This window comes from Rhinolophus sinicus, chromosome 1 (genome assembly GCF_057876585.1).
Source record: "Rhinolophus sinicus isolate RSI-liver-muscle chromosome 1, RSI-T2T, whole genome shotgun sequence".
NCBI classification, from domain to species: Eukaryota; Metazoa; Chordata; class Mammalia; order Chiroptera; family Rhinolophidae; genus Rhinolophus; species Rhinolophus sinicus.
Window position 1 is genome coordinate 214593486 of NC_142501.1, and position 69310 is coordinate 214662795.

A 69310-nucleotide genomic window follows, 5' to 3' on the forward strand; every position below is an offset into this window, starting at 1 on the left:
CCTATTTGCTGTCTCACATTGACCGCGTCTTCTCTTGGTATTTCTTTGTAGAAAACCAGGCTTAGAATAAATGACAGTTTTAGTTCTTCTTTTCCAGCCCTTGTAACTTGTATTTGTTTCTTGTCTTACTGTGTTGGTGATGACCTATATAGCATGCTCTTAAATTTTTAAGAGCCAGAGACTTGCCCAAGGTCACGCAACGGGTCACGGGCAGTGCGGGGACGGCCAAGGGTGTGGGGACCCCGGTGTCCGGGGGTGAGGAACCCGAACGATCGGGCTGCTGGCGGGACCAAGACCTTCGCAACGGCCGGAGCCACCCGCCTTCCCTGCCAAACACCCCCTCCCGCCTCCTCAGGTTGCCGCCGCCGCCGCCGCCCGCCGCCCGCCTTCGCGGCCCGGGGACTATACGCCCGGCGCACGACCACTTCGGCGCAGGCCCCGCCCCCCCACGGACAGCCCCGTCCCCGCCGCATCAGGTCCCGCCCCCCAGACGCAGCTCCTCCCCTTGGTCGACGCAGCCTTCGTCCCCTTGCGCGCAGCGCGGCTGAGGAGCGCAGGGGCGGTGGGGTGCGGGTGGGCGGTGGCCGCGGGCGAGCGGCCAATGAGCGCGGCCGGAGGGGGCGGGGCCGCGCGGTGCGCTCCCCCGCGCCTGAGGCGCGTCGGCCGTTGCGGGAGGAGCGCAGCCTGCGGGGCTGGCGTCTTCGTTGCTCCGCGGTGTCGGCCGTGGCCGCCGCCGCTCGGCCGCGCTCAGGTACCGGCTCCCCGTTGGCCCGCGAGGCGGCGGCCGGGTGCGTGCCTCCCCCGTGCGCGCGCGCCCCTCGGGTCCGTGCGTGCGCGCCCCCGTCGCGGGGCCGCGCGTGAACTTGGGTCGGACGGTCGCGCTTCTGTCGGCGCGCCGAGCCCGGCCCGCACGGCCCGATGCTTTTCCACCCACCTCGGTGCCGCACGTTTTCGCCGCTGGACCCTGAGAGCGCGGCGGGCGAGTCGCTGAGGGCGCGGGGTCCCCGGGGCTCGAGACCCGGTGTGGGACTCCCGCCACGCACAAGGCTCCTCGGACTGGCCCCGGCACCGCCGCGCCCCGAGACCCCCGCGCACGTCGGGACCCCACGTGTACGCCGGGCCCCCGCGCACCCTCTGGCTGTAAGGGGCAGCGCCGGGGCCGCGCTGCCACTTGTTGAACCGACGTGGGTATCGCCTGTTCGAGCCGTTGTCATTCCTGGGTCTCCTGTGATTGTCATTTTGTAGCGAGAGAGAAGCAGCAGGTTTGACGTGACAAACTGCGTTAAGGGAGCCCCAAAGGTGGACCGACCGACGTGGGGAGGCCAGGACCTCCCCGCGACCTGTGCACGGCGACTTGGAAGTGGTTTCGCGAGCAGCCTTCTCTGCGTGGACTGCACGGCGGAAGTGTCTCCCACTTCTCCTGTGGATGGAGAGAGAAAGGCGCGCGCGGCGGGTCGGGTGTACTGTTTCTACTTCATGTCCCCTTCGTGTAAGTGCACTGGCAGAGCTGAAATTCATTACTCAGTCTGTGTTAAGTGGACGCGGGTTTTTGCATTGCATCGTGGCGCGTACCTTTTTTTTGAGGCTGAGCTTCCGGAACTTTAACATACTTAAAAAAACCAAACAAACCCTGAAATCAACTCATCACTTACTTGAGTTTAAGTTGATCTCTCTGCACTGAGAACTTTTTAAGACGGGTTAGACCTCAGAATGTACTTCAGTTTCACAATGTTTAAGAAATTTAACTTGAACGTATAGAGTCTGTTTTTTCAAACAAGTCAGCTGTCACCTCACTGTCTCTTGGGATCACAGGTCCGGGCAGAAAAGCACAGCCTCTTGCTCTGATGGTAGAAGGTGGGGAAACACTGTGTGGTGACTGTTTTGAAATCCTTGGCTACAACTCTGAAATTGAAATTGAAATGGAAATTGTTTGGAAACAATGGCTTTTCTTTAACTTGGGGTAGTTAGTGCAGGAATTCCAGACAGTTCTTGCCTTGAGGTCTTCATTTCCTTTCTCCCCTCAGGAATTTCCCAGGGGTGGCCCATTTCCCCCTGAGTCCTCTCTGTGCTGTGGGCGGCGGTGGTGGCGGCAGCCCTGGGCCTTTCCTGTGGCTCCATAGATGACTCCTGTGTTCCCCTTGATGTCTGTGAACTGAGAACATGGATCTGGAGCTCTGTGCTCCTGTGCACTCTGTGATGCCACTTTGCAGGTCACACTGCCAGGTGGCATGTGTGGTGTGAACGGGAACCATCGTAATGGCTCTGCCCTGTGATGGGTTCTTATGTTTTCTTGACTTACGTTGGATTTAGGGGCTGCAGGAAAGACAGCAGTCCTTGTTGCTACTGGAAATAGGTAACGGAGAGAAGGCCAGAGTTCCTGTTTTTTCTTTAAGGGGAGGTACTGGGCCCTTGCCCAGTTATGGAGGCATGTGCTTTTGTGCACCGGGAACAGGTGCACGGAGAGACTCACCTGCTCTTACTGGCAGATAGAAGAACCAGGAGAACAGTTAGGTATCGTTCACAGGTGCATTGCAAACATTTGGGGAAAAAAACTGAAAAACACCCCAAATTTTCATGTAAACTCTTACAGCTTTTTGTGCAGCAATATTTCTTAAAGGAAAATTGACATTCACAATCTTTGAAGCATTTGTTATCTAAACATGTGTGCCAGGAACCCGGGCATTTTCACGCGTGTTACTTAATTTGATTCCCTGTGGCCTCCTGTAGTGGGTGGTGCTTTCCCATTTCAGTCAAGAAAATGCAGGCCCAGAGAGGTGAAGTCACTTGCCTGGGAGAGCCCAGCCAGTGAGCAGGGCAGCTGGAGTCTGAGCCTGGGTTTTCTGTCCCGCCTGTCCGAGCCCACCTGTGGCCTTTCTCTCAGTGAAATTACTTGCCGCACCTTTTCTTTTTCATTGTGGTTCAGTCTCCATTTTAAGATGTGAGTTTCTTCTGCTTTGTTGACTTGCACAGGTAACATTTCAAACGTGATTTCTGTGCACCCTTAAACTGAGTATCCTGCTGTCCAAACCTTCTAGTTGTGGGTTTTAATAGCAGGTTGTGGGCTAGTTAGGATAGGCGATTTTTGTCTTCTTCTTTTGAAGTCCTCGAAAAGGACTTCAGCCGTCTGGCACACATATCAGTGGCACCGGCTTTGTGGCACGGTCCAGGGCTTTGCCTACACATTTCTGGAGATCCTGACTGTGGCACCTAAGTGTGACCTGGTAAAGAGGTGCTGAGCCTTGCAAATGGAGTGGCACCCCGGGCCTTACCAGATGACAGTAGTCTAGTGATTTGGGTAGTTTGCTGTGACTGCCTGCTTAGCTTGTGTTGCGTGTGGGGACATGGCCTCGTCCCTTTCCTTCCCAGCCTTCGTGTGAGGCAGGAGTCATAGTAATGACTGGTTCCAACAGCGAGAGAGGTGCGTTTGGCTCCATTTGCCTTTTTAAGTGTCACTGCTGTGGTTACTATGGCAACATAAGTTATCTTCAAAATTGTGGCTTCACACAACATAAATCATTTATCACTGCTCATGGTTTCAGGGGTCCAGAATTCTGGGGCAGCTCGGCTGGCAATCTTTGCTGGGGGTCTTGTGCAGACTGGTCAGATGGGGGCTGGGCCGGAGGGCCCCCTCTCGGGCATTCTTGCACCGTGCCTGGCACCTAGGCTGGGAAGTCCTGAACAGTGGGGGGCTCCCGACGTCTCCCCACGTGGTCTCCCAGCATGGGGGCTTCAGGGTGTGTCCCGAAAGAGAGCCAGGTGGTTGTAGTGCTTGTTCGCTGCAGTCTGGAAGTCGCTGAGCCTCTGTCATGCTCACGGGGCAGTTATAGCCCGCCTTTCGTGGGAGCAGTGCCAAAGGATCTACAGTCATGTGCTGAAAGCACTACATTCACGGCTGCTGGTTAATAACTAACGTCCAGCTGGATTCTAAATTACTGTGCACGTGCTGTTGGAGAGGAAACTGCGCAGAAGGAAAGGTCCGAGGACAGAGTCCGGTGCTCCTGAGTCGGCTGTGTGGTTGGACGCTGCACGGAGCACCCCCTCCAGCCATGCTGGCCGACTCCACTGCTGTCTGCTACAAACCCCCACCCTGGGAGCCTGCTGCCCTCGTGCTGGCCTTCCCGTCTGTTACTGGGAAAGGTCGTTGACCACGTGCTCCACGTCAGGCTCTGGGCACAGCAGACTAAGTAGGTGCTTAACAGTCGTTCTCCCCACTTCGTGCTTCAGAAGCCAGTGTGGAGGAGTGCCAGCAGGTAGACCAGGGCCTCGGCTTGAACTTGGCGTCAGAGCTGCAGCCACTGGAGGGTCCGGGTCAAGTGCCCGCCCAGCCTCTGCCTGGGGCTCGGGAGGTGGAGTACAGCTGCCACTTCCAGGGGGTTTTCTGCAGCCTGGTTGTCCATGCACATGTACCTATTCTGCGAGTCCTCGCTGGCCTCTGCCGTGTGTCAGGCGGCCCACTGCTGGAGATGCACGGGTGACGCACAGCGGTGCGGCACCGTGGACGGTATATGCTCTCTCTGTGTGACGTATCAGCTGTCAGGCTGGCAGAGACCAGAACCAGCAGAGGGAACATGGTACTGCCAGGACGAAGGAGTCGTTAGCATGAAAAGCCTTGTGGCAGGTTACAGAGCCTCAGACAGGCTCCCACAGGAGCGTTCAGAGCCGGCACCCTTGGCCGTTAAGCACACAGGGGCAGACAGGAACGTGTCATTGGAAGGCCTGGAACATGAAGACAACGGCTGACCCTGGAAGATTGCCAGCAACAGGAAGCATGGCAGAGACTGGAGGTTGGAGCCAGTCCAGGAGGGCAGCACGCGACCCGTGACCGTTCCAGGGACAGACCGTGCAAGGTGGGCCTGGACGCCTGGGTATCCAGATGGAAGGGCTGTGTCCCAAGGCCTGTGCGCATTTCCTAACACTGGGAGGGAGAAGAACCTAAAAGCCTGGCCAGCGTCCGGCAGAAGGGACGTGGGTGTCCCCCACCCACCTGCCTAGGCACCCTCTTAGGAAGTGGCAAGGTGAGGGCGCGGGTGAGTCCCAGGGCCCAGCTGGACAGCAATACCTCGACCCGAGCAGACGCTGGGGGGCCGGTTGCAGAAGGCCCGAAGGGTGCCTGATGTCTTTGACCAAACGAAGCTTGTCGAGTTTTATAATTTGGGGGATTTGGGGGGAAGAATTTATAATGGGGTGAAAGTTTGCACATGAGAAAAAGGAGTGGATTACTAACTGTGGAACAGAGGACAGTGCGGCTTAGCTGGGAACACTGTGTAGTGACGTAACAGTGTCAGTGATGATGTAACGAAGCTCCTACAGGACTTTTGGGGGGTTTGGAGGTGGGGAAGTTGGGGCGCACTCGTGAGATCCAAGCCCTGGTGTCCCTCTAAGTCCGTAGGTGGACTTGTCAGGGAGTAGCTGTGCTTGTCACCAGGAGCTGTGGACGTAAACAAGCACCCGAGTGCAGTGCTGAGGGTGAGGTGCCCCCTGGGAGAGCTCTGTGGTGACAAGCACAACAGCACCAGTTCAGACCGTGTGCGTGGCCGTGGCCTGTTCCGGGCTACACTGTGTCCCTGGAAACCCCTAAGCTGAGGTCCGCTCCTAGGTCCTAGCTCAGACGGCGATCTTTCCTGGAAACAGCGTCCCTGCAGATGGAATTAGTTAGAACGGTGTCGTATTGGGGGGTGGGGGGCCTAACTGAAAATAATTGGTGTCATTAGAAAAGGGGAAATTTGTACACAGACATGGGGAGAGGGATCTGGGAAGGTGACGAGTGACGCTGCCACACGCCTAGGAACTGCCCGAAGCCACCAGGACAGATTCTCGCCAGAGTCTCCGAAGGGCGCTGGCCCGCCCGCCATGGTCTGACTCAGACCCCACTCCAGTCTGGCACCGTGAGTCCCTGCTGCTCTCAGCCCCAGGACACTCCGATGTGGCTTTGTAGATGGGGTGCTGACTGTTAATACTGGGAATGAAGAAACAGCAGCAGAACTCATTGTGTTGCCTTTTTGGAGGGAGGGTTCCTGGAGCCACCAGCCAGCAGACTCCTGTTGCGTCCACCTCGTGGGCCAGCCCTCAACGACGGTGAGCCCCCAGCGCAGTTTGTGGAGCGCCTACTGTGTGCCTGGTACTCCTGGGGCCACAGGGCACCTGGGTGTGGGAGAAGACAGGTGGGAAGGCCTGGGCCCAGCTCTGAACTGCGGACTTCGTCCCACGGCTGTGGAGGGGGTTTTGGGGTGGCAGCTCCGGTTACTTTCTGTGGAGGCTGGGGTGAGGAGTGCCTAGCAGATGGGAAGGGGCAGCTTGGGCCACTGCAGACATCCAGGCTTGCAACACAGGGTCTGAGTCGGGCACAGTAGTGGAGCCTCGGCAGAGAAGGACCATGTGAAGGTGGCAGCTGAGCCCCTGGTTAGGTCGCAGAGAATGACCTGTGCCTTTAGAGGTGAGGCCAGTGGTCTGGATTTCCTGTTGTGGGGAACGTGGAGATGAGTCTGTTCGCGTACTTCCTCTGGTGTGGGTTCACTGGACTCGCAGAAGAAGGCGTCCCTGGGCTCATGCGACGCTCTGGTTTGTGTGTGTGGGGTCACCAAAGGCCACTTCTAATGCATGAGCTGTGGGGGGTCAGAGGTCAGCTGTGCATCCAGAGGCTCCGGTCCCCAGCGTCACCCACGTCTTTTGCCGTGTGCAGCCCTCAGTCCCCACCTCTTGGTTGGTCGGCAAGGCTGGGTAGTTCTCTTATCTGGCCCCATCGTCCAGCCTGGCCTCTGTGTCCACCTGGCACCAGAGTTCTGGCTTTGCCCTTCTTCTGGCTCCCCCTGCTCAGCTTTCAGTCCTGGCTTTACTGTCACCACCTCAGAGGGGCTTCAGGCTGCCCGCCGGCTGCCGATGGGGTCCTTCTTGCTTCCTCCAGGCACCTGCCTCCCGCTGGCTTTGTTTTATTTGACGAGAGCACGCACTCCCTCAGGGCCCAGACGCTGTCCTGAGCTGCCCCACACAGGCTCATGGCTAACTGGAGCCAGGGTGCCCTGTGCATGATGCTGTGTGACCATGACCGTCCCTCCCGATGGTGCAGTTTCTTTAAAAGCATTGTGGATTGAATTGTGTCCCCCAAAAAGACTTTCAAGTCGGAGCCCTCAGGACTTGGAGAGGCCCCCAGAGGGAATCCATGTGCCGACACCTTGATTAACTTCTGGTCTCCAGAACTGGTGACAGATTGGTGTGTTTCAGGCCCCCGAGTGTGGTACTGTGATGGCAGCCACCTGAAGCTAGAGCACGGGGACTTAGATGTATATGTTAGTAACACCCCAGCAACACGCATCCTTCTCTTCGGAGAAGGTTAAGGTGTCACACACTTGGGTCCCTTCTCCCCTGCCCAGCGCTCCATCCCCATGTCCTCGGCTTGCTGCGTGCTGCCTGGTGGAGCCCCCACTGTGCTTTTCCTGCGTGCACACTGAGCACACTCTGTTTTACTTTTTGAAACTCCATGACTTGTGACAGAGGATGACCGCTGCGCTCTGGACTCAGCCGAGCCCCCACGTAGAGGGACGTAGGTCCCCAGCGTTCACACCTGACGGAGCCACATTCAAAGGTCACATCAGGAGAGCACATGATGTGTCCCGACGCTGGTCTCTGATCCCGGTGCTCATGCAGGTGTCGGGAACGGTCCCCTCAAGTCCTTTCTCTGACCCAGGATCGGGGCTGCATCCGGCTGGGGCTGTAGTGCCTGGCTCTTGTCCTTCGTGACCTTGGCACCGCTGAAGGAGGCGGACCAGCTGTTTGTACAACTCACCTCCCTGGGTTCGTCAGGTGTGTCCTCACGAGTACACTCAGGTCCTGCTCTCCTGGCAGGAATGGGGCGCAGGTGATATGTGTCCTGCCCAGCACGGCTCCCCGTGTCCGCTTGGCCTCTGACCTGCTGAGTGCGCTTTGATCGCTGGCTTGAGCTGGTGTCCGCCAGGTCTGTAAAATGATTGTGGTCCTTGGTAATTAGCTGTGTCTCGTAGGGAGGCAGATGCTTGAGACTGTAAATACCCTGTTTCTCATCGTACTTTCACCCCCCGACTCTTAGCATTTATTCATAATTCTCACCTGAACCGTTCGTTATGGGGCATTTGTCAAACGGTGACATAAAAAAATCCCATCATTCCATCTACATTTCTCAGCCGGCATTCTACCAAAAGGAAGACCTCCCCCTCCCTGTTACGTATTTTTCAATTATTTACGTCAGGGTGAACTCATGGAGTGTCAGTTCTTCCTGTGGAGTCTAGCCCGCCCTCATTATGGACTGGCTGCGTGGGAGCACCTTCACCATTCCCTGGGGGACATGCTCCAGCCATGTCTCGTCCTGCCCTGCCCCAGCCTGGAAATCAGCCGTCTCTCCAAGGCCTGTGCGGCCTAGGAAAATACTAGTTATTTTATTATTTTTCAAGTTTTGCTGTGGCTGCCCTAACTTGTGTGGTTATACGTGCTGTGTGCCAGTAGGAGGCTCTGATGGGCACTCGAGACACTGCGAGGGGTGGGCACAGGGCAGAGCTGCCCCTTCATCCTGCATTAGAGGGCAGTGCCATGGCCTCTGCCCTCCGTCCTGGGCTGGTGGAATAGCAACAGAGGTGGCACCTGTGGCACGTCAGGCTGAAGGGGCATTCCCATGAGGGAGGTGCTAAGTTAGGGCTCGGGGTGAATGTATGTGGAATGGCAGTGAGAATTGGCCAAGTGGCAGATGCCATTCTGTGGCTCGCCTGCTCCTGCCCCGGTGACTACCAGCGGTGCAGTTGTTGTGTGGCTGGCTCGGGTTCTGAAGGTTCCTCTGGGGAGGTGGCTGGTCCTAGCCCACTGTACTCCTCTCTGGGCCTCGGGGTCCCCAGCTGTGCTGGAAGCGATGGCCATCCCTACCTTGTGAGCGCGGAGCTGCCAGATGCTAGAGACCTAGTGGTAAGGCCCTGCGATGCAGGTGAGTAAACGTGAGCAGGGCTGACGTGCACCCCTCCTGGCCTGGAATAAGCCCAAGGGTAGCTCATGGCATCTGGGTTCCCTCGGCTCAGCGAGCCCCGTGCCCTGCTCCTGCGGCAGCCTCAGCTGTGCCCATGTTTGCTGCAGTGCCTGCATCCCCGAGAAGCTGGCCCCGGGCCCAGGGTTTAAAGCCACTTTGAGGTTGTCAGTTGACCTGTCGAGAGTGTGTGCACGTGTGTTTAAGAACAAAGGTGGGTGTGTAGTTCTGTTGACATGTCAGCCTTTCTGGAAATGTCCCATGGTTTTCTCCGGACTCCAGTTGGTACACGTTGCTAACAGGTCTCCCAGACACTGCTCCTTGCGTCTGGCAGCCGCTTTGCCACCTGCGCCACTCCTGCCACGATGGCTTGTGCTGCTCGGGCACACTGAGGTCTGGGCGCCTGCCCCAGAGGCGTTTTGAGGTGGGGCCTGGGCGCCCGCCTGCTGGGCCCAGCCTCCGGGAAGGGGGAACCCTGAGGCCTGGGGGCAGTTAGGAAGCCAAACTCAGGAGGTGCTGGTGGTTCCTCTCTGCTCTCGTGTTTTAATTCTAAGAACTCATGTCTTTTCCCCTAAATGTTCCTTTTCAAGGGTATCCCGGTCTGTTGTGCACAGGGTGCCTTTTCCCTCTGAGCGGAGGTCTCGTCCTCTCCCGTATGTTTTCTCCAGGTCACTGGCCATTCTGTGGCTCTGTCCCTCTGGCTTCTGTCTGGCTCCCTTGGCAGCTGCTCACGCTCAGCAGTAGGGACACCAAGAAAGGTTGGCGACTGGCTGTGCTGACTGCACACAGACTGGGGGCCCTCTCCCGTGGGCCTGGTGTGGCACTGGCCCCTCCCTGCCCCCTCCCAGGAGCTTCAGTTGGAGGACAGGGCGCTTGCCCAACTGGATGGAGTGGGGGAGGGGCGCCTAACTGCTTTGAGCGGCGGTCCGCGGTCAGGTGGGCATTGGGGTGGCGGTCAGGTGGGCATTGGGGTGGCGGTCAGGTGGGCATTGGGGTGGCGGTCAGGTGGGCATTGGGGTGGCGGTCCGCAGTCAGGTGGGCGTTGGGGCAGCCATCAGGTGGGCATTGGGGTGGCGGTCAGCGGTCAGGTGGGCACTGGGGTGGCGGTCAGCGGTCAGGTGGGCACTGGGGTGGTGGTTAGCAGTCAGGTGGGCACTGGGGTGGCGGTCAGCGGTCAGGTGGGCACTGGGGTGGCGGTCAGTGGTCAGGTGGGCACTGGGGTGGCGGTCAGCGGTCAGGTGGGCATTGGGGTGGCGGTCAGCAGTCAGGTGGGCGTTGGGGCAGCCATCAGGTGGGCATTGGGGTGGCGGTCAGCGGTCAGGTGGGCACTGGGGTGGCGGTCAGCGGTCAGGTGGGCACTGGGGTGGTGGTTAGCAGTCAGGTGGGCACTGGGGTGGTGGTCAGCGGTCAGGTGGGCACTGGGGTGGCAGTCAGCGGTCAGGTGGGCATTGGGGTGGCGGTCAGCGGTCAGGTGGGCCCTGGGGTGGCGGTCCGCGGTCAGGTGGGCATTGGGGTGGCGGTCAGCGGTCAGGTGGGCACTGGGGTGGCGGTCAGCGGTCAGGTGGGCATTGGGGTGGCGGTCCGCGGTCAGGTGGGCCCTGGGGTGGCGGTCCACGGTCAGGTGGGCACTGGGGTGGCGGTCCGCGGTCAGATGGGCCCTGGGGTGGCGGTCAGCGGTCAGGTGGGCATTGGGGTGGCGGTCCGCGGTCAGGTGGGCCCTGGGGTGGCGGTCTGCGGTCAGGTGGGCACTGGGGTGGTGGTTAGCAGTCAGGTGAGCACTGGGGTGGCGGTCCACGGTCAGGTGGGCATTGGGGTGGTGGTTAGCAGTCAGGTGGGCACTGGGGTGGCGGTCAGCGGTCAGGTGGGCACTGGGGTGGCGGTCAGTGGTCAGGTGGGCACTGGGGTGGCGGTCAGCGGTCAGGTGGGCATTGGGGTGGCGGTCAGCAGTCAGGTGGGCGTTGGGGCAGCCATCAGGTGGGCATTGGGGTGGCGGTCAGCGGTCAGGTGGGCACTGGGGTGGCGGTCAGCGGTCAGGTGGGCACTGGGGTGGTGGTTAGCAGTCAGGTGGGCACTGGGGTGGTGGTCAGCGGTCAGGTGGGCACTGGGGTGGCAGTCAGCGGTCAGGTGGGCATTGGGGTGGCGGTCAGCGGTCAGGTGGGCATTGGGGTGGCGGTCAGCGGTCAGGTGGGCCCTGGGGTGGCGGTCCGCGGTCAGGTGGGCATTGGGGTGGCGGTCAGCGGTCAGGTGGGCACTGGGGTGGCGGTCAGCGGTCAGGTGGGCATTGGGGTGGCGGTCCGCGGTCAGGTGGGCCCTGGGGTGGCGGTCCACGGTCAGGTGGGCACTGGGGTGGCGGTCCGCGGTCAGATGGGCCCTGGGGTGGCGGTCAGCGGTCAGGTGGGCATTGGGGTGGCGGTCCGCGGTCAGGTGGGCCCTGGGGTGGCGGTCTGCGGTCAGGTGGGCACTGGGGTGGTGGTTAGCAGTCAGGTGAGCACTGGGGTGGCGGTCCACGGTCAGGTGGGCATTGGGGTGGTGGTTAGCAGTCAGGTGGGCCCTGGGGTGGCGGTCCACGGTCAGGTGGGCATTGGGGTGGCGGTCAGCGGTCAGGTGGGCACTGGGGTGGTGGTTAGCAGTCAGGTGGGCACTGGGGTGGCGGTCAACGGTCAGGTGGGCACTGGGGTGGCGGTCAACGGTCAGGTGGGCACTGGGGTGGTGGTCCGCGGTCAGGTGGGCCCTGGGGTGGCGGTCCGCGGTCAGGTGGGCCCTGGGGTGGCGGTCCGCGGTCAGGTGGGCCCTGGGGTGGCGGTCCGCGGTCAGGTGGGCACTGGGGTGGCGGTCAGCGGTCAGGTGGGCCCTGGGGTGGCGGTCAGCGGTCAGGTGGGCACTGGGGTGGTGGTTAGCAGTCAAGCTGGCATTCTTGAGGTGGGCATTCTGATGGCGGTCAGTGGTCAGTGGCCAGCAGTCAGCCGTCAGGTCACAGGCAGGTTGTTTCTTGGGTTTCTGCACTGCTGGCTTAGCCTTGGCTTTGCAACAGCTTTCTGGCTTCCGGAGTGTTTCCACATCTCCTGCTTTCTTGTCTTTTCGGAGCTGGCGGGTGGCCGTCCTCGCTGCTTCATTGGGATTATGGGAGCAGTGGGCTGTCAGGTGTGTGTCAGCCGCCACCCTTCCACCGGAGCCCTGCTCTTACTATGTTTTCTGGGGCGACTCCTGCGGTGGTTGTAAGTGGCCTGTGTCAGGCCGAGGTGTCAGGTGCCCGTCGGTGCTCAGGTAGAGCAGGAACACTGGCCGTGGGGTTTCGCATGCAGTTACAGACGTCTTCTCTGTATCCCAGAACAGACACGAAGCTGGGAGGAGGAGCCTGGGAGAGGAAATGCAGCCGTGAGGATTAGCGCGGACCCTGCAGCCGCCCGGGCCCGCTGAGCCCCATGGTCCGGAACCGCAGGGGCCACTGGTGCGGAGCGAGGACTTCTGGCCCCTGACCATGGTCACGCTCATCACCGAGAAGCTGCAGAATCAGAGCCTGGACGACCTCGCCTGCAAGAGCTGTGGGGCCAACCCGGTAAGCAAGAGGCCACAGAGGCACTGCCCGAGCTGGCCGGGGACGTGTGGCCGAGGTCTGAGGGGACGTGGGGGCCGGTGTCCCAGGGAGGCGCCAGCACACACCCAGCGCCCAGAGCCGTCAGTGTCATGATGGGAGGTTTTCAGCATCATTAAAATGAGTGAACTTTTGACAGAAGTCTAACCGATACATAGAAGCGTGTGAATCCTAAGTGTGCACGAGCCTGTGATTCCCCCTCACCCCTCAGAGAGCCTGTCTCATCCGTCCCCATCGCTTAGTTTCGCCTGGGTTTGCACTTTGCCTAAGTGGAGCCATTTTCTATGGTCACGTTAACGTGAATTTCAGGACACCACCCCTGCCCTGGTTAGATTGTGGGTCCAGAAGGAAGTGGCTGAGTGTCTGGCCCCTGCGCACGTGGGGGGCCAAGCCCATGTGATCTCACCAAGACCAGCTGCTCAGAGCTGTTGTGTCTGCCCCAGCCCTTGGTGACAAGAGGGCGACGGGAGGCTGTGGAATCCAGGCCTTTGTACTGTGCCTGGCGTGTGGCCCAGGGCCTGAGGGCCAGCGCTGCAGGTTCTCCTTCCTGCGGAGGGGGAGGGCTGGGCGTGGGGTGGGCGTGCGCAGGAGCGTGGCTGGAGGTGGGGCTGCGTCTGCTGCCCAAAGGACTCGAGGGGCCTTTGCAGAGCGCTGCTCGTCCGGCCTGGCACTCGGAGCCTGCCCCGAGCGGCTTCCTGCGGCACACACACCATGCCCCAGCTCCCATCTTCGCCTCTGATCAAATGAAGAAGCATTTTTATGGAGACTTGAACCAAGACCAAAGATACAGCGCCACAGTACACGCGTCATCGGGTGGCCACATGCCCCTTAGACTGTCTCTGACAAGGACCCCACAGCCAGGTGCCTGGTGGTTTTTCCAGGAAGACGGGCTGAGAGTCGTGCCTGTGGAGTTCCTGGGGAGACGCCTGCATGGGCTTACGTTCTCAGCTCTCAGCTGGGCGTTCTTACCCCGGTTAGGGAACACACTGTCCCTCTGACAGAGAGAAGGTCGGTGGCCCTTTCTCAGCCGGCCCAGCCAGAGCACCCCAGCAGCGAGCAGTGAGTGTGGCCAGGGGCCCAGTCTCCCCTGCTGTCTCCTCAGCCTCCATGACCACGCCCACGGCTGTCAGTTTTGAGTTCCATTGCTGTTGATGGTGATTTTCTTTTTCAAGACGTGTTTTTTTTTAAAAGGGGGGGCTGCTTACTTTTTTCATCCTGGAATGGGAGAACAGACTTTCCTTTCCCGCAGTGTAAATCTTTTCCATTTTAAGAGGAGCCATTGGAACGTTTGAAGCCTAGTTCTGGTGTGGGTGGCGAAGAGAACCGTGGCCTGGGCAGCCTGGGCCTGCCACCCCCGCCGCAGGTTGGGCAGCTCGCCTCGGCGGAAAGGGGCCTGCAAGCAGGTGTTCGTTGGAAAGAGAATAAGGTGCCAAGAAAAACCCTGCCTATAATTCTTCCCATGTACCACAAATAATTTTACTTGGTGTGAATTTCTCACGAGTCTTGCTGTACAGGATGGAAACGGTGTGGAAAAGAATTTCCCTGTTACTGGGCGGTGTCTCACTGACCCCCCAGTGAGGCTTGCTGACTTACCTGCGTGGTTGCGGCAGCATGGCGCCCAGACTTGGCTTATAGCACCTGCTTTTTCCAACATCCACTTTTTTAAAAAAAAAAGAGGTGTAATTTGCATGCGGCAAAATGCACCAGCCGTTCCATCTTTTCAAGGAAGAATCCCCGCCATCTCCAGGACCGTTTGATTGTGGGCTTTCGGTTTGCCTGGATTTTGAATATCCCTTTGCAGTTAGGACAGTTTGGGCAGTGCCGTGGATGGACTTTGACGTCCTGTACGTGGTGGTCCAGTGTTTATACGGGAGACCAGCTCTCCCCCGTTACCAGCAAATGTCCAGAGTTACTCTTAACATCCACTGAAACAAATCAGTAGTTTAAAGAGCCAGTTTGTTGCATAAGAATAATAGAAACTGAAGTTTTCAAAGGTAGTATTTTTATGGCAATATCTAAAGGCAGACAGGAGTGGAGAGTTAGAAACCCCACACCTCCAACCACCTCGGTGAGGTCGCCTCTGGCTTGTTTCATCTGTGCCTGCACCCACACCCCTCCTCCCGTGGTTTTGCAGTAAATTCTAGACATTTTCCTCTGTAAATATTTCAATATGTAGCTCTCAGAGGTTTTGTCATGTGTCCCTGCCCCCGCGTGTTCTGCAAATGGCTAATTTGCTAATTAGCTGTGCTGTCCGTTTGGTAGCCTGTCATCACTCAGGGCTTTTTAAATTGAAATTAAAGGTGATTAAAGTTCAACAGTCAGCGATGGTAGTTTTCATTTGCACCAGGCGCATTTCAGGTGCTCAGTGTCTTTGTGTGGGGACAGTGCAGATGGGACAGTCCATGAACTGCCCGTCATCTCAGGGTTCTGTTGGAAGCCCTGCCAAGCTCAGTCAGACGCACGGGGGACACACTGCGTGCTCTTATCCATTTGTCTGTTGATGGGCATTGAGGTCGTTTCCTCTTTGGAGCTGTTACCAATAATGCAGCTGTGAACATTGGCGCACAGGTTCTTATGTGGACAAGTGTCCTCAGCTCTCCTGGGCACACACCGAGGACTGGAATTTCTGGGTCACATGGCAGCCCTGGGTTTAACCTGCGCACACCGCTGGCTGCACCGTTGTTCAGCCCCACTGGCAACGCGGGGGGTCCTGGCTGCCCCACCTTCTCATCCACGTGTGTCGCTGTCCGTCTTTGATTACAGCTGTCCTCGTGGGTGCAAGGTGCTCTCCTGTTGTGTTTTGGTTTGCGTTTCCCCGTGACTAACGCTACTGAGCATCTTTTCATGCGGCTCTGGCCCCTTATGTGCCTTCTTTGGAGAGACGTCTGTTGAAATCCTCCGTCCATTTTAGAACTGGATTATTTGTCTTTTTGTTGTTGAGTGGTGAGAATTCTTCATATATTCTAGATAGTAGTTTCTACTCATAATCAGACACATGATTTGCAAAAACCCTATTTTTTCTCTTCTGTGTGTTGTCTTCACTTTCTTGCGAGTGCCCTTTGAAGCACAAGTTTTTATTTTGTTGAAGTCCAATTGATCTGTTTTTTCTTTTGTTGCCTGTGTTTATGCTGTTGTATCTAAAAACCCCTGGACAAATGTTTTTTTCTAAGAGTTACGTAATTTTAGCTCCTACACTTAGTTCCTTGATGCACTTTGAGTTAGTTTTTGTATGTGGTATGAGGGGAGCCCTGGGACCACAGGTGTGGTGGCTGTCATGAGGGGCGTGTGGTGACTGTCATGAAGGGCATGTGGTGGCTGTCATGAGGGGCGTGTGGTGGGCCTGGTCGAGCTGCAGGGGCAGCGGGGGGTGGGCTGTGCAGTGGGGGCCTTTGTACTGCAGAGGCGAGCGGGCAGGGCAGGGGGGCTGCCCCAGAGAGCCAGGGCAGCGCTGGGAGAGGGCAGCGACACCATGGCACTTATCGGGTCACGCGGGAGTGTGGGCCGTCCTGGGTGCAGGGTGGGGCACAGGTTCTCTGTTAGCAGATGACGGGGGACGAGGGGGAGTGTTAAGAGCTGATGGAGGCCGAGTGAGGTGGACCCTGGGGAAGGGCCGGGCAGGCTAAGCCAGCAAAGGCCTGAAGCCCAGGTGACCCTGTGGGGACAGGCGCTGGGGCTTCCACTGTCAGTTTGCGCTGAGGGCCGGAGCAGGGGGGCCAGGATTCAGGGGCGGGTGGAGGAGGTGTGGGCCGTGGGCGGCTGTGCCGGTGCGGGCTGGGGTGGGTGGAGAGTGTAGCTCTAGAAGCCTCTAGTCTAAAACGTGTTTTTGTGAAATGCACTGATGGGCTGTGATGTTGGGCTGGGCGTCTTTTGCTGGTCGTGTGCATTGTAACCTGGTCTCCGCCCCCCAGGACATGCCTGCACTGTGGCCTTGCCTGTGCTGGAGAAGCGTGTAATTTCTGGAGCCCTCAGCGCCGTCGCTCTGGGGCCCGTGGGTGCTGACGGCGCACGCGTAGTCCATTCCTTGGCCCCATCGTACGGGCTTTACTCTGTGGGTGGACGTTGGGGTTGTTTCCGATGTTTGGCTGCTAAGCACAGCGCCGTGAAGCCCACGTGCGGCTCCTGTGGTCGTCTGTGCCGCTCTCTGGGGCAGAATGGCTGCTGCAGACGTCCCTGTACCTGCCTGCGGCTGCTCCCTGGCCCCTTGGGTCTGGTGTATAGATGTCTCCCGGGCTCTGTCTACACAGCACAGAGGTCTCGCCCTGTTTCCAAGGGCTCGCCCGAGTGCCAGTCAGACAGTGACGGCCACGCAACCCCAGTAGGATGCTCACCTCCTGGTGTGGCCCCTGGGTCTGGTAAGGGCTCAGCCGCCAGGGCCCCGTACCCCCGAGCCCGGGCTAGGTGGATGCAAAAGCAGACACACAGGCGCTTTCGGGGACCACGGCTCACCAGGTAGGCCTCAGACTTCACAGGCAGACTGTGGCCGAGAAAGTTCTGTGGGCTCAAGCCGAGGCCGGCACCTTCTGGAGGCCCTATCCCCCCACGTCCAGACCAGGGCCACCCGGGGGAGCCTGGCTTGGGGTCTGGGTCCAGAGGGGGCTGTGTGGGTGGGAGGGAAGAGGCTTGCTGAAGAGGGACTGAGTAGCAAGGTTTGCTTGTAGCTCAGCAGGGGCCAGCCAGGCTTCTGGAGAAGTGGACGGGCTCATGGCTCGTCGCTTCCTGCACTCAATTGAGTGTTGTTACGCTTTTAAGAGTCTTGATTAAGGAGAACATGTATTCCAGCAGTCACTGCTTTCTCTTTAATTACCTGAAACGACAGTGTTGGGGAAAACTAGAATTTATCTCGTGATAAACACGTACGACTGTTTCTTAGCACTGTTTCTGAAGTCTCACGTGAAACTTCTCTTTCCTATCACTTTCAGTATTCTGCCGAGAAACTGAGCAAAAGTGGCCATTTGTTCCCTTTTGAGACCAACGGTAAGTATGGAAAAGCCCTGGGCGGTCTTCCTTGGCTGCTGTGGCCACAGGCGGTGAGCAGGGCCGGCGGTGGCCGTGTGCCTGGGTGGGAAGCCGAGTTGGACTTGACAGACCTTTGGAGCCAAAGCCCAGGAACAGGGTGTCTCATGGGTGAGGGGAAGCTGAGCGGGAGCCGGCCCCTCCCGCTGCTGGTCTGTGGGCGGGGCCCAGCGAGGTGCTCCCTCCTGGCAAGATGTGGGTGGGGCCAGGGTCTCCGAGCCCTTCCTGGGAGCCTGTGGCCAGTCGTGGTGCATGCTGGCCCTGCACTCTGCTCAGCGGTGTGCATCAGACGGTCATGCCTGCAGGGCGCAGGTGTGCACTCACCCCCTCCAGTGCCCGGCTCATACCTGTGCCCTGTGGCCTGAATGGGAGCAGGTGGCGCAGCTGCCCCGAGTGGAAGTGAGCGTGAGTGTGAGAAGCTCCCTGGCACGTATCCCCCTGATAAGCCTTGGCTCAGTGTCAGCGGCCACAGTGCAATGTGCTAGTTGTGTGAGTTTTAGGTGGAACACACCTGAGCTGAGTCCTGTCCTCCCTCTGGCCACAGTGGCCGAGTGAGTGCCCAGTGGCCGTTGGTGGTAATCCGGGGTTAGGTGGCACTCCAGACCACTCTCGTGCAGGTTTGTAGCTGCTCTGATGACTAGAGGAAGTAGGCAGTGTGGCCCAGCACCTGACCCTGGTGCTGTGTCCTCACCTGGGCTTCGTCCTGCTGCGGGGGCCCGTCCTTGCTCAGAGCCCTGGGGCGTCTGGCAGGGCCAAGGGGTGCGGCCTGCTGCCCTCTGACATTGGAGAAGTGACAGTGGCTCCAGGGCTGACCCACCTAGGGAAGGCAGGTAGGGCTGGCATGGACCACGTCTGTGGCTCATGTTGCCGGGGTGGGGAGAGGAGGGTGCCACCTCCCGGTGTGCCTGTGAGGCCCACGGCTTTGTGTCAAGTGGCAGCATGGCCCCACCCTGTGGCTGGCAGGTGCATCCTGCTCACCTGTCTCTCCTCCTTCCTATTTCCTCAGAAGACAGGTGCCCTGGGAAGGTCGTAAGTGGAGGACGGCCCGTCGGAAGCCAGGCAGCCATGGGCCCCGCTTTCCCCTTCCTGTCAAGTCCCTGCGGGCCAAACATAGGCCTGGGAGCGGTCAGCGCCGTGGACCTCAGGGACAGCTTAGGGCAGCCCTTGGCGCCGCCCACCAAGCGACACTGCCGGTCTCTGTCGGAGCCGGATGAGCTGGCCCGCTGCTGGTCCCCATGGCGCCCTGGCGGCTCCAAGGTCTGGACTCTGGTCTCCAAGAGGCGATGCCACAGTGGCGGGAGTGCCAGCCTGCCAGGCACCACCGGGTCGCCGGGCAGAACCTTCCCTGTGGTTGGCCCCACTTTACCCCCAGCGCCCCGGCCGGCCTCGGCCAGTAGTGGCTTTGTGGATGGCAGCGGGGGCGGCTCGGGCCCTCCCTGGTGTCCCGTGGGGCCCTGGGTGCTGTCCTCGCGGCGCCGCCTGTCGCTGTCACAGGAGCGCCTTGCGGATGTGGGCACCCCGCCGTGCACGCCTGAGCCCGGCCGGCGGCTGGGCCTGCTCCGGAGCCGCTCACAGCCCTGCGTGCTCCTCGGGAAGAAGAGCCGGCTGAAGCGCCGGCGAGAGGAGGACGCCCGATGGCCGCGCCCGTCCTTGGACTTCCTGAAGATGACACGGGTGAGGCTTCCTCGTGACGCACCCCTCCGCATGGTGCTTCTGGGGAGAGGTGGGCCCACCCGGCTGTGGTGGCAGCATGTGCTGTTCTCCTGCGGGAGGTGATGGCCGCAGGGACGCACTGTGTCCTCGGGTCTGAGGCCAGAGTGTCCCCAGCAGCAGCGCCACCTGCCCACCCATCCCCTCAGCAGGGCCGGCCTGGGTGTCCCGTGCCTGCAGGCACAGGGCAGGGCGGGAGCCCGAACTGCTCTTTGGGGTGAGAGAGTGTGGGATGCGAGGCGGCGTCCCGGGCTGTCCCAGCCAAGCCTGCGCCACTCTGGCCCCCGGCTTCTCCTCGCGGTCCTCACCGCGTCCTCTGCCAACACCTCTCTGGGGAAAGGGTATGTTTTGAGTCTTGGGCTGTGGACCAGCTTGAAGACTGGGTTCTGGGGCCAGCACCGCCTGCCCCTGCCACCTGTCTTCTGCTCGAAGGCCCTTGTTCAAAGCAGAGTTAGAGCAAAGAAACAGACTGGAAACCTGGACCTCTGTTTCTGGAGGGTGACGTCACCTCACCGCAGGGCCATCAGAGGAGCTGGCATGGAGCCCAGGCGTGTGCAACGGTCCTATTCCCTTGGGACCTTCTATGGATGGGGCTGAGGAAGCAAGAATGGGACCTGCTGGTGTGACAAGGGAGAGGGCCGCCCACTGGGCCCGGCTGAGCTCCGCAGGCCACGTGGGCCATGTGCCTAGGGGCCCTCGCGGGAGAGCAGCTGCTCTACACCCTGGGCCTGGGGCTCCCTCGTCAGAACACAGACGGGACCCAGGTCCTTCGCACAGCCGTGTGGCCACTCTGGACGTCACTGTCTTTCCTGAATGCTGGCTTTTCTGAAATCTTCCCAGTAGGTGGGTCCCAAACCCAGACGTCCTGGCTGTGGAACCTGTGCAAAGGGACGCCCTGATCTTTTCTGGTGAACATGGGAACCACCTGCAGCATGGGAACGCTGTGGGGAGCTCCTGACATACACCCCGCCTCTGGTGCTTTGGCATCCGTGGGCCTGCGGGGTCGAGTGCTGTTGGGACAGGCGGGGCATCGCCCCAGGACTGCAGTGCCAGGCATCGCTGGGGGCATGTGCAGCCCGACCCCTCACAGACAGGCCTGACAAGGCACAGTAGTGTCAGGGCCAGCGTTGGGGCTCAACCTGGAGGCAGAGGGGCTCCTGGCAGCGCGTGAGGCGTGTGCCAGCCGAGGCATACTGATGAGCGGGCATGCTGGTGTGGGGGAGGGGTGTGTGTGTGTGTGTGTGTGTGTGTGTGTGTGTGTGTGTATGAGAGAGATCTCTGTACGGGTGTGTGTGTGTGTGTGTGAGAGATCCTTATACGGGGTGTGTGTGTATCTGCTGTGTGCGTGGATGGAGGTGTCAGGATCCTCGTCCATAGTGTCCCCTGTTGGTTCTTGTGTTCCCTGCCCTCCCCCGGGAAGCGCCCTCCCAGGGGTGGTGACGGTGCCTTGCCGGGTTCTAGGCCAAGGACTGCCTGTCACCTTTGACTTTGAGGGCCTCTGTCCAGAGAGGCCACGTTGAGGCCTGGGCCTTGGTTAGCTGGGTTGGGGAAGGGCAGACTTGAAGATTTTGGGGTCAAACTGGTCAGCCAGCAGGGATGGGAGGATGGAGCCCAGTAGGGCAGGACAGGCGCCTGCTGCCGCAGGGAAACAAGGCCTAGAGGTCAAAGTTGCCTGTCCTTTCTAAACGCTTTCCATCTGCTCCGGCACGTTCCTGTGGCTGCTCCCTGGGCTGTGTGGTGGCTGGGGCCTCAGGACGCAGCCATTGCCAGCGTCTGCGTGTGTACCCCAATGTCTCATCTCCCTCAGGGACACAGCACCCCTCTAGGAAGCGTGCTTGTCACGGGGAGGTGGCAGGTTCTGTCGGCATGCTTGTCACTAGAGACCCCATGTTCCTTTTCTGGAGAATGCTTCACTTTCATGTCACGCTTCTTAGAGTGACATTTGCAAAACATGCCGGAGGGACTTAAAAGAACAGGTTGTGACGGGGGCTGTGACAGTTCTGGGGCCTGGACTGGTGCTTGGTTGAGCCTGCGGCTTGGGGTGACCAGGGTTTCTTGCCGTATGTGCGAGGCTCAGCCGTGACCATGTGCTTCCTGCAGGGGTCTCAGCGGCCCTGCCGGTGCGCCCCGGGGTCAGGGAACCCCATCTGTGCCTCGACTTGAGTTGGGGGAGCGCAGAGTCTGAGGCTGAAGGCCTGGACACGGTGAGCTGGCCGGCCAAGCCTCTTGCCGGCTCCACCAGCCCCCTAGTCCCCGCTCCCAGGCCACCCTTCCCGGGCCGAAGGCCGGCTCTGGTCAGCAGGGAGTGGACACCACGCTGCCTCCCAAATCCTCCCCTGAGGAGGGGAATGTTTGCACAGGAAAACATTTAGGTTTTTCTATTTTGTCTGGCAATGCTGCTTCAAAATTGATGTTAAAATATTCTCACTGAAAATGTGCAAATCAGTCATGGTTCTGAGACTGTGGGAGCAGGTGCTGGTCTTTATAAAAGTGTCTGTTACTAGGGTTTTTAGAGGCCTTTACCACTTAGAGGAAACCTTCAGCTGCTTCCTGCGTGATTGGAAAGTCACCTGTGTGGAGACAGACACACCGCTCCCTGCTCAGGGGCCCAAGGATGGCGGTCTCAGAGCCTGACCATCCACTCCTGCATCGGCTGCCAGGCAGGAGGCACCGAGGCTGTGATAGCCCCTGAGCACTGTCCCACGCGCCCTGCTGACCCCGCAGCTTCCTGGAGTCGCTGTGTGTCCAGCACGGCCTGGCAGGGCCAGGGACCTGTGACACATTGGTCCACTGTGGATTTCCATTTGTCACATAAGCACATTCTTGGTTCTTGTCTTTATTTTGTCACACATAGTGCATTTGAGACGCTAGCAGGGGCGCAGGGCTGCAACCCTCTCTGAGGGAGGGTCCCAAATGACGACAATGGCACTGACTCGCCTCCCGGGGGTCACAGCAGGAACTGGGCCCTGACTCTCTGCATCTTGTCCCAAAGTCCTCGTGTATGTGGTTGAATGAGACAGTTGTGACGAGAAAGAGGGCATCAGCTGCCGAGACAGTCAGTAGGTCGGGGCGGTCACGGCCTTTACACGGCCACCGCGGGCGAGGCGCAAGCGAGTGGGTGCAGGGGGGACACGGCGCCCTGTTCGTCTGCTCCCACGCTCTGGGGCAGGCGGCCAGGGGTGGCCTCAGCGCCTGTCTCAGGCCTTGGTAACTGTGGGGGTGCACGAGGGTGGGAGGGAGCCCCACGGAGTTTTTCCTTCAGCCGGCAGTAGCTTCCCTGTCGGTGCTGACTGGGGTGTCCGAGGACAGTTACACAGGAAGTGGGCTCAACAGATTCCCGCTGACCCCTCTGGCCCATTGTGGTCGCTGGACTCGAGTGTCTATTGACGCGCAGCCTCGCCCTCCCTCGCCCAGGTCAGGCTTCGTGATGCTCCCGCACAGTTGCTGCCGGTTCACGTCATCCTCTGGGTGCAACGGTCTCAGGGCAGAAAAGCCTGTCCTGAGAGTTTGGGATCTGCAGTGGCCGCTTCTTCCCGCTGGTTTATCGGCCTTCTTTCCAGGAGACATGGCCAGTGGGGTGCTGAGTGGCCAGTGGGGTGCTGAGAGGGTGTGGTGGCAGCTGGAACACTGTGGCCTGGGAGTGTGTGTGCACGCGCACGTGGGATACAGGGTACCCCTGGCTCCCCGCCACTATTGACATTTGGGGTGAGGAAGCCGGGCTTCACCGGGGTCCAGCGGGCGATGAGGTCCTCCATGGCCAGCAGCTCTGCTGCTCAGACCGGGGAGGGCCCAGGAGAGTGGTGGTGTACCTGCCTGCACATGCGTGTGCCTGGACACGCACGCATGCACCCTCACCTCTGGCCATCTCTGTGCCCACCTGCAGTGTGGACACTCCTGAGCCTGTCAGGCCTCCCTTTGTGCGGGTGGGGAAGGCACTCGGGTTTGTCCCATTGGCTGCATGGAGCTGCCTGTTGCCGGCGTGTGTCTGTATTTCCTCCCATAGCTGGAGCCTGTGGGATGAGTACACACGTGTGCTGGGTGGCAGGTGCTTGCAGGCAGTGGGAGGCCCCGCTTAGGGCTCCTGCTCAGTGCTGGCCTGGCAGGTGGCTGCTGACTGCGGGCAGATGGGCTCTGGCTGAGCTGGGACGTGGTGTGAGCCTGCCACACGGTCTCAGGGCACCCGTGGAGGCTGTACTTGTGCAGGAGAGCAGGCTGTGTGTGTCATGTGGGAGACGGCCAGCGCCACGGCCAGTGGCCAGCTGCAGGGGGCTCGCCAGTCCCTGGATGGTGTTGGAGGGGCTTCAGGGTGGCTCACAGGACAGCTTCGTTTTTCTCTCCGGACCTCCTGGCTTACACGCAGCCTGTCAGCGTGGCTACAGTGGTGGAGATGGTGAGCGGTCACCTGCCGGCTTCCCCGCAGGAGGCTGTCTTGCGCACAAGTTAAAAGATCCTTACAATTTAGAGCTCAAAGCCTTGACCTTCGAATTTAGAAAAATATTTTATGTTCGTCTGCTTATATGCAGGTCCCCATCAAACCAGAGATGGTGGCAGAAGCCAGGACCATGCGGTGACAAGGGTCGCCATGTCAGGTCGGGCTCCAGGCCACGTTGTCTGCCCCACTTTGTGAGGTGGGAGGTGGCAAGACTCCCCATCTGGGCTGAGCTGTGCGGGTGGGGGTGTGTGTGTGGACTGTTTCTATGGAGCGTGGTTGTGAGTCCTTCACAGGCGGCCTGAGCTGGGAGTTGGGAAGAGTGTGCCATTTTCACACGCAGGCCACACGGGTGATCCGTAGGTGACCTGTGCACAGAAGCCCTCCCACCCCTGTCAGGTCCCTGCTGTCAGTGACAGGGACACCTCAGGGGGAGGTTTAAGGAAAGGCCTGGAACACTGTCAGCTCGAGGGGCCCGCTGTGCGTGGGGTCGGCGCCAGCGCCCACGAGAGCACCGTGTGCCCTCTCCTCAAGCCGGCCTGTCAGATCTGCCTTGATTTGAATGAAGAAGGAGTTACCTCATGAACCCGTACTTTGTGACCAAAATGTGTGGCCAGTGGTATCTTTAAAGATTTGATTCTTTAGCATTTTGCTTCTCAGCACCTCGCTTGTTAGAGTAAAATAGCAAAACAACAAAAACACGGGCACTGCCGTCTGTCTTGGGGAGCCAAGGAGCTGCCTTAGAAACTGTGGTTCCCGAGGAGCTCCGTCTTCCTGGGGGACGTGTTTGTTGGCTGCAGCTTTCGGTGGGACTGTTTCCAGATGTTTTCAGAGAACCTTCTAGCCCCAGGGTGGGTTTTCTGATAGGAGGCATTTTGTGTGCTGGATGAGTTGTGGTTTGGGGGACTTTTGGGTGTGGAGTCGGTTAACTCATGTTCTAGTTCACGTGTTTCGGTGGCCAGTGTGCTGCTACCAAATTAAAGCCTGAGGCACTGGGATGGCTGGCGTCGTCACGTGCATTGTCACAGCCATGTCTGCAGGCTCCCTGTACAAGGCCCGAGCCACACAGTGACATGTCTGGGGGCAGCGTGGGTGTGGCTGGAACAGGAGTCCAGAGGTGACAGCTGGACGGGTGCAGCCAGTGGGAGGTTGCTCCAGCAGAGGTGCGGGCCCATGGGGACAGCATGAAGTCAGGACCAGGAGGCTGGGCCGGGATGAGGGTGGTGTCGCAGGGAATGGAGCCCTGGCTGTGCTGAGGGGGCTGCTGCTGTGTGCGGCCCAGAATAGGGCCGTGGTCGAGGGGCTAGAGGTGAGGAGACCAGGAGGCCAGGCACACCCTGCTGGGGTCAGCAACCCCAAAGGTAGGTTGGGGTGGTCTGCTGGCTCTCAGTCCCCGTGGGACAGCCTGGGAGAGGTGCCACCAAGAGATGGGGTTCTGACTGCCGCTGCTCTGGTCTGGGGATGCAATCGTCTGGAGGAGCAGGGCTGGAGCTGAGCTTGGGGAGCCCCCATCTTTAACCAGTCCAGTGGGGAGGCTGTCCTGAGCACAGGCGATACATGGTGTGTGCCGAGGCCGTGGAGGGGAGGCTCCATGGGGAGTGTGTCTCAGGTATTTTAAGATGACAAAGACTTAAGCACGTTCATATTTGAAGGAAGAGAACCATTGGGAGAGGAGGGCTGAGGAGAGAGAAAGGTGGGAAGCTGGGTGCGATGGGGCCCCCACCCACGGACACGGGGGAGGGGCTAGGGTATGGGGACTCACCTGGCGGGAGCCATCGTTGGACCTGGGACTTCCCCGGCCAGGCCTTTCCCAAGTGTGGACACAGCTCCACACTGCAGTCTCCAGGTGTCTGCTGTTTCAGGGCTCGGGCAACATGACCTTGACATTGGTCTGAGGGGGCGGGGACATGGGTCTCCCCCCGAAACCCAACAGGCAGTGCCGAGGCTGTTTGTGGACACGCAGGGCTCTGAGACGATGGCCCCGAGGGGAGGCACAAAGATGCTTTATGTGACTTGGGGACCCCTGTCGGGGTCAGTGGGATTCCCCTCCCATAAACCCTCCTGGAATGCTTTAAGTCTGTATGTTTTCTGTTGCAGACGTTAAAAAATTCAAAAAGCCTTTGCTCCCTTGATTATGAAGACGATGAGGATGACACCGGAGTGAAGACATCCGTGTCCTCCCCACGTGACCCCCGCGGCCGCACGGGCCTCCTCATCCCTGGCTCCAGCCCCCTGAGCGCGCGCCCCGGCGCCCGTCCTGCCAGTCCTAGCTCGTGGGCTTCTCGGGAGCCTGCGGCCAGCGAGGGCGGGAGCGGCGGGGACCCCAGTGACTGGGACAGCGCTGGGGAGGAGACCACCTTCCCTCTGGACCACGGCGAGCTGGACCTGGAGCAGATCGAGAGCAACTGACCCGCTGGGCAGGGGGCGTCCCGGGCAGAGGCCGTGGCTGCCCGTGTGTCCTCAGGGCACAGACGGAAGCCAGGTGACGTGCTATTTTAAACATTAGCTGTGATTTTGGTTCAATCTTTCCTAAAGAAGTCTTTTGCATTTTGATGGCTTTTACAGTTCTGGGGAAAGCGTCTCTATTTTGAAATCCATTTTCAGAAGAGCATTTGTTAGCTGGGAGTCTGCGTCCAGACCCCAGTGCAGGTTGGTCTCTGTAAACACCTGCTGTGAAGGGCGCTGTGCGTCGTTTAGCTTCTCGGAACGAGACCTTGGGCACTGGTGGTCCGGGCCCTCTGCGCCCCCTGTCATCGCGTGTGCTGAACTGCCAGCCTGCCGTCCCGTTCTCCCGCCTCCTGTTTGGAGCAGGGCTGAGCTGCGGGGGCTGCCGGCCGCAGTCGGTGCTCTCTGTCCCTGAGGGCGCAGGGCCATGAGGACAGCAGTCCTGGAAGCACCTGGTCTGTGGCTTCAATAAAGGCCTTAGCTCTGCACGTGTGACTTCTGCTTGTTGGTTTTCCTTTCGAGGTGCTCTCGGGCCGCGGGGGACGGGAGCTAGGCCTGCCGTCTGGGTGCAGCACCGAGGGTGGGCTCACCTGTGTTTTATTCCTAATTTGGTAAAATCACAGGAATTTGTACTACAGACGTTGACCTAGGAACTTTGGGTAAGAGGAAGGAGTTTGATAGCAAATGAAAACACTCATGATCTTTGGAGAAATTGTCTTGGTTTTTTTCCCTGACAAAATTAGCGCAAATCACTGTCATAACTATGGAAGCCACCTTCTTAAGTGGTTTGAACTGTGGCTCAAAGGTGGGAAGTGCCGGTTTTCCAGAGCAGCCTTTCTGAGGCCGAGCCCCTCCCTCCGTCAGGCCCGCCCTGTGCGCGCTGCCCGGTGGCCGGTGGCCACAGCCCCGTCTGGACCTTTACTTGTAGATCGGAGTGGCCATAATGGTTTCTTTTCTGATTAACGTCAAAGAATCTTTTCCCTCTTAAAACCTAGGCTGTCGTCTCGGACCCTGGTATTTCTGGAGGTGGGCAGTTCAGAGCCTTGCTCCGGGAAGCCGGCGGTCAGTGACATGCCACTGCTGTCGCCTGGACAGCAGGGTTCCATGTGAAGAGGAAAGAAGAAAAACAAGGTGCCTAGGGAACCAGGCCCAGTGCAGCCATCATTGTCCTCAGCAGCCCCTGAGGACTGCTGAGTGGCCCATCACGGGTCTCGAGTGGGACAGGAGCCAGCGAGGCACCTGAAATGCAGAGGAGCCTATGGCCTTGGGGACATGCTGGCCCCTGGAAGTGTCACCTGCCCCCCACAGCCACACCTGGCCACACGTGAGGTCTAGGGGCCTGAAAGGCTCAGGACCCCGCAGGCAGGTCCTTGGGGGTGGCAGAGGGACTGCTTCCTGGGACCCTGCCCGGGACTTCCTGCACAACCGCCAGAGTGAACATTGGGAGGTGGTGCTTTGAGTTCATTTTGGAGGCAGGTGCCATACAGGTACCTGTATCGTCTGAGGTAACCACCCAGCGGTTCACTTGAATTGACCCAAGAAGCCAGTGCTCTGGGCTGTGGAGTGGGCGTGGGTGGTGCCCGAGACGACAGGCTGTGAGGCTGTGGGGCTGTGGGGCTGCAGTCACCGCCCGCGATGGCTGCTGGGATGGCGTGGCCTGGACAACAGCAGTGGGGACACAGGATGGGGCCTCGAGGACATGGTGTCAGTGTCAGGCCTGCCACAGAGCCTTCTGGGATGGGGTCACTGGGGTCGCGGCCCGGCCAAGGCGGTGGGGATGAGCGCAGACACCCGTGAGCGAGTCAGTGAAAGGGCACCGACAAACGTAACTGACTCCAAAAGGTAGACGCTGCAGCAAGGACGGACAACATTACCGCCAGAAATTCACAAAGCTGCCGTCTAGTGCGAGACTTTTGGCTAATCCTCTTAGTAGTCAGCTGGTCAGGTGGCCCCGGCAGGAAGCGATGCAGGACAGAAGGTTCAGTTGCCCTGTTCACGCCTCAGCCGCTGGCCTTCTGCACGCAGCGCCTCACGGGAAGTGGCGTTCTTTCCTTCCAGGCGTCAGAAACCCACCACCAACTGCCAGAACGGAAACATCAGTAAGTGCCAACAAATTGGTACAACATAGATTGTAGTTCAGCAGCACAACTCGGTAATAAAAGGAGCAAACAAAATCTCCCATATTTAGAAAATTTAAAAATGCCCTTTGTGTAACTCACGGATCAAAGAAGATAAATCATCATCCACGTCAGAACATACTTAGAGCTGGATGATGGTGAACATGGTGGGTATTGAAAGTTGTCAAATGTATCTGAAGTTGTCAGCAGAAAGGAATTTGTAACCTGAAATGACTAGTAGGAAAGAAAAAATTGAAAAAATTAATGTGCTAAGCACCCAATTTGAGAAATTAGGCCGAGGTCAGCAAACTTTTCCAGGAAAGGGCTGGGTAGTAAAGATTTTGGATTTTGAGGGCCACGGGGTGGCCTCTGTCAGATATTCTCCTTTTCCCGCGTCCGCCTTGTTTCAGCGTGAACACTGCTCTGATCTCTCTCTCCTCTCTCTCGCCTGTGCACAGACAGGCTGCCTTTTGCTGAGTCCTGAGTATGAGGCATAAAAGAACAAAACCAAAGAAAGAAGATGGGAAGAGATAAGAAATGACGGAGCAGACAACAGAACCAGAGCGAGAAGACCCAGTCTTGTTCTCTGCAGACTGGACGGCTGACAGGAAGAGAGACAGCAGTAGGTGCTCGAATGAAGAGGGACAGAACCTGGGCCGCAGCAGAGGTCATAAAGGTCAGGGGACAGTATAGGAGCAACTTAAGGAAATGGACACGTTCCTGGAAGAAGAGTGCCACAAACTGACTGGAAGGAAGAACCCAGGGGCCATCCCAGAACCACTAAATAAAATGAAACAGTTTAATGTCTTCCTGCAGAGGAAACACCAACCCCAGATGACGTTATAGGCAAGTTCCATAAAATGTAAACCAGATAGGGACGGACAGGGAGGCTGCAGTGGCCACCCACTGACCACTGTGGCCGAGGTGGTGGAGAAGCCCCTTGGGGCTGGCCTCTGCCCTCCTTTCCCTGTCCCCATGTCCCTCTGCATGGCGTGGAGGGGACTGGGGGTCCAGGACTGAGCTCAGCTGTGCCCTCGTCACCTTTCCATCTGACCCCCACACAAGGGGGTCCTGTTTGCACCAAGAAGGGTCATAGGCAAGCAGGGTCCAGCTCCCCAGCCCTCCAGATAGCCAGGGAAAAGGCCCCGGTCCCCTCACGGCCACCAGCCATAGGCCCTGAGCCCCCCCTCCCTCTCCCTGGCCCTGACCTCGGCCCCCTTGCTGAGCTGGGCCGGCCCTCCCAATGGTGTATAGGATGGAAGCAAGTCCCCAACCCAACCCCAGTCACCCACCTTTTTCTGTTTTTCTGCAGTTATGGATATAGCTTTTTAAACCTCCTTAGTTTCGGTAATTTATATTGTCTTGGGAAATTGTCAGTTTCATCAGGAGTATCCAGCGTGTGGTCACTTCCCGTCTTTGTGTCTCTGATGCCCCAGCTTCGGCTCTCACCGGTGCCTGTTCTCGCTCCGTTGTCAGGCTGGGCAGAGGTTGCCTTATTTTATTTACTTATTTTGAGGAACCAGCTCTTAGATTTACTGATGGGTGCTCCCATTTTTCTTGTTTCCAATTCATTAATTCGCCGTTATCTTCATTCCCCTCCTGCCTCCCATGGATTTACTTTATTGTTCTATTTTCCCTCCTTGTATCGAATGTTTAGTTCATTTATTTTCAGTCTCTCTTGCTCAGTAATAAAAACATTTAAGGCTGTGAATTCTCCGCCAACTCCTGACACGGGCTCTATGGACGTGCAGCCTCTCCATCTGTGTGGCTGTAAAACCGCCTGTCACGGCACTTGTTTACTCTGCGACCACGGAGTTACTTAGGAGGGGATCTCTGCGTCCCCACACCGGCTCGCGTCTCTTGTAGACCCTTCTGTTAATTTTTAGGTTCATTGCATTGCTTTCGATGATGAGGCCTGTGGATGTTTTACCATTTGGAACGCAGTGAGGTGCGTGCGTGCATGTGTGCTGACATGCACAGCCACACGAGCATGTGTGTGTAATGCACGCCCATACGTGGCCCACGTGGCCATGTGCACATGTGCACACATGTACATGCCTGCTGTGCCCTCGTGTGCATGCACACACGTGTGGAATAGTCTGGCCAGTGAGCACATCCGTGAGAGGCTACACGCCCTCATCCTCATCCCAGCTCTGTTGGCCGAGCCTGGGTCTCCGGGCGAGGTCTGGGCCTGTGCGTCCAGGGTGGCCTGACAGGCCCGACTCCTTGATGTGGGGAAGGGTCACGGCAGATGTCCCTGAGCTCACAGCCCTTGTGTAGGTCTCGGTGGCCAGGCCTGCTTGTTAGCAGGGCTCAAAGACGTCTTGGAGCCCACAGGGCGGCCGGTAGGGGCTACGTGGAGACTCGGGGGTTGGGCGAAGCATGTGTGTCCTGTGCAGCTGCCAGGTCCTCTCCAGCCTCGGAGATGAGGAGCTGAGCTGGGTGGACCTGGGACATGTTGAAACACAGAAAATTCAGTTCTTTTCATAGTTTGCTGTGAAAAATCATGAATGGTTTTGAATTTTATTATACTTACTCATCTATTGAGATGATCATATATTTCTCCTTTAATCTGTATACTCATTTTCTAAAGCTGCTGTCACAAGCACCACAGGCAGCGGCTTACACAGCTGACATTTCTCTCTCCCAGTCCTGGAGGCTGGGGTCCGAGACGCAGGTGTGGGCAGGCTGGTCCCCCCCGAGGCCTCTCTCCTGGGCATGTGGACGCCGTCTCCTCCCTGTGTCCTCACGTGGTCGTCACTCCGTGTGTCTCTGTCCTCATTTCTTCCTCGTACAAGGACACCAGCCAGACGGGATGAGGGCCCACCCTGCTGACCTCGTTTCACCTTAATCACCTCTTTAAAGACCCATCTTCATTGTTTTTATTGGAAAACACATATAGCATAAAACTTATCGTCATAACCCTTCTTAAGTGTACAGTTCAGTGGTATTAAATGCCACCCCCACCGTCCTCCCAGGACTCTCCGTCCCCCAAACTGCACTCGGTCCCCTCTCCTCCATCCCCTAGCCCCTGGCAGTCACCATTCTCCTTTTTGTCTCTGAATCTGACCATGTTAGGGTATAAGTGGGGTCACACAGTGTGTGTCCTTTGGTGACTGGCTTCTCACTCAGCACAGTGTCCCCAAGGCCCATCCATGGTGGAGCGGTGTCAGGGTTTCCCTCCTTTTTAAGTCCAACAGTGTCCCACTGCGTGCATGGACCCCCTTTGCTTCCCAGCATCCGCTCGCGGACACTCGGGCGGCTCCCACGTTTTCGCTGTAGTGAGCAGGGCAGCTGTGAACACGGGTGTGCAAATCTCTCTTCGAGACCTTCTTGCACTCTCAGGTGTATGCCCAGAAGTGGGTTGCTGGGTCACAGGGAAGGTCTGTGTTTAGCTTCTGAGGACCCCACACTGTCCCCCAGCGTCCAGTGCTTTGCGTTGCCGCCGACAGCACAGGGCTCCCTGTCCCGCGTCCCGCCTGCACGTGTGTTGTTTTTTCCCCCAAAGATTTTATTGGGGAAGGGGAACGACATTACTGGGGAACAGTGTGTACTTCCAGGACTTTTTTCCAAGTCAAATTGTTGTCCTTTCAATCTTAGTTGTGGAGGGTGCCGTTCAGCTTCAAGTTGTTGTCCTTTCAGTCTTAATTGTGGAGGGCGCAGCTCAGCTCCAGGTCCAGTTGCCGTTGCTAGTTGCAGGGGGCACAGCCCACCATCCCTTGCGGGAGTCGAACCAGCAACCTTGTGGTTGAGACGACGCGCTCCAACCAACTGAGCCATCTGGGAGCTCAGCGGCAGCTCAGCTCAAGGTGCCGTGTTCAATCTTAGTTGCAGGGGGCGCTGCCCACCATCCCTTGCGAGACTCAAGAAGTTGAACCAGCAACCTTGTGGTTGAGAGCCCACTGGCCCATGTGGGAATCGAACCGGCAGCCTTCGGAGTCAGGAGCATGGAGCTCTAACTGTCTGAGCCACCGGGCCGGCCCCATGTGGCCAGTTTTCATAGACACTCCACCTATGCCAGAAAAGAATATACGTTCTCAGGACGTTTGCAGCTTTGTACATATGTCTGCAAGGTCCACTCAGCATCAGTCTTCTGGATCCTCACTGAGTTCTCTGTTGTCTGACGGACCAGGTACTGAGCGCTGTGTTACGTTCCGTGGTGGCTGGTGACTCCAGTTCTTGTTGCTTTGTGGGTGTATACAAGTTTAGAATTGTCATCTATTTCTATTGAGTTGAAACTTTTATAATTACAAATCGACACTCTTTGTCTCTAGTGATAACTTTTGCTTAAATGCTGTTTTGTCCAAAGTGAGTATCAATACAGTATTTTTCTTTTGGTTCCGACCTTACGAGTGTTGATGCGCTTTCTTCCTTTCAGTAGATCCAAGGTCCCATCAGGTATCATTTGTCTTCAGCCTGAAAAACTTCTTTGTCATTTCTGTAATTAGGTGGAAAGGCTCAGCTTTCGTTTATCTAAAAAGACCTTCCTTTTGCCTTAATTTTTGAAGGATAGTTTTGCCAGATACAGAATCCTAAGTTTGTCTTTAAAGAGACAACTCCGCTATCGTCTGGCTTGCATAGTTCTTGATGAGAAGTCACAGTGGCGTTAGAGCCTTTTTTTTTTTTGTCCTGGAAGCCTTGAAGTTTTTCTCTTTCAGTTTTTGGCAAGTTGGCGGTGACATATCTAGGAGTATTTTTTCTTTGTATTTATCTTGCAGAGTAGTGGTTGTTCCGGTAGCTTTTGCAGTCAGTGTTCTGTTAGGTGTTTTTCAGGTGTTTCTCGGCAGCCCCTCTCTTCTCTGGCTCACACCTCTTAGGCCACCTGCTAGATCACGCTGTTCACCAAGCCTGGCTGCTCCCCCAACTTCAGTCTGTTTTCCGTGTGGCCCTGGGGGCACCAGGCGCCCACCTGCTGTGGAACCTGCTCCTGAGCTCCGCCAGCTGGGAAACCTCATCTTGCTCCAGAACTCGGTTCCCTGAGGAGCCCCTGCATGCTCTGTCTTCCCGGCTCCGTAGCAGAGCAGGGCTTTGCCTAGGGCGACCGAGCAGTGGCTTCCATGTCCTCTGCGCGCTTAGCAGAAGTGCACGTCACCAGGCATGTCGTTTATGTTCTTTGATGTGAAATCTCTCTGTAGCCTTATGTGTTTGGTGAACAGACTGGGGCAGTTTTCTGAATCCCACCTCCATTTTGCACCTGGAGCATTTACTGTGTTTTCAGGCATTGTAACTATTTCTGTCACGTGGTGCTGTCCCTTTGGTCTCCTCCTGTTTGTGAGGCTGTATGTTCTGTTTCTGTTCCGCATGTGGCACCCTGGAAATTTTAATGAGCACCTTTCTTTGCCTTACAAAGTCTAAAGCTTATCCAGGTCTCTACCCCCCCCCCCCCCCCCCCCGGACAGACCAGGGGGAGGGAGGGGCAGACCTGGGGTCACTTTAATTCCGGCCACTCCCCTCTTGGTTTTACTGTCCTGTTATGTACCGGGCAGGTTTGTTTCCTCAACCCCACAGGACATTACTCTTGTCGTGTGCTGTCACTGGCCATTTGGTGTCCCCACGTGTTTTGCACTTGGACGGCCTTCCCCGCGCTCTGCGTCACACGTTTCCTCTGGGATCACCCTCGGCTCTTTGCCACACGGCTTCTCCACCAGAGCTCACACATGGCAGCAGCTCTCTCGAGGGGCCAGCTAGTATGCGAGGTGCACCCACGACCAAAGCCACTTCTGTGGAGCTCCATCTTGGAAGTGACACCTGTCCCCTCTGCCACTTTCTGTTCACTGGAAGCGAGCCACCAGGTGCAGCCCACACTCGGCGCCAGCGCCAGCACCAGGAAGTGGGGTCACGGGCGTCTCAGGCCGCCTGCACCGCCCTGGACACAGAGCCTTCCTCTGCGGGTGATGCCCCTTCAGTTGAGGTGCCATGTGCTGCGGCCCCTCCCTGATGAGCTCCCCATGATGCCACATGGTGAGACCCCATGGCACTGTCCCCGGACCTGCAGAGGCTGACAGCGTGTCTTAGGTGCCTGTAGGAACGTTGGCCCTGCCACTCCCAGCACGCGACCCTGGGGACTGGCTGTGCGCTGCAGGGCCTGGGGCACAGCCAGCAGGGGGCGCAGAGAGCGAGTGGAGGGGGCGGGGCCCCGCGACCCGGCAGCCGCGGGCCGGGCTGAGGCCGTGCTCTCTCCGTTATTCCTATTTTTGAAGTGTTTTAATTTATTGGAAGCATGTTTTCTGTTGTTAGAGTAAAAGACGTTTACTGTTTGGGTGTTACTGCTGCATATCACTACACATCCAAACTACCTGTCTTTTTAAAACTGTTTCAAGGTGATATTTACGTAACCTACATGTCACCACTTAAAGGGTCATTTGGTACATTGACAGGGTTATGTAACCACCACCTCAATCTGGTTCCGAGACATTTCGCTTCATTGCCCCAAAAAGCCCCCACCCTTGTCCATCATCCCATCTGAGCCCCACAGCCACCAGTCGGCTCTGCTCCTATGGATGTGCCTCGTTTGGACATTTCGTAGAAGCGGCCTGTAGTGGGGACAGCTCCACCCGCGCTGCCCCTGGAGGCCGCTGGGTGGCAGCAAAGATCGCCCCTGGGGTGGCTGCCGTCAGCCAGCCTGCCTGCCCGTAGGTCTGCTGGGGGCCTGAGCTGCAGTGGTGATGGGGTCCACCCCTCAGGCCCACCCACCCCAGTGCCCTCTGGTGTCTCTTTCCATTTCCCAGCCAGGGCTGGGTCTGGGGAGGGATCCAGGTGCTGTCCCCAGAACAGTGCTGGGCATCCTGGGGGGACAAGATCAGGGAACAGAAGTCCCCACCCAGAGGCCCGGCTGTCTAGGGGCTTGTCCTGAGCCTGGGGTTCGGGGAGCAGGGTGGGGCCAGCACAGCTGCATCTGGGGGGCCAGGGGCGGACGCTCAAGGTTGGTTGCTCCAGGACCAAGCCCTTCCCTCAGGCTGGTGGGCGTGGGGCCTGATTCCCCACCCTGCAGTGGGGCTGCCCGGTGGCCCCTGGGCCGAGTGGCTGTGTTGGTGGGTCTGTGCAGGTGTGGAGCTCTTGACCCATGCCACCTCTCCCCCTGCCCAGCTGGCTGTGTGTGGCCCCAGCTGGTGGTGGCATTCTCCACCCCTCGTCACTGGACGCTGTCAGTTACACATGGGACTCCAGAGCCTGAGGGCTGAGGGTCCCATTCATGTAGGTGCCGGTTCCCATTAGTCTGATGAACAACGAAGGTTTGGGACTCGGTCCCAAGCTGGGGCTGCGCACATCCCGATTAGGCTGCAGGATTTGGGGATGGGGTGGGGGACGGGGAGCCGCCCCTGGGCCTGTTACCTGCCATCTCGTTCACCCCTATAGCCCCAGCCCTGGGCCTCCGTGGGGTGCACGTGAATTGATGGGTGAGCCTGTGCTCAGCTCAGCCAGGCCAGGCCGTCCTGTGTGGGTTTTGGAGGCCGAGATAGGCCCTGCCCTGCCCTGGACTCCGGGCGGGATTTCCGTTTGGGCCTTTGAGCCCAGGCAGTCTCCCCTGGCACATGCCTAGGGAACCTGTGTTGTGTCAGCTAGGTTCTGTGGGGAGGCTGCCGTGTGACCTCAGCGCTGGTGACAGCTCGTGAGGTCAGGGTGTGGCCAGCCCGGGGCCAGCAGGCTCCCTGCGTGTGCAGACAGCGCAAGAAGCAAGGCCACCCTCACGGCCAAGCCCAGGGTCAGTGGGCGGGGACACACTGCAGGGCATCTGCCAGGGCTATGGCTGGAGGGGTCCTGTCTTGGGGGTGGGGGCAGGGGTGGGAGGGGGCAAAGTCAACCTCCGCGCTGCCTGGACACGAGGCTCCAGCGGCCCCACCGGCACTGACCGCACTGGCTGGACACTGGGCGTTCGGTGCCTCTTCGGGCCATGGGCGATGTCTCTGAGTGGTTCCATCCAGAGGGACACTGGGTGAGGCCCAGGGAGGAGTTTCCACGTCATATGACATGAATGGTGGCGTAGCTGGACAGAAGGGGCCTTCCTCGAGGTTTGCCGGGAATCCTGCTTCCACCTGACCCCTCTCTGGCAGCTGGTGGCTTGCCAGCCATTCCTAGGTTGTCACATCTGCGGCCTCAGAGGGGCTGTGTCACTGCCTCTCGAGCTCGTGTCCTCGTCTCGCTTGAGCCTGCTGTCCTGTCACCTGGGGCCTGTGGGAGCTTTTCCCCCAACCACATGGCTCAGAGGGGCACTGGACACCCTCGGGCTCCAGCATTCTGGGGATCCACCCCTGGTCCCCAGGGACCTTGGGCGCCTGACCTTGGCGTCACTGCATGGGCCCTGCTGTGTCCTGGGTGTTGGACGCTACCCTCCCCTTTCACGGATGAGGAAGTGGCCCGGCGGGTGGGAGGCATCCCGGAGGAGACCTGAGCTGAGGGCCGCCCACCCGACCTCAGCCTGCCAGCCCTTACCCAGCCCTGTCTCAGCGCTGGGAGGGGGCCCTCGCAGGAGGTGACCAGCTGTCCCTGCGGACGGCAAAGCCACACACTCAGGCCGCCCCCAGCTGGCAGGGACCTGCCGAGACCGGGAGGCCGCGTGTCCCACCGCTTCCCAGGTGGGTGCTGGCCTGGGCCCTCGGGCGTCCTGGGGGTCCCTGAGGAGGGGATGCCATATCTCCAGGGTGGGGGCTTTGCCGAGCGGGACACGGAGCTCCTCACCGCCCGCCAGAGACGGAGCCCGTCAACGCTGCCCCCCCCTCGACTTTTTTCTCTTCCCCAATTAATTAATTTCAATTGACCATTAAGTCAGCGGAGTTTTTGATTGATATTTTCATTAGCAGCCCTGTCCGACGCCCAGGAATGTATGGTGATGTCCAATCTGCAGGCGGACCGTGCTCCTCCTCACCGCGCTGAGTTATGGCTGGCACCGCCGTGCGTCTCTCGGGGTAATTTGAATTCAGATGAGCTGCCGCAGTGTTCCGGAGCCTGGCGGCCGGCCGCTGACGGATGGCACTCGGGTTATCACAAGGTCACCGGTGCAGCCGCCACCTGCCTCGGGAGGGGCCGGCCAGGCCTCTGGCGCTAGGGAAGGTGGGTGACCCTGTGGACTCCCCAAATCAGCCTGCTGGTGGCCGTCGGGACAGAGCCACCACCAGCAAAGCAAGAGTGAGCCCGGGCCTGTGACTCCCGAGGCCGTGGCCCAACCTCATGGCCACTGTCCCTGGAGGGGAATTAGCCCCTCCAGTGAAGGGGCGGGTGGGGGCCTTGTCGCTGGGAGACGGCTGACCAGCATGGAGCAGCTGCCTCACTTCCAGCAGAGCTACGGCCGGTCCCGGGAGCCGTGGTGGTAGAGTCAGGGGCCTGCCTGCAGCTGTGTGTCCCCATCCTCGGGAGGGGGCGTCTGGGGCCTGGTCATGGCCAGCTCCGAGGGTGGGACTTGTCTTGCCCCATGAACTCGGTGTGGGGACAGGATGTCAGGCTGGTGACCAGCGTGGGAGCCTGTGCAGCTGTGTGGCCATGAAGGGTTACTTTAGTGTCCATGCCTCGGTTTCCCCACGGGTGCCAGGGGATAACATGGTATCCTTCTTTTGTTTAGGGTGAGCAGCAGATCATGAAGTCCTGTCTGGGCCCCCACGTGGCCTCTGCTTCCGGCTGGTGCTGATCTGCCTGCCCTCCCTGCCTGCTGACCTCAGACCTGATTGGGGGTGCTGGGGACCCCCAAGGTGCTTGGAAATGCAGTGCCCACCAGTGGAGACCCAGCGGGCTGGCAGCTGGGCCAGGCCGGAGTGAGCAGAGGGCGCCCCGTGGACTTGGTGGGGCAGGGGGAGGCTCGGCAGAAGGAGTGGTGGGGTACCACCCCTTGGAGGGCCCAGCTGGGAGCCCGAGGGCCAAGAAGGAGCCCTCCCGCTGAAGGGGCCACTCGAGCCTGGTCCATCTGCAGCCCAAGTCTGAGCTCCGACCATCACACGGGCTGGACAGTGCAACCTGAGGCTGGGCTTGTGTCCTGAGCTCACGGCCAGGGCACCAAGCCACAGGGTGGGACGGACATCGCTCCTGGACACGGTGACAGGGATGGTGCAAGGCCAGGAGCTTGCCTCAGTCTGTGCCCTGCTGGTCCCTGCAGACCTGCGCTGGCATCTTCAAGCTGGACAGGGCAGGGCCTTGGGAACACCAGGGAGCGAGGGCGCGGGCGTCTGCCCGGTGGCAGGGAGGGGCTGGCTCTGTGTCGTGGGCAGGGCCCCTGTCCTCACTCTGTTGTGTGGGGCAGACCTGCCCCACAGAGCCCCCCACGCCAAGCTGCTGGGCCCCTTGCTTATCTGGGCCCAGCCAGATGTCCTCCCTTTCCCAATCTTCCTGCAGCCGGCATGGCCATCTGACTAAGTTCTGGCCGATGAGATGAGAGTAAAAGTTTTGAGCAGAACTTTCGGGAATGCTCCTTAAAGTAGCTAACTCGCAAAGTACAGCATGGAATGCAGTCAGTAATATTGTGGTGGTAACTGTGTTACCACACAGTGGTGTCAGGTGGGGACTAGACTTATCATGGCTAACTACGCTGTACACCTGAAGCTAATATAATATTGAATGTCAACTGTAATTGAAAATAAAATTATAAATGGAAAACAATTGCTGACTCACCTGGGAAAAGCCCCGCTTGTCCTTTGCATTTCTTCTTTCCTGCTTCCCGAACAGATGTGTGATGGCTGGGGCTCTGGCAGCCATTTGAATCATGAGGCGACCTTGGGGCAGGAAGCTGTGTGCACAGAGATGGAGCAGACAGACAGGCACCTGGGTCCCTGATGATGGTGGGTGCTCAGGCCAGCCCTCGTCTGGCTGTGGGAGAGAGAAATGAACCTCTGACTTGCTGAAGTCACCTGCTGTCAGTGGTGTTTGGGCATTGGTGTACGAGGTCTGACAATTAAGTTTGAGAACTCATTGCAACAATGTTGCTCACCTTTTTTGATATCAGAGGGATTATTCATTATGAATTTGTACCAAATGGACAAACAGTAACCAAGTTTACTATTTGGAAGTGCTGAAAAAGTTGATGAAAACGACCTGAACTTTTCACCAACAATTCATGGCTCTTGCATCACGACAACGCACCAGCTCACAGGGCACTGTCTGTGAGGGAGTTTTTAGCCAGTAAACAAATCACTGTATTGGGACACCCTCCCTACTCACCTGATCTGGCCCCCAATGACTTCTTTCTTTACCCAAAGATAAAGGAAATATTAAACGGAAGACATTTTGATGACATTCAGGACATCAAGGGTAATACGACGACAGCTCTGACGGCCATTCCAGAAAAAGAGTTCCAAAATTGTTTTGAAGGGTGGACTAGGCACTGGCGTCAGTGCATAGCTTCCCAAGGGGAGTACTTCACAGGTGACCATAGTGATATTCAGCAGTGAGGTATGTAGCACTTTTTCTGGGATGAGTTCACAAACTTAATTGTCCGACCTTGTGTGCAGCCAGCACAATTGCCACCAGGAGTCAGGGGAACCCACCCGATGTGGAAACAGCTGCCTGTAGAGGCCTCCCCTGTCCCAGGACAGACAGAGAGCTCAGGCCGGGTTCTGTGGGTCGTTCTACCCTGGAGGGGTTGTTTTATCCGACCAAAGTGGCTAAGTACCCTTGGGGAAGGTCTGTTCTGGGAAAATAAAGTGACGTTTTATGAGGCATTGGCGGGTTTAATATACTGGAAGGAAATACGGAGACCTGAGACAAAAGTTCCGGATAAGACGACTGTAGGAGAGAAAGAAGTGAAGTGGAGCCAACCCAGAAACCAGCTTGGGTGAAAAGGACCCCAGTGCCAGCAGGACAGGCTGGCACCGTCCTGTGCCGTCTGCTGCGGCCTCCTCCGCCCAGCTCGCCTGTCTGGGCTCATCAGTCGTCCCCTCTCCTCCCCTCAGCTGGACCTTTCAGTCCTGCCCCTGCCGCACCCCACACCCAGGTTCAGCCCCTGCCCCAGGGCTCCTCTCCCCTCCCTCATTCCCTTTGCCTCGCCCTTGGGGTGAGGGTGGAGCCACCGCCCTGGGCTACGCTCCAGGGCAGGTCCCTCACTGCTGCTGGTCTGTAAGGAGGGAGGTAATGGCTGCCCCCGTCTGGCCCAGCGAGCTGTGCGAGTGGACTGTGGTGTAGAAGGTGAGAGTGCGAGAGGGTGGCTGAGCGCTGCGGGCCTGCGTGGCCCCTCATGTCTGTGACTGGCGGGAGGACGAGGAGCACAGGCCACCCACCCCTCCCCGGGCGGCTTTGACGCCCACGCTTGCCTGCAGCCCCAGAGTGAGCGAGGGCCCCCAGCTGTCCCCCGCAGCATTACCCATGTCTTTCTATCTCCTGGGGGTCCCCGGAACTCGCCCACACCCTGCACACTCTTATCTGAGCGCAGGTCTGGGTGTGTTGTGTTTGAGTGCAGGCCCCTGCCCGTGTATAGTACTAATGAAGGGGACATGTCAGCTGGTGCAGATAAACCCCGAGCCCTCGGGGTCCCTGCCGTCCTAGGTGGTCTCACTGTCAGCACAACCCAGCCAGCAATAGTGCTACTCGTCAGGAACTCGGGGACCCGGTTCCTTCCATCGCCGGTGGGAGATTCCCAAGGTCATGCCAGGGTTGTCGCAGAAGGGGACACACGTGGAGGTTGGCATGGTTGGTTTGGGGCTGAATCTGTCACTCTGGCCACGTTCTGTCCACACCTGACAGGAGACGCAGGTCCCTCTGTGCACTGAGCAGCTGGCCACAGCATGCCCACAGGCCACCAGAGAGCCTTTCCTCCCACCTTGCCTGCCCACAGGACCCAGGCAGAGCCTCACTGGCCCTGCCTGCATCGCAGCCCAGACCCCAGCCGGCTGGTGGGACGGGCCCTGCCCTGCTCTCCTGGGTCACTGGGGCAGGGCTCCCGCTGGCAGGTGTTGGGGGCACAGAGTGGAGGCTGAGTCAGCAGGGATTTTCATCCTGACTGTCGGTCGCCCTGGGGACCTGGCCTCTCTGCCCACTGTCTCTGGGTCTCTGAAGTGGCAGCCACCTCAAGGTCCCACTCAGGTGGGAGGCCATGCCCCAGGGGGTCTGCCGTCAGTCCTTCCAGCCCACACACGGCATAACCTGCGGGGCTCCCTGGCCACCACCCTCCGCTCTTGGGCCTGAACACACAGTACACGGTGGTCTCTGCTTCGGCCCAGCCTGGCCACTTCTGCCTGTCGTCCGCTTTCCACACGCTGCCGGGCTGGCTTCCCTTGGGGTGTTTTATGGTCGAGTCCTCATGGGTAAGGCGCCACGGGCTGGTCACCGGATGGTGGGTCGTCCCCATGTGCCGCCTCTCCTTCCATCCTGTGGTCCTATCATTTTCGAGTGCAGAGAGCAAGGAGCTGTCAGCCTGGAATTTTCTATTGTCAGGATGAAGGGGCGATCAAGATCTTCTGGGATGAAGGAAACAAAGAGATGGTGGTGCCGGTAGACCTGCCCTGACAGCTCGGCCCACGCGAGTCCCCAAACGGCCAGAAACTGTGCAGGAGGGGCCTGGCACACGGAAGGAAGGGCCAGCATGGTGGGCGGGGGGACGGCACGCACACAGGTCTGCTCTGGGGTCTCCCAACTCCTGTGCGATGCTGTGTTCACAGGAATCTTAACATGATGGACATGATTCTTGGTGAAGGTGAAGAAATGTTTAAGGTGAAGGTACTGCCGTGGGGGAGGGTGAGACATAGGGAGGGGTTCGCCACCTCACCCACACACACTCTCTAAAGGGATATCTTCACAGTCACCACAGAGGAATCCGTAAATAATCCACAAAGTCACGAAGGTGTTCTCCTGTGGCTTTTTTCTGGAAGATGAATAGTTTTGACTCCTCAGTGTAGCTCAGTGATTGCTGTGGACTTATTGGGGTGCTGCCAGGCAGGCGGTGAGGGCTATCTGTCCCCGCACACCTTCCTGCCTGCCCCGCACCACTTTTGGGAAAGACTTCCCTTGCCCTCAGCGAGCACTGGTGTCTTGTCAGGAGTGAATTGACCACATACATATGCGGTCTATTTCTGGATCCTGCGTTCTGCCCCATTGAGCTGTGGGTCTCTCATTCCTCCCCTCACTGTCTCGACTGCTGCAGCTTTATAGTAAGTCTTGAAATCAGATAGTGTCAGTCCAAGTTTTTCCTTTCTTTCCAAAATTTTAGGCCATTCTGGAGTTCCTGTGTTTCTACATAACTCAGCAAGTTTTACAGAAAGGCCGTTGGTATTTTGATTTGGATGGCGTTCAGTCTGTGTACCCATTCAGGGGAGAGTCCCATCTCACCGGGGCTGTTCCCCAAGCCACCAACACGGTCCATGTCTCCACTGGTTTGTGACAGTGTGTCGTCTCCCTCAGCTACCCCTGCGGAAGCCTCCTTGCACATGTTTTCTTCCCGTGTATTTTATTTTGGGTGCTAATTTAGATAGATTTTAAAACCCACTTTCTAATTGTTTACTTCTCACTTATAGCAATGAAATTGACTTCTGTAGCTCTTACACCTGGTGATCTGGCTGAACGCAGCTGCTAGTTCTAGCGTTGCTTTGTGGGTTCTTTAGTGTATAAGTTACCTGCTATTGGTAGCAAATTACCCCCAAAAGTTACTTGCTGACGACCAGAACTCCCTGTGACCTCACGGTTTCTGAGTGTCAGCAGCCTGTGTGGCTCAGCACGGCGTCCGGTCCAGGTCTCACACGGCTGTCGTCGACTGTCGCTGGGCCTGTGGGCTCCCCCAGTGGCTCCCTTGGGTGGGTGGGGATTCACATCCAAACTCACTCCCGAGACTGTCCGCTGGGCTGACACGTCATCTGTTCTCCCAGGGTGCAGTGATCCCAGAGTGAGGGGGAAGGAGGGAGAGAACACCCCAGGATGGCAGCCACAGTCTGTTTTGGCTGAATCCCAGAAGTGACATCCCATGACTCGCTCCTGTTCATTAGAAGTGTGGCTAAATCCAGGCCACACTGAAGGGGGAGGTGACACAGGAGTGTAAGCATCGAGCAGGGGCCGTTCAGGGCCTTTCTACCAGCTTAGGTGCCAGGTTAGGCTTTCTGCGTAAAAATGATTTCATCCATGAAGAAGATGTAAGATTTTGAAACAAGATTATAACGTAACCATTCTCTGTAGAGCAGCCCTCCATAACGTGAACATACTGAGATGCGTCCTCAAATACGAAAGGACTCAGAATATCCCACCACTTACCCACCCTTCCTTTAAAAATCCCTTAACGATGTTCTCCTGAGAGCTGAATCAAAGTAGGAACGATGGATAAACAGAGGAAGTGAGTTCAAGTTCATGTTTTTACTGCAGATATAACCAATATATACATTTAGAAGCACAAGATTCATGCTTACTTTTAAAATCACTACTAAGAAAAAAAGCAAAGAAAACGTAACTCTTAAGCCAGTGACAGCAGCAGGGATATCAGGAAGCAGGTGTGAAAAACGATGCAAAGGAATGTTGTAGACGTGAGAGCAGGAGTCTGTCATACAAGGAGTGTAAATGAGCGGACACCCTGCGAAAGCAGAATGGCTGTGTTTGTGCCCAAAGCGGCGACCGTCTGCCACCACTCAGGACACAGCCACTGCTGGATGTGCCCCGTGTTCGTCTGCCTGCTCCGGGCCGCCGGGCGCTGCTCCCACCCCTGCTGGCTCGCCAGCACGGCCCACGCGTCCGTAAATGTCCCTCCATTCTGGTCTTCACACCAGTGCTTCGGTCGACATCTGCTTCCTGCTGCAATCCTGACATGTACACCTAAAGCAGAATTGCCTGAGAGGTGACAAATAAGGGCGGTGAGAGCATGTCGGGCAGTCCGAGCCATAAAGGGAAGTGCAGTACAAACAGTGCTGTCAGGCAGGGTTAGTTCTCCTTTGCTGGTGACAAATCACCCAAACGTAGCAGCTTAAAAAAATGGATGCTGATTATCTCACCGCTTCTGTGGGTCAGGAACTGGGGAGTTGCTGAGCTGACTCGGGGCTCCCACAAGCCACAGTCAAGCTGTCAGCTGGGGCTGAGTCATCTGAAGGGTCGGCCAGGGCTGGGGCTGCTCCCAAGTGCCACACACACCTGGCTCTTCCTTTCCACCAGAGACAGGAAGCCACGCGCTTGTGTGACCTCAGAGACATGCATCGTCACCTCTCTTTTACTCTGTTTCTTTTGGGCGGGTCACCACATCCAGCCCACACTCGGAGAGGAATAAGGCTCCATGTCCCGAATGGAAGAGTATCGAAGAGTCAGACCAAATGTAATTAAAGGTAGAAAGCATTAAAATGCAGAAAAAGTAAATTTATATTGATAAGAGGTAAACTCCACGATGAAGAGGTTAGAGGTATAAACTTGTATGCAATGAACAATATTGCGTCCAAGTATTTTAAAGGAAAACTGTCATACCAGCAAAGAAAACACCCATCAGGAAACAATTGTAATGAAAGGCTTCGGCCAGATCAGGTGTGTAAAAATTCACGTGTGTATGTAGGATTTGAATAAAATTATTCAGAGATAATTTAACATATATGTATATATACATCAAACTTTATACTCTATATTAAGAAGGCCCTTATTTTAAGCATTATAAAAACGTTTATTAAGAAGATTTATCTAATAGTCCACGACGAAAATCTCAATAAATTCCTCAAAACAGGAGTGACACCATTTATACTCTGTCTACAATGTAACAACACTGCGGATCAATAACAAAAGCTGAAGCAACTAAGCCTCCTCACAACCAGTTTAACGTTTAATCTCTTTCTTCCTTAAATAACCATTGATTCAAAAAGGAAACAAAAACCTAATCATTAATGGCAATTTAGAAAACAGTCATTTTTGAGAATATTACACGTCAGAACTCACGTGCTCTGGTGTTTCATTTAAATATTAAACAAAAAAGGAAAGTAATTAACTGCCTTTGACCGGTTCTCCATCGACATTGCCCCCCACCCGCAGGGCCCTGTGCGCCGCCTGACCCAGCCCCCCATGCGCCACCGGGCCCTGCACCACCGGGCCCTGCGAAGCCCCACCTCACAGTGTTTCTTGGCTCAGATGCAGAGCTGAGGGATTCACACTCCTGGCTCGTAGTCCGTAGAACTTTTGCTTCGTCAGTCAGTGCAAGGCACGTCTGTTTTTTACTTTACGTTTTGTTTCATTTTATCCCATTGTCCCCTGATGTCCGTTCTCTCCTTCTTCCCTGTAATAACAGAACACCCCAGGTATAGCCTGTGGCCCGAGTTTGGTTCTGGGCTCCGGATGGACGTGAGGTGTTTAACTGGGACGTGGCCTCTTAGATGCCCCACCTCCTGGGGCGCCGGCACGCGGAGGATAGGAACGCAGGGCCAGGAACCTGGGCCTGGAGTCAAAAGCAGCTGGTTTCTGTCAAAACCACCAAAGCAGTGCTCCTAAAACAGCACCACCCACACCCCTCCCTGCTCCTCGCCCAGACCCTGCACACCTTGTTGGTCTGTCTTTGCTGCATAGCGGCTTTCGGAACCACCTGGAACTCTTTCTGTATGTATCTTCATTATTCGCGGAGCCCATGTTTGTGAATTCTCCTACTTGCTCAAGTTTACTTGTGAGCCCGCAGGTGATGCTCGCGGCACTGCCGAGGCCATTCAGGGATGTGTGCAGCGCCGTGGAACACTTGAGCTACCTGCAGACTGCATGTCCCCCTAGGGGGCTGTGGCGACACCTGGTCTCTGTCTCGGCTCAGACTGTAAACAGCTGTCATTTTTGCCATCTATTAGTGTGACATTTTCTGCATTTTCATGCTTTTTCTTGGTGATTCTGCTGGTTGCAATGTCCCCCAAGTCTGGTGCTCCTAAGTGCACGGAGGCTGGGCCATGCCTTTCGGAGAAAATGCGTGTGTCAGATGAGCTTCTTCAGGCTGAGTGACAGTGCTGCTGGCTGAACTCAGAGTGTGCTAAATGAGGTGTCTCTAAACAGACGCTTTCATGAAACAGGATGTTGTGGGCAGAAAGGCCCAGGACCCCTCCGCCCCTCGTGTTTCCCCAGGAACAGGGGTCAGCGTTCACTAATTCAGTCACTCATATTGGTGGCGGCTTTACAGGGCATAGCGACCTCCAATGGTTGGAATGGACGTTTCAAGCTCACATGGGTGGCGTGGCCCGCACTTCTGTCCTTTCTACTTCTTTTCCTTCATGGTTACGATCTGCCGTGTGGCAGTGTCTGCCTCCTCTCTGCCCCAGGTGGCAGACCCCTGGGTGGCCTCGACTCCACAGATGGGGCTATGACCCCATCCTTGGCAGGGCCCCTAGGATGTGCGTGGGGCCCAGCATCTGTGTGCACCCCATTCCCCAGTCCTCTGGGCCTTGCTGCATGCGATGCGAGCTGCCAGCTCGGCTCTGCCCACGCTGGCTCTGACCTGACCTTTCACAGTCCACGGTCACACAGGGCACAGAGTGCGTGTGACTTTGCTTTTATCTGGTTCCTGTAGGGTCAAACTCTGCATGAACGGGGAGCCAATGTGAGTTGCCTGCTCATTTATTCTACGGGTTCCCAGACTTTTTCATTCCCTAGATCTCTGTATGGAGCCCGAGGTACGGGTGCAGATGTTTTTCTCCATATAATAAGTCCAACCCCTTTCATTCCTAGTTTTGGAAAGATTTTAAAAAGTGCAAATAGAGGTTGGACTAACCAAATGCACCTCTTGCATCCTTTGAGATAATTGCGTGGTTTTTCTCCTTTAGGCTCTTGGTGGGGCTAATCAGTGACAGGTTTTCTGAAGTGCATCCTGGATTCCCTGGCCTTCTTGGTCACGAGGTGCCATTTAGAGAACACTGGGATTAGTTAGAAGCATTTCATTAAAATGTATGCATCTGTACTTGTGATACATACACATACATGTGTGTATACACACACCTGCACATCTAACACACCAGTACATGCACCTATACATATACACACACCTGTATCTATACATACATCTGTATGCACACACGTGTACACACACACCTCTCCATACATACACACACACCTGTATCTATACACCTATACACATAACATACCTACACACACCTGCACATATACGCACACCTGTATACACACACACCTGTACCCACACCTGCACATATTTCACCCACAGACACGACTCTCCCTCCATGCTGTCTGCATGTGCTTTATTTTGGCATGAGCCTCATCCCTGCCTTGTGAACCGCGGTGGGAACATCCGTCTTCTCTGTTTTCTGGAACAGCTTGTATTGGGCAGGAAATCTGAGCAGCGAGAGAAGCTGGGGCTGTGTGACTCTGGGCCTTCTCATGGAGGAGGTTGTGCTTTTCAAAGCACCCACATTGACACGGTTTCTGGATAGCGTCTAAGCGCTTGGTCTGGTTTCTGTGGAGTGGCCATGGTGAGCAGTGAGCAGGGCAAGTGCAGGGGCCTGGGCTGTGAGTACGCAGGTGGGGGGCTTGGAGAGGGCAGACAATCAGCCTGCACTAGGTGTGCTGGTTGGCGGTGCTGGCTAGACATGGTGGGGGTGTGGGGCAGCTGGCAAGCGCACCTGAGCTCTGCAGGGCTGTGGGAGGGAGTCCCTAGGGGCGGACACTGAGGCCTGAGTCTTCACAGATGACCGGCAGGGGGCGCCAAAGAGGGAAAAGCACAGGTGAGGTGCCCGGAGTGAGTGACCACGCTGCTCCAGGCAGGGAGGACAGAACTTCCAGGACTCGAGGGGCCGGTGAGATGGGCTCAGAGAGGATGGGTGGAGGGCGTGCAGACCAGGGGGCTGAGCACTGTCCCTTCCTGGTGGAAGTCCAGCCCCTGGATAAGTGTCTGGAGCCCTGTCCCCACCCTCTCTCTCCTCCAGCCTCAGTTTCCCCATCTGATGTTCCCAGACACTCATACCACCAGGCAGGGTGGGGAGTCTTTGTGGCCCTCCTTCAGGGACCCCACTGCTGCTGGCGGGCAGCAAAGCCCCCTAAGCCCAAATGGTTGGCTGAGTGCCGGGAAGACTTAAGGCTCGCCCATGGGCATGGACAGGGGCCCATGAGATGGACAGGCCCGAGAGTTTCTCACTGGGATGGTTCACCGAGAAGTGCCCACTGACCTGGAACCCCTCCCAATACCCAAATCAGGGGAGGGAGGCTGTTCACCACCTGGGCCCATCCCTGGTGTTGCCTTCCGCAGGAAGCTTTCTTGGGTGCCCTGCTGGCATCTCTAATGACTCAGGGGTTCCTGGTACCTGGCCCAGTTCTTCCAGTTGGACAGGCTGGTATGCCACAGGGTGTGAGCTGCGGGGAGCCGGGGGTCCCTGTGTTAGGTCCCAATTGGCACGGGTTGGGAGGAGCACAGTACCACAAAGGGGAGGCTTCTCTCAGCCCCAGGATGCCCGGGCTGGGGGGGTAGGGTGGAGCTCATGGTTCTGAGAAGGAGCCGTGACGTGAGGAGAGGCTGGCCGGGGTGAGAGAACCCGGCTGGTTCCTGCTCTGGCTGCTGCTTGGACCCTTGGTGAGAGGTGCCAGGTGAGTGCGTGTGCCCCTGTGTGAGCGTTGTGCTGTGTGTGTGTGCACTCCCGTGTCAGTGAATCTGAGCAGCATTGGTGCCGGAGAGCACGTGTGCATGTGGGTGCTGTGTACTCGTGTGTGTGTACATACTCACATACAGGGGGGCATGTGTTTGCGTGTGCTTGAGTGGCCTGCATGTGTGCTCGCCTATACAGATGTGTACATGCGTGCACTGTGAGCCTACTTTGTGTGCATGCTTGTTCATGCATGTGCACATGTGGGCATGTGCACACACTGGCACAAACGTGCACACACACAGGTCATGCTAACATACAAGCACATGTGTGCACAAGAGCTGTGTGATCGTGTGCACGTGCGTGGCGTGTGTGAACACGTGGGTGTGTGCCTGTGCATGAGTGTCGGGCTGCTGCGCATACGCAGGGAGGGGCCCCGGCCATGCCTGGGCTTGGCTTCACCTGGCCCCTCACGGCTCCTCTGGACGGTCCTGGTGACAGGACCCCAGCGGGCAGGTAGCTTTAACCTTCACCAGGCAGCGCCATCAGAGGCCCTCATGCGACCTGGTGTAAATACAGCAATTCGCACTTCAGATAAATACCAGATGCATCAAAAGATTTAAGGCACCTGTTGTGTATTTAAAAGAATTATATCTTGTTTATGGGGCGGTATAAAACACACAGCTGATTTATATAGTGGCTGGTCCATCGCAGAGGAAATCTCATTTCAATCATAAATGGCAGGGTTTGATTTAAGAATTCATTCTTTAATGGGTCTGCAATGTTCAAATTTAAACCCATTCAATTCATCAGCCAAATATTCAATATGGGGCGCAGGGAACTCATTTAGGCAAACAGAGACTTTAATATAAATTTTCCGGGAGATTTCTCCATCGATCCCGCAGTTTAGTGCAAAATGATTTGTGCGATACATTCTCGGGGATCAATGCCGCCAGTCAATGGCTCCTAGAACCCCCACCCCCAACCCCCGCAGGTCAAGGAACTTGGGCTATCGGGAGCCTCTCGGCTGGAGGCATCCACCTCCGTGTGTGTGCCTGCTGCCCTTGCCCATCTGAGATCTGGGGCTGACCAGGGGCAGTGGGGCCCCTCAGTGCTCCATACCAGGTGACACCCTGGGAATCTCAGAAGCCAGGCCCACGGTGGCCCCGCTCTGTCACATGGTGCTGCTTGGAGCAAGGGCCTTGGTGTCCATATGTGTGGGGGCCCCGTGGGGACACATGAGATTGTTCAGCCAGGAATGCTGCCTGTCCTCTCATGAGCCCGGCCCCCAGGAGAGGCCTGTCAGATGCACCGGGCAAGGCCACCAGCCCTGGGAGCAGGTGAAGGGGCGTTTGGGGCCAGGCCAGGCTGCCCTTCATGGCTAGTGCCAGGCCCCGAGGGCTGGTCTCTGGGAAAGACAGGGGCGGGTGGCGGGTAGACTGACCATTTATATCAAGGCAGCAGACTGGGGTGGCCCACACTGGGGTCTGCCAGCAAGAGGGTCTCTGGGGGCTGAGGGCACTGGACCCCACACCCTGGCCCAGGCTGCGGGGAAGTGGAGGGGCTGCTGCTGCCTGAGCCAGGAAATGTCACCTCTGCTGCTGCTTCTGTGAGCCCCACCTGGGCTCTAGTGGGCCAGGTGGGAGTACAGTGGGAGGGATTGGCTGGTCCTGCAGGGCGGGCCAAGGACGGTCCTGGGAAGGCCGGGAGTTAGTGTGGGTGCAGCCTCAGCCCCTGGGTGCTGCACCCACACTAAGGGGCGGGGGTGCTGAATGAACTGGCAGGGAGCTCGGTAGCGATGACCTTGGGGTCAGGGAGGCCACAGGCTCAGGGAGGCCACAGTGGACATAGCTGAGCCACCCATTTCAGTGGCCTCAATGAAAGCCCAGGCTCTGAGGGTGGCCTGGGGTGGGCGCAGAGCTGGGCCACACCTTCAGAGTTGAGGGAACGGAGACTGTTGGGACCTGGCAGGATGAGGGCCTGGCCCACTGGGGTGGGTGGTGTGGGGCCCTGGGCCTGGGCTCTGGTGCACCCCTGGCAGGGGACCCCCTGCAAGGGCCCCGAAGTGAAGGCCCCTGTCACCAAGGCTGCAACAGCTGAACAGCCACCTTAACCGAGGCACAAAGGTTGCTCGGAAGTGACGGGCCCGAGGTCTGCACCCAGGATCTGCCTCCCTGCGGTGAGTCCCAGACAAGTCTCAGTGCGGCCAGCACCCGACTGGACCGCCTGGCCCTTGTCCCTGAGTCCGAGCGGGCCAGGGTCAGTCCAGGAATGAGCAGCACGCCATATTGATTTCATTTCCAAATTATTAATCAGCTCCACACAGACATTGTGCTGTTCTGCTTGGGCAGGTCCCAATGGCTCTCCCTCGGGCAAGGAGCGGCCGCTGAAGGACAGTGGTGATGGACGTCCCAGCTTCCTGAGCCACGCTGCTGGGAGTGTGGGCTGTCTCCACCCACGCGTGGGACCCTGAGCTTGGCACCACCAGGGGCTTCTACTGCCTCCTGGGGTCAGCCGCCCCCGGGACATCGAGTCACGAAGCCGACTAACACCCTCCCTGCCCCCACCCGTCACGCCCTGAGGTGTGTGGCCCTGCTTCCCCTTCCCTGGCCAGGCGGCCCTCCCGCCTGCGTCCTGCTCAGCTCCATAACTGACTGGCCAATTCGTGGGGACGGGGCTTTGAGCAGCTGTTCCCTCTGTCCCCAGGGGTCAGTATGAAATCAAAACGCCAAAACCCCACCAGGCCAGGAGCAGGGAGGACACACAGTAGGTGCTCAGTGAGGCTCCCGCGTTGCCTTCAGGTGTCCCAAACCTCTGAAAACCATAGTTAGGACACAGCTAGTCTGCCAGGGAGAGATCCGGAAGCAGTTGTCACTTCTAGTGGATGGTGTGCGGTTAAGTCCCTTAGCATTTGGAAATGCACCCTGAAGCCGCTGGGAAGTGGAGGATTGCTGTCCCTTGGGGGTGGGGGTCGGGGCGGCAGAGACAGACCAGAGACCCCGAGTGACGGTTGTCAAAGGGTGGTTACACCCAGCTCTCTCCTGCCAGGTGCGTGATGACATTTCCGTAACAGTGCAAATACACGAACATCAGAACACGATAAGATGTCACCTGTGAGGTGAGTACCCAGGACGACGGCCACTCAGAGGAGCAGACACACGTGCAGGCGGGACGCGGAAGGGGGAGCCCTGTGCTGTCAGCGGGAACGCAAAGCACTGGCCACTGGGGGACAGTGTGGGGTCCTCAGAAGCTAAACACAGACCTTCCCTGTGACCCAGCAATCCACTTCTGGGCATACACCTGAGAGTGCAAGAGGGTCTCGAAGAGAGATTTGCACACCCGTGTTCACAGCTGCACTGCTCACTACAGCGAAAACGTGGGAGCCGCCCGGGTGTCCGCGAGCAGATGGTGGGAAGCAAAGGGGGTCCATGCACGCAGTGGGACGCTCTTCGGACTTAAAAAGGAGGGAAACCCTGACACCGCTCCACCATGGAAGGGCCTTGGGGACACTGTGCTGAGTGAGAAGCCAGTCACCAAAGGACACACTGTGTGACACCCCACTTATAGGAGGTCCTCAGAGTTGTCAGAACCATAGAGACAGGAAGTAGATGGCAGGTGCTGGTGGTGGGGTGGGCAGTTAGTGTACCATGGGGACAGAGGGTCACTTTGGGGGGACAGGACAGTCCTGGAGCGATGGTGGTGACGGCTGCACAGCAGTGTGAGTGTACCTAACGCCACTGAACTGTGCACGCTTAGAAATGGTTGTGAGGGGATGGCAAGTTTTGTGATGTGTGTTTCACCATAACTAAAATAGGAATAATAATGTAATATGCCAAAAGCTTGGACTGTGTGGGAGAATGGTCCAGTATGAGCATTCTGTCAGCACCGCTGTTTACAAAGTTCGATGTGCGTACATGTGGACACGTGGGCCCAGACACTGTGAGGAGGCGGCCAGCCTGGGGCTGTGCCCACCTGGACCGCGGTCTGCGAGCAGGAAGGCGGGTGTGTGCAGTGGGTGTTAGTGGCTCGTTACCTGCGATGGCACACCCGAGAGTGAGTGTAGATGGAACCCAGGTGGCGTGGTGCCTGCACGCACACGGAAGAGGACAGCCCAGCGAGGGGACAGTGTGAGGTGGGAGGAGCTGGTTCAGCCAGAGGGACACGGGCGTGGCCCGGTGCCCAGAGGCTGCTGGGCAGGTGGATGGGGCCGGAGCTGAGAGAGCGGCTGGGGAATGTGGATGGCGTGAGGCGTGCACCGTGGGGTGCGGGGGCCGTCAGCGGGTCCAGGTCTGGCCCTCAGGGTCCTGGGCGTCTGTAGGCAGCGGTCTCGGATTTGTAGTCCCAACTGTCACCGTGGCCGACGGCAAGGGCTTCCCTGGGCCCGGTTTCAGGGACAGCCTTGTGCCTGCGTGGCTCTGCGTGGGGACCCTGCCCCTGGAGAAGACTCCGAGGGGGACGGTGGGTGAGCAGAGGGCCCACCAAGCCTGGGGACATGACGGGCCCTCACTGGGTCGGCCTGTCTCTGTGTCTAGTAGCTCGGGCGGGAGGGTCGTGGGAGCCGTCTCCTTTCCACGGGACCTCCCCACACATGGAGTCCTGCAATGGCCCGGTTAGGGGGTGGGGGCCCGCGTGGGGCCATGAGGCTTGGGAGTGGCAGGTCCCGGACAGCTCCTGGGGGCAGGGGTGTCATCTCGGGAACTAAGGGTTTGGGGGAGGAGGAGCCCAGGCAGGATGGGGGTTGGGCCTCCTGGGGGTTAAGAGCTGTGGGGGTGATGCCCAAAGTCACATGCAACTGAGACTGGTTGTAAGAGGGAAGGGCTCCTGGTGGGGCAGCTGTGGCAGCAGGATCAGGGGCCCCTGGGAGGTGGCGGGGACTGCCTGTGCCAGAAGGAGCCAGACTGAACCCCTCTGGAGCCAGGTTGGGGCTGTTTCAGGGAACCAGAACCTGCTCTGGAAGCCATGGGGACCCATGGCAGAGGGAAGCCTCACTTTGCTCTGGCCTGGGCCCTGCCCCATCAGGGGTGGCCATGGGCATGTCGCTGCCCACTGGGACCTCCTACCCCTGCCTCTCAGGTAGGTGCCAGCCCACAGTTGAGGCCCTCCCCTTGAGGCCAGAGTCCTGTGCAGGTGGCAGAGCCCAGGATGACAGACTTTGTCAGTTTGGCCCCGTCTCCTGCACTCTGTGACTAGGATGCCTGGCTTCTAGGAGCCCTTGGTCGCCTGCAGAGGGTGTGTCCTCACCCTGTGTCACCGTGGTGGGCCTGGAGGGTGCTCATGGGTGGCAGGTCTGAGACAGAGACACTGTTAAGGAAGTGGCTTTCCCAGTGCTTTCTTGACCCTCACAGCTGCCCCATACTGAGCTTGCTCCGTGGGCTGCTGTCACCCTGTCTTGCGAAAGGAAACCAGGGTATAGACAGGTTCCTTGCTGGCCTGGTGCCCCAGCCAGTGCTCGCAGAGCTGGGTTTTCGGTGGAGCCTGGCCTGCAGGGCGTCCTCCCTCTCACCCCTCTGTCTCCGGGACGGGTGCCGCCCGCGGTCTCCTGGCAGCCTGGCCTGGCTGCCGCCGCAAGGGGAGGGGCAGAGCCTCAGGTCTGAGCGCCACTGAAATCATTCGCTCTCCCCCCCAGCAGTGAAGCCAGTCAATTTTTTCAAACCACATTTGCTGTCTTATTGTTTATTTTCGGGCAGAAGCAGCAATTTTCGATACCCACCTCAGATATGGTGCGGGTCACCTGTCATTCCAGAAAGGTCAGCGATTCATTTAAAGTTTCATCACTCTTCACATAAGCAGGCAAATACCGTTTCATTCGCGCAGCCTTTGTGGCCAGAGCCGCAGCCTGTTGTTTGCTTCCTGGCCTGGGAATTGACAGTGAGGCGCCCCACCCAGGACCTCGCCCCTCCTGGCAGACTTTCATTTAGAGGTAATTCTGGGAGCTGAGTCCCAGCCTGGCCCTTCCCCTGCGTCTCTTAGGATGGAATTATCCAATTACTTGTCCCACCCTGCACTGTGGCGCCCCGCCCCCCAACCCCAATCCCCCAACCTGGCCCCCCCTCTGTCCCCAGCCACCCCCCCACATCCCTCTTCCCCTCCACCTCCTCCAGCCCCTCGGAGGCAAGTAAGAGTTTTTCCTCGGATCTGCTCCCCAGGAGCTCAGCATGGAGGGAGCTGAACCCCAGATGTGGGCTCTACCCCCAGTTTTTGGTTGACTGGTGGTGGCGGCACCTGCAGCCTTTGGCCTGGTCCTTGCACAGCCTCACCTGACCTGGACCTCACAGGACCCGTGCAGGCACCCCTCATCCTGGGGTTGCCGCACAGAGGGGTGAGCGTCTTCCAGGGTGTCCACTGGGCCACATCGGCCCAGCCAGTCAGGGCCTCCTGCTCCTCTGACCTCGGGTGGACTTGCCCACCGTGCCCTGCCCATCTGTACCGCCTGCTCTGAAGTGGCCTGAGGACAAGGTGGCCTGCCTCTGTGTGAGCACACTCGTGCCTGGGCAGAGCAACAGGAGCTGGGGGGTGGTCTGGGTACATTGAGCTGCCTCATGGGCCCACTGGCCTGGCTTAAGGAGTGGGGAGGGGAGGAGAGAGAGCGGGGAGGGGGGAGAAGGAGGAGGAGGGAGGAGGAGGGAGAGGGAGGAGGGAGAGGGAGGAGGAGGGAGAGGGAGGAGGGAGAGGGAGGAGGAGGGAGAGGGAGGAAGAGGGAGAGCGAGGAGGGAGAGGGAGGAGGAGGGAGAGGGAGGAGGAGGGAGAGGGAGGAGGAGGGAGAGGGAGGAAGAGGGAGAGGGAGGAGGAGGAGGGAGGAGGAGGGAGGAGGAGGGAGAGGGAGGAGGAGGGAGAGGGAGGAGGGAGAGGGAGGAGGAGGGAGAGGGAGGAAGAGGGAGAGGGAGGAGGAGGGAGAGGGAAGAGGAGGGAGAGGGAGGAGGGAGAGGGAGGAGGAGGAGGGAGGAGGAGGGAGGAGGAGGGAGAGGGAGGAGGAGGGAGAGGGAGGAGGAGGAGGGAGGAGGAGGGAGGAGGAGGGAGAGGGAGGAGGGAGAGGGAGGAGGAGGGAGAGGGAGGAGGGAGAGGGAGGAGGAGGGAGAGGGAGGAAGAGGGAGAGGGAGGAGGAGGGAGAGGGAAGAGGAGGGAGAGGGAGGAGGAGGGAGAGGGAAGAGGAGGGAGAGGGAGGAGGGAGAGGGAGGAGGAGGAGGGAGGAGGAGGGAGGAGGAGGGAGAGGGAGGAGGAGGGAGAGGGAGGAAGAGGGAGAGGGAGGAGGAGGAGGGAGGAGGAGGGAGGAGGAGGGAGAGGGAGGAGGAGGGAGAGGGAGGAAGAGGGAGAGGGAGGAGGAGGGAGAGGGAAGAGGAGGGAGAGGGAAGAGGAGGGAGAGGGAGGAGGGAGAGGGAGGAGGAGGGAGAGGGAGGAGGGAGAGGGAGGAGGAGGGAGAGGGAAGAGGAGGGAGAGGGAGGAGGGAGAGGGAGGAGGAGGAGGGAGGAGGAGGGAGAGGGAGGAGGAGGGAGAGGGAAGAGGAGGGAGAGGGAGGAGGGAAAGGGAGGAGGAGGGAGAGGGAAGAGGAGGGAGAGGGAGGAGGGAGAGGGAGGAGGAGGAGGGAGGAGGAGGGAGGAGGAGGGAGAGGGAGGAGGAGGGAGAGGGAGGAGGAGGAGGGAGGAGGAGGGAGGAGGAGGGAGAGGGAGGAGGGAGAGGGAAGAGGAGGGAGAGGGAGGAGGAGGGAGAGGGAAGAGGAGGGAGAGGGAGGAGGGAGAGGGAGGAGGAGGAGGGAGGAGGAGGAGAGGCCCTGTCCTTGTTGCTGAGGCCACTCACTCGGCCTCTCTGCCTCGTCTCCTCGTCTGTGAAATGGGCTGTGCACCACAGGACTTGTGTTCTCAGCAGCATCCCTCCGGTCCAGCCCAGGGGACAGTCCAGACAGTGGGCACTGGGCAGGCTGGCCCATCCCCCATGGGGTAAGCTTCCAGGACCTCAGTGGGCCCAGGGCCACACTGGGACCGCCCAGGTCTGGCTCCGTGGACAACTCCTCCCCTCACCACTGCTGTGCAGTCCAGCTGGCCGCTCCACTGGCCAAGGAGCTCCTTCCCACAAGGTCTGCTCTGAGCCCCTGGCCACCCTTGGGTGCCCCAGTGGGTCCCTGCCAGCCCCAACCCCGTGCTGGCACTCACGTTCACCTGCGCCAGGACTGGGAGCACAGGGAGGCTGGAGCTAGACCAGAGCGGTGCAGACGGACGGACGGACGGACAGACTGGTGAGCTGTCAGTGATGGCTGCAGGGAGCCAGGCTTCCAGCAGGGGTGGCTGCTGGGCAAACAGAGACCCAGAGGGAGAATGAACCATGGGGAGAAGGCCTCTGCCTGGTCTGAGTCAGGGCTCCTCCCCAGCATGCCGGTCTCCCTCCCTCCTTCCATCACCACCCACCACCCTTGCATCCGTCTTATCAGCAAAGCCACAAGCATGCACAGCCCCTGATGGGACCGGGCCATGGGGGCAATGGGGACACCCACAGGGAGCGTTCCAGCATCTCAGCTGCTGTAGAGAGCGCAGAACTGCCTTACAACATGGACGGGTGACAAGGGAGTGGAAGGCAGATCAGGGGCAGGGCTGGACCCTGCGCCCTCACCATGGGGCCACTGGTGTCCATCCCGGGGTCTCATCTGAGCCGCTCAGTTCAGCGGCAGTGTGTCATCTCCCTTAACACTGTTCTGGGGCAGGCCCGCCCACCCCGCACCCTGCCCCAGGCCCCGCCCCAGGCCCCGCCCCAGGCCCCGCCCCTTCCCTGCTGGCCCTCAGAGCAGAGGAAGCAAAGGTCCCCTGCTCCCAGCCTGAGTTTCCGTCCTGCCTCCCCTCACCAGCGCCGTTCAGGTCTCCCACCCCTGGGCCCCTTCCTGGGCACCATCAAGGCCAACCCATTCCCCGGGGAGTGAGGTGCTTGTTACCTGTCCTTGGGGTGCTCAGAGAGCAGCCTAGCACCCCCACCTGAGTCCCAGGTTGGGTTGGGGCGGCTGCCTCTGCCTTCTAGCCCCGGCAGAACACTTCTTGGTGGTGACAGGCTGCCAGGACAGGAAGGAACGGAGGAAGCAAAACAGGGTGGGGACAGGCGGCGCCTGCCTGCCGGCAGGCACCCATGCACGCCATGGAGAGGAGAAAGAAAGATAAGTGATGGGTAGTATTTTAAGGCATATTAACCCAATTACAAGTATATTTTTACAATCGTGGCTCCAACATTTATCATGTGGCGTTTATTAGCCCCCGGAGCTGGGCTGTGTCAAATGAAGGCTATGAAACAGGAGCATTTCATTACGTTCTGCCCGCGCCTGGCGCACCAGCCTGCGACTCTTAAACCGCATGATTTTATCAAAATCTTCGGAAATTGAAGCAATCACTAAAAGGTGTCGGGGAATTAAAATGTTCTGTCTCAGTGAAAGAGATACACTTCTTGTAACATATATCAGTGGCTCTTTTTTTTTATTAAAGACACATTACTATGCAGAGAAAAGGCATCAAACGTGGGTGGGGGGGTATTCCAGAAGGATCCAGCGACAGCAATTCTTCATGCTTAAAAATTGTCTCTAAGGGACGCGTAGCCGGCGAGGGCGCTTGTGTGATGCCTCTCTCTCTCCTCTGTGTGCTGTTCCGATTTTCCTTTTCACCCTCACGGTTTGGGGGCTGTGTCACCCCCCCTCAGCCTTAGGCCTGCAGAAATGAAATCTGAGCAGCGGAGGGCCAGAGTGGGGAGCTGAGCCCCTGTCTGTACCCCTCTGTGTGGGGAGCTGGCGGGAAAGGCAGAAGTGTTCGGAGTGTGCCCCAAATTCCTCAAACACGGCTGTCGCTGCTGGCCTCATCTTCCTGCCATGTGTGTGGGTGCAGAGTCAGTCATGGCACTGATCTGGGGTGGCGCTGCCCCCGCCATTGTTCCTGAGCTGAAGTAGGAGCTGTTTGCCTCTCACCCTTATTATCCCATGGCCTGAGCACCGGCGAAAGGGGTGCCTGGGCCCCTCAAAGGGCACCTTCCAGATCTTTCTGTGGGAACAGTCTCAGGACTTCAGGGCCCAGAGCTGTGGCTCCCTCATCCGCCCCTGTGGGATTCTGTCCATGACGTTTGCAAGACCCTCAGTTTGGTTGGGGACAACTGGCCATGCTCTGCCCGGGTCAGTTCTGAAGCCCTGAGGGCGTGACAGTCGTGTTGGGTCTTGGCCAACTGGACAGATGTGTGTCCTGGGAGGGTGGGGACCCCGCTGAGGTTTGTGCCGTCGAGGCCGCTTCCTCCAAACCTGAAGGCGGAGAAGGCTGTTTGTGTATGGTCAGTTCTGAGGGAAGGGCCTGGCAGATCCGTGTGGGGTCCTGTGTGCAGCCCCAGGTCAGTCCCTGCCACGCCGAGGATCTGCCTGACCTTGGGGAGAAACCCAGTCCTGTCCGCAGGTGTTTGCAGTGGCGCTGGCGTGTGGGCTGACAGGTTGGTGGTGCTGGGGGTGCTGGTGGAGAGCCCTGGCCAGGGCCTTAGGGCTGGCTTCCCCGCGGTGGCCTGTGTCAGCCAGGCTGGGGTCTATGGCACAAGGGGATGAGGCTGGATTTGGGTTTAGGAAACTCCCCACCGCCACCTCCGGGCAGTGATGGAGAGATGCCTGTGGAAGGCTGGAGGCAGGGACATGTGAGAGGGGCCGAGTGCTACCCCAACAGGGTCCAGGTGCCTTGGCCTTGCTGTGGCCCTGCAGATGTCACAGCTAGGAGCTTGCCCAGACGCAGGGCTGTCCAGATGCTGCTGACCTTGGCGGTACCCGCCCTGAACCAAGCCTGTGGGGGTCTCTCAGAGGGGCTGCCAGCCCACCTGAGACTGGGGTAGGGGCTGTCTCCTCTCTAGCCTCCTTCAAGTGGGGACGTGGGACAGAGCACCTCAGAGGACCAAGTGTCCAGAGCAGGCTCCCCATGGGAGCCTTTGAAGGCCCCTGGGTGACCTCTCCGTCCCTGTCTGTCCCTGTCTGTCCCCATCTCTCTGTCTCTCTCTGTACCCGTCTCTCTGTCATTTTAGAGGCAATACAGTAGAACAACTGGAAAGATCTCAGATGTCCTTTAGTGGGGAAAGGCACACAGCAGGGAGGACGGCCCAGTTAACGGGACACAGCGAGGACAGCAGTGCTCCAGGGACCACGGCAGACCCAGGCCCCGAGGCTCACCCTGCACAAGAGCCTCACACGGCTGTGGACCCGGCCACTAGTCAGCAGTTCCCAGGGCCGGCGGCGGGCCGTGTCCACGTCAGTGCCCTGGTGTGACATGGCAGTTGAGGGAAAGCGGGCAAAGGGTATTGGATCCCTTTGTATAGGTTCTCCTAACATCATGTGAATCTCCAATTTCCTGTAAAGTAAATTTAATTAAAAACAAGTTCTTGTGAAAAAACACACACAAAAAAACAAGTTTTGTGACAATTGGAGTCACAAATTTGAAGGTGGAGTGATGCCGAGGCAGGTGCCAGCCCCTCTCTGGCCCCCACAGACCCCTCCCCATGGGGACAGTGAGCACAGGGCCCCCTTCACATGATGCTCCCTGTGGAGGAAGGGCTGGCTCTCAGGTGGCATGTCTAGGCTCTTCTCACATTGTCCCTGCCGGGCCTGCCCCTCATGTGAGTGAGGGCTCCTGGACCCTTCACCCCAGGAGGGCACCAGGTGGTGGTTGAGCCCACGCAGATGGTGGTGGGTGGTGGGCCTGAGAGCACAGAGTGCAGAGGGCTGGGAGGGGCCACTTGGCCTTCTTGCCCCCCCCCCCCCCGCCCCGGCTTCCTGCCACTGGGCACACGTCCGCTTAGCAGGGAACCCGTGGCAGGGAGTGCAAGGACTGCCTTCTGTGTGCAGCACATAGAGCCTGGCCACAGCCTGGATGGGCCAGCGGGAGGACTGCGAGTGGTGGGCAAGGCCCGATGGGAGCAGGGGGACTGCTCCCGCTCTGTGCTGCGGGCTTGGCCACTGGGACATGTCCCTGGGACGTGGCCCTGGGATGTGGCCCTGGAACGTGGCCCTGGGATGTGGCCCTGGGACGTGGCCCTGGGACGTGGCCCTGGGACGTCCCCGAGCCATTGGTGTTCTCCCTCCCCTCGACCCTCTGTCACTGTGGACCCTTTAGCCTGGCTCAGGGGCAGGGACCCACATGCCACATCAGCAGTGACAGGTGCGGGAGAAGCAAGACAGCCACCCTCTCCTGTCCTCCATGGAGCTCAGCCTGGCCTAACAGTGACCCGAGGGCCCCCCCGTCCTGTGAGGCCTCCACTCAGCATCGGGGTTGTCAGGAGGAGCAGCCTGCACTGGGATGGGGCTCTCCTCTGACAGGTCAAGGGAGAGGAGGAGACAAAGGACCTGAGTGGACCACAGATGGGCCCAGCTAAGGCCTCTCAGCCCGGCTGGGTTGGGTAGGGGCTGAGCTGGTTCCCGGGAGCTGCCCGTCACCCTCCTGGGTGGGTTACACTCCAGGGCCCTGGGCAGCCTGTGATGTCATGAAGAGTCAGTGCCAGGTGGGGTCTGCTCAGGTGCCCTTTACTCACCTGCTGCTCAGTGCCAGTAATTACACCAGTGGGACATTTCCCAGGGCCCCACCCCCAGAACCACTTAACGTCCATGGTTTGGTGGTGTGCAGTGCCCATGAAGGATGGGTAGGGGCAGCTGTGCCGGTCACTCTGTGCAGGGACAGACCTGCTGTCCCCACGCCGGGCCCAGGACAGATCCTGGTGGCTCTGGGCCTGCTCCCCCAGCGTGCCCCATCCTCAGCTTTCAACAGCAAAAGGCCCCTTGCTCTCCTCAGTGGCCAGGTGTCTTCCCCTTCCTCCACGAGCCTGTCTCGTCCTGCCCTATGACCTCAGATGCTCTGGAAACAAGCCCGGTCTCCATCCCTGGAGGGTGCGGCCCTGGGGTCAGGTGTCCTCACCTGCGCTGGCCGTGTGGGAGGGGGTACGGGCTCGGAGCCCAGGGCCTCCTCCTGCCCACCGTGCTATGGATGCGTGTGAAGGATACAGGAACCTGAAACGCCTTGCAAAACGATGAAGTCATAGAGCCACGTTACTGGAAGTTTGAGAAGGAGAAAGAGAAAAGGACACAAAGTAGCAGTTATATAATAAAGACCACCCCAATCCCGGTGGGGAGCTCCCTGTCAGCCCCGCGTGCACCCCCGCAGTGCCACTGTCAGCCTTCTTCTCACGGTGGGAAACTGGAGCCCAGAGCCCCTCAGGCCCCCTAGGGTTGCATCTAGCTTGGGGCATGTGCTGGGTCCCGCCCCTTCCTTTGCTCACCCCACCCCATCAGTCTGCCTCTCCAGGCAGGCTCGCCCACCTAACCCTGCCTCCAGGAAGCCTTCCAGGCTGTGCCACAAGTTGTAAGCGCCTGTGTTTGCCCTCCCCTCCTCTGGAGCCTTGTAGGGGGAGCCCCTGGAGGCAGGGCCACGCCGGGTCCCCAACTGCTCAATTCCTTAAGCCAGGACTGAGGGGACAAGGGAATCTTCTGCGAGGGGCTTGGAGACAGTGGTGGGGTTGCTCACCATGGTGCTGACCCAGCTGGTCTGCTCTGTGGGGGCTGTCGGGCTCTCTCAGCAGCACCCCTCCCTGTGGCCAAAGCCCCCACTCCCACGGCAGTGATGACGGTGCAATCGCCTGCCGGGTGCTCTCCGCCCCATAAATTTCTGGTGGACGGCAGCCCTGCTGAGACTGTATCTCCTGCTTGTCGGTGTCACAGACTTTGCCACACTGGGGTCAAGAGTTATCCTGCCCCGTCTTTTGTGTTCTAAATTTAATTGTTGCACTCCTTTTCTCCCTTAAAAAGATCAGGAAAGACTGTTAATTTGATCAATACTTAATTTTTTCACCCGGACGGCGTTTCTTCTGCTGGCCCGTGATAAGCGGGCGGCGGGGCAGAGGGACAAGTAAATTGTCAGGAGCTCCCCCTCTCCCGCGGCCACTCCACCACTTAGAGCCGTGTAATTTATACCCTGGCAGTCGCTCTGCAATTACCCTGTCTACTGCTGTCGACAGTATCGCACTATCTTTTAAATAGATCCGGCTCGGCTGGTCCAGACGAGCCAACAGGACAAATGACGCCATCCCTCATCCCGCGGGCCCTAAAGAGATAAGTCCCTTAAACAGGGGCCCATTTATCAGCTGATACAAGCTGGGTACTTACAACCTACTTCTTTGTTTGGGCTCTTTTCAGATTTCCAATGCTATTGATCTACCGAGGGGGTGCCAGCTGGGTGCAGGGCGGGGGCCAGGGGCCCTGCAGAGAGACCGGGATGGCTGTGGGGCTCGTCCAGCCACCACTGGGTCTGGCCTGGCAAACTCAGGCAGGCAAAAAGGCGGTGTGGGTGCGCCCACAGACCCTCAGGTCTCACAGGCTGCAACGTGGCCACCCCTGGACCACAAGGCCTGCATGGGGGCAGGGAGGAGCTGACCGATGTGGGAGGGCCCTGATGCCACTGGCTCCCCCACCTGGTACCTGCTCCTCTGCCCCTTGCCCCCTACCCCTGGGTGAAAGGACACCTCTGTCCACTCTTGCTGCAAATGCCCACGGCTCCACAGTGTGCCAGGCTTGGGCACACAGCAGCCTGTGGGGTCTGTACCCAGAGACTATCAGGGCTGCATTTGGGAGGAAATGAAGCCGGGCAACAGCCGTGTGCTGGGGGGGTGCTGGGGGCCAGGTGGCTAAGAGGAGGACTGGCGCCTGTGACAGGGCCCAGGTGGGTGGCGGGGAGTGAGCAGGAGAATGTCCGGTGAGGTGCAGCCTGGTGGCTGGCCAGGAACTCAGTGAGCTGAAGAACCGCGGTTGTTACTCAGGGTGCAGAGGGAAGCAGGAGGTGTGCCCGGCTCTGGGCACCTCAGGAGGCGGGCAGCAGTACCAGGGCACCGGTGAGCTCCCCAGGAGCAGAGAGCAACTCAGGGGCCAGCCTCACACAGATGCACCAGCCCTCAGCCTTCACTCAGCCCATTTCCGGCAGGCGGGGCCCTTCCCAGGCCCTGTCCCCACGGTCCATGGGCTGATACTGTGGGCAGTGCCCTTGGAGAGCACCGGACCTCAGCCTTGGGCAAGAGCAGGTGCGGCCCTTCCCTGGGGCTACCGGCCTCAGGCATCTCTATAGCAAGTCTCCTCCCTCTGGGCACCCCTGGTACCTTGTGTCTGGTGCCCACCTGGCCCCCTGACCCCGTGGCTTCCAGACTGTCTGGGTCCTGCAGCCTAGCCTGGTTTGGCGAGTGGGAGCTGGGCCCAGGAGGTGCAAACATGGGTAATGCTGCTGGGCTGGAGGGGAGTGAGGTCAAATATGGAGCAAGGGGGAGCAGATGCTGTTGGGGGGGTGTTGTCACAGTCGCGGGCTGTTCCTAAGTGGCTCTGTGCCCTCCGAGAACCCACTCCCGCATGCTGAGTGAGTGGCAGCTCCCTGTTTGGGCAGGCCTGCTGTGCCTGGCCTGGGGATCCTGTCAGCAAATTTAGGGATGATCTCTGTGGTCCCCTGACAGGAGCCGGGCCCTCGCTTCCACACTGGACACGCCCTGGGCCACGTGGGTGACACGCAGGCTTCGTGGCGAGGTTGCCTCCCGAGCCTTCACTCCGTGTCCGCGGAGATGGATGGGAGCACCGTGTCGGACGTGCTGATGCCGCGATACACCACGGGTCATCTGTTTGGTCTTAATTTAGAAAACCTTCACAAGATTATTACACGCCACTTTTTCCCTGCAGTGCTCGATGGTATCGGGGGGTTCAGGGCTCAGCGTCCCCGTTTATCTTCCTCAGAGAGCTGCATTAATACGTAGGCTCAACGGCCCAGACTAAACCCCACAAGAACAAATAGAAATGATCTTTGCAGCGTCTCCCTTTAAAAATAGCGTCCATTTGTCATCCAGCCGATGGTGCTGGGCTCACGGCTATGGTCTGGGGCGACTGACGGCTGTGGGCTTAAATATCTGCTCCCCATTTAAGTCTCTTTCGAGTCAGTCTCCTCTTCCCGCCCCGCACCCAGAAGGAGGCTCGGATACTGCGCCTGCTGCCAGCAGAGGTGTGCCTGGGCCAGCAGCTCTGTGAACAACGGGACTCCCCAGGGCAGCCTCAGTCACCCCTGCGGAAGTCCAGTCCAGGACTGTGGCTCCTTCCTCTGCTCACACCCCTCCCTGGCCATCTCTGCAGGGACTCACATTCTTGCTTCCAGGGACTCCCAGGCCCGAGTGGATCCTGAACCCACACCTGGAAGGAGCTGCAGGTGGGGCAGGGTCTCAGGCAGACCACGTGTCCAGAGTGAATGAACACCTATTGTTCACTCACTCACTCACTTGCACTAGGACTGAGGCACTAAGAAGTGCATGTGGGCGCTGCACTGCCAACAAGACCAGCCAGCCCTGCCCTTAGAGCTCACCCGGCTCTGGTTGGCACCCCTGTAGGAACGTCGTTGCTCACGACTCCATTCCTGACAAGCAGGGACCATTGGCGTTTTTAGGTGATGGGAGATACCGGAGCGCAGACGTCACAGTGTCCAGAGAGAAGCCAGCCTGCGTGGGGGGGGGGGGGAGGGGGGGAGGGCAGGGTCTTCGCAACCCTGGAGAAGTAGAAAAGGAAAAAAGGAAAAAATGAACCGAGTGAGGAAATTAGAAAACACACAAGATGGCATTAATCAACTCCAAGACAACAAGACATGTAGATGAGTTAGAATCAATGATCTCAAAGCTGAGACTCACAGATGGGACAAGAAATGAAATGCTGCAATATGTTGCCTAGAGAAGAAACATTTTAAAGGGCACAGAAAGGTTGAAAACCCAGGGATGGAAAAAAGATATGCCAGGCAAAGAAGAACCAAAAGGAAGTTGGAGTAGTGTGGGGACAGAGCCAGGAGTGCAGTTTCCAGGCTCTCGCCCTCACGTGGAAAGGTGCTGGCTCAGGTAGTAAATGGCCATCAACTGTGATTGGATGGCCATCAGCTGTGGCTAGTTGGCTGTCAGCTGTAACCAGTGAGCCATTGGCCACTAATATAACTGCCATGGCTATGCTAGCAGATGATGGTGGCTGAGCTAGCAAGTGCAGATTACAGTTAGCAAGTGGGGTTGGTTGGCAGAGAAGTGGACGGCAGGTTGCAGATCGTGTGGCTCCTGCTTCCTGTGTCTCCAGCTGCCAGCGAGAAGATAGTGGTGACTCCCCTATCTGTGGCTCCGTGGGTGTTCCTTTTTGGCCTCACCATGTCTTGCGTTCTTCTGTGGGGAGCAGGACCAGAATCTCCGCATGACACCCTGCATAACAAGTAATAATTCTATTATAATATCAGACAAAATAGAATTATGGTCAGAAATCATAAGGGGCAAAGAATAATATTACACATTTGTTCAAAGGGACAATAGATCAGGAAGACATAATGATCATAAATATATATTCATTGAATAATATAGGCTTAAAATATAGGAAGCTACAACTGAGGAAATTACCAGGAGAAATATATGACTAAACTATGGTAGTTGGAACTTTTAACAAATTTCTTTTATAAAATAATAGATTAAAAATACAAAAAGGAAGTTTAGATATTTAAATTTGAATGGAATAGTAAATTAATTTAATTATCTCTATTATTTCTATCAATTTGCATATCCCATGGAGAATATGGATTCATTTTGTGCACAATTTATTATTCACAGAAATAGGCTATGTACTAGTCCTCTGTTATTGTCACCTGCAGGCCGAACCCACCCCAAATCTGGTTCAAATATTGAGATGGAAGAAGCCACACACACACATACACACACACACACACACACACACACACACACACACACACACCAAGAGGGTATGAAAAAGATTGGATTACTTGACCAGTATTGCACTTGTATCTAGAGAGAAAAGCTATGGTTTTAAATATGTCATTTGTCAGAAAACAAAGAAAGTTTGAAAAGAAGTGAACTAAGTGTCCAATTCAAGACTTATAAAAAGAACTAAGGAATATATCTAAAAAGCAAGATGGAAATAAAAAAGATCAGAGCAGAAATCAGTGAAGTAGAGAATATCTTTAACATTAAAAAACCAGAAAAGATTTACAAAGTTAAAACTGGTCCTTGTAAATAGAGTAAAACAGGCAGACTTTCTGGCACCACTGATGACAAAACAGAGAAGACGTAAATGGTAAACACAGAATGAAAAGTGGAAAATAAAGGAAAAAGGATGTATTAAAAAACCCAGGTAAAATAAGTAAATTTCTGGAAGAATATAAAGTGCCAAAATTGACACTAAATAGAAAATTTAAAAAGACCCAAATCTATTAAAGAACCTGAAATGGGAAAAAATAATTCCCCACTAAAAACCTTCAAGAAAGACAAACGATTTCTCGTGCGAACTCTTCCAGAGGATAGAAAACAAGGGAAAGTCTCTTAACTCACTTTATGAATTAGTAACACCCTACTGCAAAATCAGAGAAGACAGTTATAAGCCTTTTCAAATAAAAAGTCATAAATAAAATATAACCACCCCAAGTGTATATTTTAAAAAATCATTATCACATCAGTTTATTCCAGGAATGCAAAAAGAGTTCAACATCAGAAAATCTACCGACATGATTTGCTTCCTGAGTGTATAAAAGGAGAACAGTCAGGTGGTAATCTTAATAGATGCAAAAAAAAAAAAAAAAAAAGATTTGATTGTTACGATGGTGAATTTCACACGTCAGCCTGCCTGGGCCATTGGAGCCCAGACACCTGGTCAAACATTATGCAGAGCGTGTCAGTGAGTGTCCTTCTGGATGAGGGTAACACCCGAGTCAAGCAGATCGCTCCCCCTCCCCAACGTGGTGGTTCTCATCCAATCAAGTGAAGACTGAACAAAGCAAGAAGAGTGAGTACGAGGAAACTCTCCTGCCTGACTTTGAGCTGGGACATTGGTCTTTTCCTGACTTCAGACTCAAACTGAAAAATCGACTTTTCTTTGGTCTCAAGCCGGCCAGCTTTTGGACTGGAACTTACACCATTGGCTCTCCTGATGCTCAGAGCACCCCGACCCATGTGGTAGTTTGTGACAGACCACCGTCACCTTCCAGGACCCATCTGGATTTCACAGGAGACAGACTGGCAAGTGAAACAGGATACAAGGGACCACCACCCATGCATGCTTTGGTCTTCAGAGGTGGCACAAGTCTCTGCCATTCTTCCAGTTCTTTCCATGGCTTCAATTGGCTGTGTCAGTTGGGTACAGTGGTAGAGGCCCCACTGTGGCAGCTCCTACTCCATAGCCAAGGAACAAGTGTGCGTCTGCCTTTCTTTACACACACCTTGCCAGTTATTCTTTTGGGGGCTGGAGAATGCCACTGCAAGGCTGGCGGGACAGGGAGCCTGCTATGGGCCAGACCTGGGCAGGGGTCCATGTGTCCTCTGCTCCCACATGTCTCTGCTCCACAGGGGACCATGTTATCATGCCCACAGACTCTGTGTGCCTGTTGATAGCTCTGGATCCTCTCCCACATGCTGTGGTGTCCTGAGCAAGTGGCCGTGGTCTCGCTGGGGATGGGTGGGCGATTAGGACACGTTTGCAGCGTGTGGAGACCTTCCCTCCCAGGGACTGGCCTCTCCTCAGTCAATGGTGACTCTCTGAAAAGTGGCTCAGGTCAGACTTGCACAGGGACCTGACTGCTTGACTGGAGTGACCACCCTTGACCTCAAGACCCCCAGCCAGTTTGTTTGCATGCACAGATGGAGCAGCTGTGAGATGTTTTGTAGGTGAGGTTAACATTTAAATCAGTGAGCTCTGAGTGAAACTGATGGCCCTCTGAACTGTGGGTGGCCTTATCTAGTCAGTGGAAAGACTTAAGAGAAAACAGAGCGCCCTGCCAAGGGAAGGGGGTTCTACCTCAGGCGGCCTTCAAGCTCGGCTGTGGCCTCAGCTCTCCCCTAGGTCTCCAGCCTGATGGTCTACGTGGCAGAGTGTGGACCTGCAGCCCCACAGTCTGATGAACCCGTTCTGTAAAATAGCACCTCTCTCTGCACAGACGTACACATGCACACACACATGCACACATATGTACACACATGTACACACGTATAGACACACAGTCACACATACACACTGCACATGCATGTGTGCATATACAAGTGTACACACATGCGCACAATCACATGTATGCAGTACACACACACACATATAAATATACGTATACACACATGTTTGTGCACATGCAAAGGCACACGTGTACACGTTCACACATGTCCACATATATCCACACACCCATGTGTACGCATGCACATGCATGCACATGCTATACATGTATACACGTGTGCACACACATACACATATACACATATACACACACTTGTACACATACACATGTACACACACAAACACGCGTACACACACATACACACATACACACACACACACACATGCACACACACAACCCTTTGATTCTCTTTCTCTGGAGAACCGTGATTGATGCAGGGTCTGCCACTGCTACCCAGGCGCTCCTGTCTCCGCTATTCTTGGTCATTTAGTCACTTTCAGAGCCCAGTTACTGGGCCAGACAACCGCCAGCTTGGGGTCACACCTTGCCTTCCGAAAGTAATGCTCACTGCAGGTGCACCTCCTTCCCCCATGGCAGGGGATGCCATTTCCATCAAACAAATCCAGATGCCAAGATATTAGGTGAGAATGGCACCCCTTGTCCC

The 69310-nt window shown here is 57.6% G+C and overlaps 1 protein-coding gene across 10 annotated transcripts; it reads left to right on the forward strand.

Moving 5' to 3' along the window:
- The first annotated feature begins 549 nt into the window (after positions 1–549).
- On the forward strand, positions 550–38865 carry FAM53A (family with sequence similarity 53 member A). 10 transcript variants are annotated; one of them, XR_016019406.1, is made up of 7 exons: positions 552–1489; positions 12306–12533; positions 17489–17543; positions 18589–19256; positions 25819–26203; positions 37079–37331; positions 37837–38865. XR_016019406.1 is itself a non-coding variant. In XM_074320136.2 (6 exons), exons 3-6 carry the CDS (start codon positions 12456–12458, stop codon positions 26128–26130), a joined length of 1113 nt encoding a protein of 370 aa, XP_074176237.1. In that variant the 5' UTR covers positions 552–751; positions 1246–1489; positions 12306–12455; the 3' UTR covers positions 26131–26654. The 10 variants fall into 10 exon arrangements, 7 of the variants coding, with proteins under 7 accessions (XP_074176260.1, XP_074176237.1, XP_074176224.1 ...); XR_012492242.2 differs by having other exon boundaries at positions 37082–37331; XR_016019416.1 differs by lacking the exons at positions 37079–37331; positions 37837–38865 and adding an exon at positions 27162–30005.
- Positions 38866–69310: the final 30445 nt, after the last annotated feature.

Coding starts and splice junctions, on each gene's coding strand:
- FAM53A (XM_074320123.2), top strand. CDS start 12,456: ATGGTCACGCTCATCACCGAGAAGCTGCAGAATCAGAGCCTGGACGAC. Junction 12,534..17,488: donor AGAGCTGTGGGGCCAACCCG/GTAAGCAAGAGG, acceptor TATCACTTTCAG/TATTCTGCCGAGAAACTGAG. Junction 19,257..25,818: donor ACTTCCTGAAGATGACACGG/GTGAGGCTTCCT, acceptor TTTCTGTTGCAG/ACGTTAAAAAATTCAAAAAG.